This window comes from Thamnophis elegans, chromosome 1 (assembly GCF_009769535.1).
Source record: "Thamnophis elegans isolate rThaEle1 chromosome 1, rThaEle1.pri, whole genome shotgun sequence".
Classification (NCBI taxonomy): Eukaryota; Metazoa; Chordata; class Lepidosauria; order Squamata; family Colubridae; genus Thamnophis; species Thamnophis elegans.
Window position 1 is genome coordinate 48,208,639 of NC_045541.1, and position 72,089 is coordinate 48,280,727.

The 72,089-nt window shown below is 38.4% G+C and overlaps 1 protein-coding gene across 1 annotated transcript; it reads left to right on the top strand.

Moving 5' to 3' along the window:
* Positions 1 to 354: 354 nt before the first annotated feature.
* Positions 355 to 43,184, top strand: ACTR3 (actin related protein 3). The gene is made up of 12 exons (XM_032215561.1): positions 355 to 558; positions 23,259 to 23,314; positions 29,366 to 29,490; positions 29,877 to 29,987; positions 32,076 to 32,171; positions 33,702 to 33,809; positions 34,613 to 34,756; positions 36,380 to 36,553; positions 38,273 to 38,365; positions 39,278 to 39,403; positions 41,183 to 41,266; positions 42,027 to 43,184. Exons 1-12 carry the CDS (start codon positions 515 to 517, stop codon positions 42,120 to 42,122), a joined length of 1,257 nt encoding a protein of 418 aa, XP_032071452.1. The 5' UTR covers positions 355 to 514; the 3' UTR covers positions 42,123 to 43,184.
* The last annotated feature ends 28,905 nt before the right edge of the window (positions 43,185 to 72,089 follow it).

A 72,089-nucleotide genomic window follows, 5' to 3' on the forward strand; every position in this document is an offset into this window, starting at 1 on the left:
TGGTCAAAGAAAGAGTTCATCACGTGCTTTAAAAATGCCGTAAAAATTAAACCACGGCTTCCTAAGATACCATTTCTGTCACTGGATAAAATGAGGAGGGCGACTCAAGGCAGCGAGCAACCCTGATTCAACAAAGTGAAAGAAGGAACGCGAGCAAGCGCCCGCCCGCCTCTCTTTTCCGCCCGCCGAACAGTGCGCGCTTCTCCTAAAGGCCTCTTTTGTTTGACGCGCCCGCCCGTTCGCTCTTGCCTCTTTCCGCGGCGCCCCTCCCATGGCCGCGTTCAGGGAGGGAGGGAGCGACGGAAGAGGCGGCCATCTTGGGCTCTCTTGCCGGGGCTGTGCGTGTGCGAGCCGGGGGGGGGTGAGGGAGGGAGGCAAGCCAAGGCTGGGGTAAGGGAGTGACTCGCTCCTTTGCGGAAGTGGTGCCTTCACTCCCCCAGAGTGGAAGGAGGAGAGAGAGAGGCCCGCGGGGTCGTCGGCACCTTTCCTCAGCGGCGTCTCAAACCCGTGGAGGATGGCAGGGCGGCTCCCGGCCTGCGTGGTGGACTGTGGCACCGGGTGAGCCCTGAGAGAGAGAGAGAGAGAGAGAAAGAGAGGGAGATGAATGGGCGACTGGGCGCGCGGCAGCGGCGGAGGCTGACAGTTGGCTTCCAGCGCCGGAGAGGGCGGGGAAGGGAAGCGGCCGGACTGCCGCTGCCTTTCATTGGGGCGCGTGGAGCGAGACGGAGCTCCTTTTCCCCTCTCTTCTCACCCCCTCACCGGGCATGGCAGGGCTTCCTGCCCCTCAGCCACCCACCCACCCAGCCCCCTTTATCGATGCCATTTGGGGGTGGCAGGTGGGGAGGAGGAGGGAGAGGAAGAAGGGTATTTCTGAGTGCCGGGCCGACTGGCTTCTTCCCGGCAGCTCGTTTTTCTGCCTTTCGGCGGTCGGCCGTCAAAAGACGAGGTTTTTATAGGCAGAAGGGGGCGAGTCACGCCCTAAACTGGCCGGGTTCAAACCGTCCCCCCGTTTTCCAATCCTGCGGGAGGCTTCGGCCTTTGCCAGAAGGGAAGGCTGCATTGTCTCCTCCTGATAAAAAGTTAACCGAGGTAGCCAGCGGTCTTAATTCATTGTGTGCTTTGCGTGGGATGACAGAGCACCTTCCGCGGCTGGGAAGGAGACCCTTTTGGCCCGCTGAGTCTCCCTCCCCCCTTTTGGAGTGAAGAGGTTGCAAGAGATTGGATTTGGATTTTTTTTTGCTGTTGCATCGGTCCAGCCGTTTTTCCGGTAATGCTGTTAGGATGCAATTTTGGAGACGAACGTCGACAGCCTTAATTTCGTTTAGGAAATAGCCATCTGAGGGGGGTGGAGGGGGGTTGTGTTGTGTGGGAAAAAAAAAAAAAACCAGCGCCAGCCTTTCTCGGGTCAAACTGGCCTGTATATAATTTTCAACTAAGTTCAATATACGGGGATGAGGGGAGCCTTCAGATTGGTGGCTTCCTTTTGCAGTGCCATGATTTGTTCATATGTGCCATTTATTCAGCATTACTTCTCTCTGTGTGGGTGGAAAAAAAGAAGTCTGCCCTCTCTAATGAGCAAGCGCAGAGGAACTTCCTTAGTTTTGTCAAAGGCGCTTCCTCCTTTCAGGCTTTTATACCTTATAAGGCAGTTTTCAGTGACAAACCTGAACCAAATCCTTTTGAGAAACCACTTTTCTTATTTTGTAATTACTAATTAATGTGGAGAAAAGGCGCCCAACGTTGCTATTTTCTAACATAGAAAAGACCTTCAATGACATTTCTTTCAAGGAAGAGCAGACATGGAAGATAGCATTAGCAGTTTATCTAGGAAGCAAAGACTTCCTAGTACATAGGTAATTTATGTCCTTCATTACAGTTTCTTAAGGAACTGAGTTGAGGTGACTTCATTTTGTGCTTTCACATTGTTTCATGCTAATAAAGATGGGTTTCATAGAAAATTCTGCATGCAAGTTGGCCGTTGCAGCAGTAGCTCAATATAATTGCAAGTAAAATGCTTCTAACTAATCATTTATCCATCAGCCACAGTTTTCTGTTTAAAAATGGTTAATTACATTTAATTATTTTTTTTGAGAAATGTGTCATCAAACAACATTCTTTGGAAATTGTGATCTTCCCTTTCCATTTGAAAAACAAACCAAAACCTAAACGTATCTTCATAAGGAATATGATTGTGATAGTTCACTTAAAAAGAGCACAGAATATATAATTGGATGTAAAATTGCAGTAAATTACAACTTGTACTGGTTGCTGCTTTGCTGCCTGTAGTAACTTACAAGATATGTGTGGGTACATTGAAATTACAGTACAGTGTTTATTGTAATACACTAATTAAAGAACATGTCCTTTTTTTCATACAAAGCTGTTTTTGCATATTGAGAAGCTAACTATACCAATAGGGAACTCTGGTGACATGTTTCATTTGTAAATTTGTGCATAAATGAAAATGATGGGAAATAATCAAAAGAGAGAAAGGGATTTAATTTTAGATTCTGCAAAGGGGGCTATCAATGAATGCAGTCATTGGTGTGCAAAGCGCAGCATCTTTTAATTAGTAACTATGATTACACAATTGCCAAAATTGAAATGTGTCAGTGGCCCTAAAAAATCTGGACTCTGAGATCACAAGCTTTAAAACATTAGAACTGAACATTAGGGAATTAGAATTCCAATATATTTTAAGGTTGCATCTTTTTTATAATCTCTTTTAGTATCACTGTATAGAGACACCCTATCTATTTCTTGAGGTGGTGACTATATACCCCAATTCTATATGTGCACATGTAAATTTGTGCAAGTTTCCACTGTATTCTGCTAGTCTTACATATTGGTCTCAAAATATGAGTGGAACAGATAGGAATATTAAAGGGAAAAGGCTGGATAGCCTTTTATGTTAATATAGTGTACACTATGAAAATGTTTTAGAATTGCTTTAGAAAATTTGCCACATATATTTATGCCTTAGTAACTGGATACAGCTATAAATATTTGAATAATTACTAGTTTACACTGTTGGTTAAAATGTTTCATTATAATATTGTACACTTTTTGCAAATGTGTTATCACATTTATGATTGCTGTAGTTCACAGTTAAAAGTGCAAAGAATTACAGGTAGTCCTCAACATACAACAATTGAGCCCAAAATTTATGTTGCTAAGTGAGAAATTTGTTAAATGAGTTTTGCCTCATTTTACAACTTTTCTCACTATATTTGTTTTGTGAATCACTGCAGTTCTTACATTAGTAATATGGTTGTTAAGTAATTCTGGTTTCTTCATTGACTTTGCTTGTCAGAAGGTTGCAAAAGAGGATTACAGGACTCCGGGACACTGCAACCATAATCAATATGAACCAGTTGTCAAGCATCTGAATGTAAATCATGTGACCCTGGGGATGCTACAATGATCATAAGTGTGAAAAATGGTTATAAACCACTTTTTTCAGTACCGTTGCAACTTTGAATTGTCATTAAATGAACTGTTGTAAGTTGAGGACTACCTGTAGTGGCTTCCAAGGCACTTATATTTTGCAGCATTCACTTTATGTCCAAGAGATGTATTGGAGAACAGCAAAACTAAAATACTTCCTCAGGAATACATTAAGGTTCCTGAATTAAGTGCATTAGAAGTCTTAAAATATGATATGACACTGTCTCTTGAAGTAAAAAGTTAGAATATGATTGGTTTGAAATGTTGAAGTACATCTTAATTCAGACATATTAAATCAGGTTTACTATATTAGTTAAAGTATAGACTAGATGATATTACTCTGATCTGCTTTAATTTGGAATCCAGCATTGATCAGGAGATCAGTGACATAATAATCTGCCTCCAATTCTGGGATTGATGACATAAAAGTCTGCTTCAACTTCCAGGATTCTGGGATTGCAAAACAGTGAATATTTGTGAATGATTTGAATATGTACCTAAAATGTGCTTATTGAATTACATTTAGAGAAAAGTAATATATCTAAATTTACTATATTTTATAAATTTATTATGTAACCTTTTTCATCTGGATATCAGGATGTTTAAGTGGGTTTTTATAGGTTGTTTAATATTTTGAATTACTTTTGAGATGAAACATCCTATGTGATATATTATTAAATGTGGTTCAGATTGTAGTTGCATTAAAGGAGAAAACATGTTGCATATAAAAATTGTGCACTTGGGTGCTTATGCATAATTTCCACTAATTTTAGTGCTTTTAAATATGCGTGAGCAAGCTCAGAATTGTTATACATGATAAAAATAATAATAGCTGCAGAAAAAATGGAATTAGTAAAAACATGAATCAAAAGTCTTATAAGTTTTGTATCTTTAGGCCAAGCTGCACAAATGATGTTGTGTTGTTATACTAAGGATCACACTCCAGAAGTAGAAAGGGCAGGAGGACCCCCAATGTGGTAAATGGTTTTCAGGAATTAAATAGTGCATAAAGCTTCTTTGTAAATTCATCATTAAGGGCTCACTTTTTGCACTCCTGCTTTAGGTCTTAGAATTTTTTCGAGAGGCCATATATTCCACTCATAAAGCTACACGTGTATTCACGTGTATATTTAAAATAAGATTGAAAGAAAAGTTGAGTGGTTATTATTTGGGCTTGCTAATAAAACTATTTTTTCCCCCAAATCTCTATACATTATCAAAATCTGCTTTGGTTTAGGAATCTGGACTTTGGGTGATTTTAGGGATATTGTACACAGAAAAGCAAGGAGGACAGAAGACATGAAAGTTCATTGTGTGTCTGAAAAAACATATATTATTTTACGTAGACCAGTGTGCCGATAGCTAGTCAGAAATAGGTTTTCCAGCATTGCTTACTAAGAACTACCGTGTTTCCCTGAAAGTAAGACAGGTTCTTATTTTCTTTTGACCCCTGAAATAAGCGCTTGGCCTTATTTTTGGGGAACTCTTATTTTTGAGGTTCAGGAAGCAGCGAGCATGGTCATCTCATGGCTGCTGCTGTGTTACAAAATTTTCGGAGAGGGCTTATTTTCGGGGAGGGCTTATTTTAGTGCATGCGCTCAAAAGCCCGATTGGGCTTATTATCCATGGAGGTCTTATTTTCGAGAAAACAGGATAGTATGAGTTGTTATGCCTGAACAGTTATAACTAACAATTACTGCAAAAAATATGCTTTATTTTAGGAAGACACTTAGAACTTGATAGCATAAACTACGTAGGTCTAAAATGCCTAAATTGCTTTTTCTGAACATCACAGAATAAATAATCTCATGTTGAAAATAGGAAATGTACTTCACTGAGTGACTATGAGTAGTCACTCCTCACCCAGCCTACCTCATGGTATGGTTATAGGGAAAAATGGAAGAGCATGTGCTTCTATGCTACATTGAGTGTGTGAAGGAAGTTGGGGTATAAAACTCTCACACTTATATCCTCTCTTTTGTGCAGTACAATAAATTCTTTGTTTAGCAGCCTCCCTCCCTTTTAGTGGATGTAAAAGATTATATTTATGTATAGGGATCCTCCCCCCCCTCCCATATCAGCCAAATTTATTGCTTCAGGGTCTGATTTGAAGAAGCTAAACATATTAATTTTACATACTAATAGAATAGAATGTTACATAATTTGTGGTTAATTTGTTTGCGTGTGTGTGTACGTGTGTACCCTAATTCCTTCAAGTTGATATGTTTTAAGAATTTGTAAACTGAATAAATATGCTTAATATTATAAAAGAAAAACATAGCCAATTAATGGTGGTGTAGTATTTGTAGTATTATAATGATAGCAATTATGTGCTTTAGATACATAATAGTACAATTTTCACATATATCCTGCTTTTCTAAGATTTGTTATTTTCATCATTTTTATCAGATAGTGTTACAACGCACAATTGACTATAATCCGGTATCTCCAGATATATTGAAAAAATATATTCTTGCTGGAAGTTCAAAAAACTCAAGATTGTTACCCCTGCACATATCCTTGATATTGGAACTATTCCCTCTTCCTCTTTATAAATTAACAGAGGGTTATTTGTCTGCAACCTTGAAGTATCAGTTTCTTCCTCCAACTTCACAGACTTTACAAATGGAAGTTAAAGAGTTGTAGTTCCTTACTTTAAATCCACATTAGTTTAAGTAATTAACTAAGAAGAAAAATGCAGACAAATATGCACTATCACAGCCAACAATTTCTTGAAAAGGTATTTTGGTGAATGTTCTAAAGCAAAACCTACTTTTTAATAAATGAAGTAGATATTACTTGTATTGTTTATATGAATCTCACATTTACCTAAATTAATTTTAACTGATTTGAGTTATATCACCTTGTCCTATATATGAATAACTTCAGAGCAGGTATTTGTTACTATTTAGCAAGACTTGAATAATATTTGAATTCTAAACATGTTATTTCTTCAATAACATTCTTAGCTGTAATTTGTGTATTAAATTTTATTAACTAGCTATATTGGAAAATTTCAGTCCATAATATTGAACATTAATAGTGTGATTAAAAACTAAAATAACAAAAAGTAAAAGTGAATAGCTATGTATTATCACTGGTGCCAACCCAAGAATCTAATAACACTTAACTTTTGAGAACCCAGTGGAATTCTTTGTCTTTAAAACTTTTTAAAAAGGATGAGAACTAACTGAACCTCTGTGGAAGTGAGCCAATTTCCTGAGGTGCAGTCCATCACAGAGAAGAACTTTTCCCAGGATTCTGTCATAAGCACCTCTTGAATCTGGGACACACCCAATATTCCTTGTTGGGATGAGCACACTGGACAGGTTGGTTCTATTTGGAGGACATGTTCCTGCAGATGTAGGGCTTTTAAAGTTAATAACCATACTTTGAATTACAGCTGAAGCTAGTGCTATTCTGCAGTATCAGTGTTAGGTGCTTACAGTTGTTCTCATCTGCTACCGTTAGCTTCATCTGCATCAATTGCATTTTCCAAATAGTTGTAGTAGTCTGTTGTGATGCTAGGAGTGTGAATAAGCATTACTAGATCCTCTTGCAACTATGTAGATTTAAAGCTAGTAAATCAGACACTGTTGGTTTGTTGATTAACAATCATATATTATTGATCTTTGAAATCAAATGACTTAGTGGCTAGGAAAACAAGTTTAAAACATCACAATAAGAATAAAATCAGCATTAAAAAAGTGATGGTGAATTCAGACACCAGCATTCTAGATCCATTCCTCTGCTGGCTAACTAAAACTGCCTGGTTGTGATGGGAGGTCAGGGTTCTAACAGTGGAATCCCTCCTTGGTTGAGGAAGTTGTTCTTCTATCTCTTGAGGAAGTACTGGTTCATCCTCTCCTCAAGAAATCATTGGACTTTACCATACTAGGCAATTTTTAGTGCTATGCAACCTCTTCCTTCTGGTAAAGGTAATTGAGAAAGTAGTTACAGAATAGACTTGCGACCAGTGGTAGGTTGCAGGCGGTACACCTCTGTATGGGCGTACCGGAGCCTGCCCAAAGCTCTGAGTACCGTTCTGGTCCGGTGCTCTGGAGGGCCCACCCACCCGCCCGAGCTCCTTACCAGTTTTTAAAGTCTTCGGCGCTTCCGTGAATGTGCATGACGCATACAGTGCCTGCGCTCCGCTCCACTGAACAGCTGGAGCGTCGCAGAGGCTTGCACAGGCGCTAAGACACATGCATGTTGTACACATCCATGTGGATGCCGCCGGGCCCGTTCCAACCGTACTGGAACCCACCACTGCTTGGGACCCAGGATAAGGTGGATTAATTGGACTCCCTTCAGTCAGGATTCGGGTCTGAGTATTGGCCAGAAATGACTTTGTTTCATTTTCAGTGACCTCTTGCGGGGACAAGATTGGTGATCTGTATCCATGCTTGACCTTTTGATGGCCTTAGGTTCCATTGGGCATTATATCCCTCTAGATTGGCTCAGAGGGTTGGAGGTAGGTGGCACAGGGTGCTACTGGTTTACCTTCCTCAATTCCAGTTGTTGCTAATTAGGGAGATGTCTCACCCTTGGCCCCTAGTATGTGGAGTGCTGCAGGTTTTTTGCTCTCTGGTGCAAAATACAGTGGCATGGGCAGTTATGTTTACAGCTAGAATGACACATATTACACTGCTGAGTTGCTTTAATTAGTTGCTAGTTTGCTTCCAGGTTCAATTAAAGATGCTGTTTTGACCCTTAATGTCCTGTATCATTGGGGTTGGATTATTTGAGGTACTGTCATTTCCCAGTTACTTCTGCCCATTCCATGAGTTGTAGCCCATCTGCTAAGGAGCTACACTTGGTGGGACCCAGGATGCAAGGTTTTTCTGCCAAGGCTTCTGCCCTATGGAACATCATCTCCACTAGGGGGAAATTGGCTGCAGCTTTTGGAAGTTCCTCAAAAACTCTAGCATCACTTGAACACCATCAGCATTGACCAATCAATCAATTGCAAAAGGCAGCTTTGCTTGTAACACCTTACATCCTTATAACACCTTACTTATAAGGTGTTACAAGCAAAGCTTATCCCTTTAATACTATCAAGCAACAGTATGTGCTTATTCCAGATCCTTAGCAAGGATTCAATAGATGGATAAAAATATCAAATCCGGTTTAAACATTTGGCTGACTGCTTGACAAACCATAATAATGTTTTTAATTGTAGATTTAAAAAAATGTTTTATGGTCTTTATTGTACCTGGCCCAGAATCACAGTTTGTGAGATTGGTGGCATATAAATATGATAAAAATAACAGTTCAAAACAAACATGGACTGAGTAGAAAGAATAGAATTGTTCTGTTTTCAGCATCTTTCTAAATGTGATCAGGGAGGGCCAGCTTGATGCTACAGTGAGACTATTCCAAAAATGGTACTTCTACTGAGAAGGGAGTGTATCCTGGAGAAATAGTAACACTGCTTCTTAGTGTTGAAACTCATCTCCAATTTGTCCCATCCAGACTTTCACTGCCTTTAAGCTTTGAGTCAGGAGTTTCACAGCACCTCTGGCCCGACTTGGAATGCATAACAGATGACCCCTTACCATGGACTGAAATGTTAATCTATCCCTATAGTCTCGTGTTTGTGAAAAACTGGGAAAGAAAAGAGTGGTTCCTAGTACCATAGTGGCTATTTAATTATTTGTTTGGTGTGTTTCCTCTGTATTGAATTGGAAACAATTGAAATGTTTTAAAGCTTATCCTTTCCTTCCAGTGTAGCCTGATTCAGTTCTTTAACTTAAAAATCTAGGAAAGTAAAAGGAACTATTTATCTGATCCTGCAAAATGGCTTTGGAATACTCTAGTTTCAAATATTGAATCAGATATAACAATTTACTCTGTGTAAGCCAAGTTGTATATTACTTACTCAGAAAATATGAGATTACAATATATTGCAGTCCTGTCAGATAATGAAAACTAGTGTTTGTTATTAAATTGGAAATTAAAGATGTTCCATGATGATTCTTTAAAGAATTGTATATCTTTTTCATTTAAAATAATGTGTTGAGTTAAAAAAATATCCTTAAATATATTTGATTCAATGCATTTTTCTTTGAAAAAAAATCTAGATCTATGTATTGCTGAGTATCATTTCTTCTGTTCTACTTGTCCATTATTTTCTTGCACAATATAACTTGATATCCACATCTTATTCTGAATGAGAAATTACTGTTTAAAATGAACTTTAAATATTTGAACAATAAAGTAGTAAAAGAGCAAACAGGCTTGGTATTAGGTGTCCTCAGTGTCTGCCAATAAGCATGTTTATTTTCATGATTCATTCTTCTACATTTTTGCTAGAGTAGCTATGAATATTTTTAGATATGCTGAACTATGCAGTATAGGCTTTACTGGAAATACATATAACATTTTTTTCTAATCCTTAAAATACTTTGCAGAGGATAATTTACTTCACAAGATACTAAACTTTATATAGTGAATAGTATTCTGTTTTAGTTTTAAAAACTTATCATTTCTGGGTGTTGGAGTATTGCTTGACTTACGTTTTTTATTGGAACTTCTTTCGCACTAACAGTCTAAACTTGAGAGTCTTTCTTTAAAGTAACTCCTGATTAGTTTAGTAGTAGTATGGTATGTATAGATGAGCAAGTGTAGAACTAAATACTAAAATGTCAGTTTACTAGCACATGTAATACTTGGTTAACAATTGTTCTATTTAGCAACCGGTCAAAATTTACGATGACACTGAAAGAATAATTTTATGACCAGTCCTCAAACTTATGACATTTGCAGCATCCCTGTAATCATGTGATTGCAATTTGGAGGCTTTTCAAGCAGAGTGTGTTTATGACTGTTGAAGCATCTCGAAGTCATGATTGCAATTTGAAAGCTTCACAGCTGGCTTCTGACAAGCCAAGTCAATAGAGAACCTGGCAAGTCGCAGTCATGGGATATCTCCCTAAACTGTGTGTGATTTGTTTAATAGCCATAATGGGACAGATGTTAGGTCCGGCATGATCAAGTGATGTTTCATTTAATGACTGTGACACTTATCAATGGAATTGCTGTGCCCACTTGTGGCTGTTACAGATAACCTCCTTGTGATCAAAATTTGGGTGCTTGGCAGGTTTTCCACATTTATGATCTCTGTGCAGTTCAACTGCCTCTCCCTCATCTTGACCCTTTTGGCAACCCTAATTTTCACCACTTTTGCCTACCTGTGCTGTCTTTTTCCTTCCACAGCTGATGAGGTACACCTGATCTCTATACCAGGCATACTTCATCAGTAGCAGGAGAAGAATTGGGAGGGTCCTCTTTCCCTCCCTCCCTCCCTCCCTTCCAATTAGCAGTATATCAATAATAAAATAGATGATAGGTAGGTAGGTATATAGATAGTTACACACACATATATCCATGTGTGTGTAGGAATGCACACACAATAAAAACCTGGCATCAAAGTGAAGATTTCATATGCACCTCACCATATCCCATACCTGGGGGAGGAAGCCAGGTCTTTTCAGAAGTCTAGGAGCGTAGAACCCTGCCAAACTTCAAGAGTTGTGCAAATAAGTATTGGGACTATGTTTATTTACCAGTTTTATTTTCTAACATCTTTGGGGAATTCAAAGACATTCTCTTAAATAGAGATGATAGCAAAACCTGGTTATTTGGTTTCTGAGATGCCAGCTTCTCAATCAGTATTTTAAAATAAGCTTTGAAATTTAAAAAAATGAGCAGGGATCCTGACAAGCACTAAGAGTGCCCATAGTTACCATAGAAACATTATTGCCTGCTTCTCTTATATATAGTTCACAAATTAGTTTTTTAGGTAGGGATATAATAGTATTGTACTTGCATGGCATCATTATATGAATGACTAAAGACTACATGACATACAAATAATAACCGTAACCCTCTTTTATGACTGATCTTTAAAAATGTGAGGTACAGGAAAAGGAGGAGGTGGCAAATTAATTCAGATCCAACATGCATACACTTCATTGAATGCCAGATGGTGAGAGCAAATTGGATTCTGTAAAATAACAAGTAGAAAGGCATTTCAGAAATCTCTATGAAAATCTCCTGCTTTTAATTATGGAATATGGCCCATATGAGAACAAAGAGCATTCAATGGTGCAGCTATTGCAAAGGGAAAAGATGTGATATTTACAGAGAAAGGTGAAAGTTGATGCAGAGAACAAAGACAGAGGAGAGAGCAACTGTTGAACACATATGGATGGGCAACAAAGCTGAAGCGAGGTGTAGATTTGTTATGTTGTGAAATACTAAATGTGACTGAATCCATGTAGTGGCTATTATAGTAAGGTACATTGCTTATGGACACATGTTGAGAATTTTTGGCTTTATAACTAACACTGTGTTAAATATCAAACAATCCTGGAAACAGTTACTTAAATTTTCTGCCTCTCTCAGCAAAATATGGTATTTGTTGCATTTATATCCTACCTTTTCTTTGGAATTCAAGACACAAAGATAGGGAGCTTCTCTCATTTTATCACTACATCAAGAACCCAGTGAGGAAAATTGAGTTAAGCAATTGATCCATATTTATTTCACAAACTCCATAGTTAAGTGGGAAGTTTCACTTGAATGGCATTTAATAATGGCAAATAAGACAATGAGGCTATAACTGAAATACTTTCAGTAGTGGAATAATTATTCCTTTATTTCTTAGGGGTTAAGATATTTCTCTTCCCCCCCCCACCCCCTTAACAGACTATTAATGTGGGGCTAGAAATATAAGACCAGCCAGGTCTCGAGACACATTTATTTATTTATTTGAATCCTCAACTTACGAACACAATTGGGACCACAAAAGTGGTGTGTTCCAGATCCTGTTGCAACCGGTACAGTGCTATGGGGCCGTGTATCCACCACATGAACATGCACATGCATACTTTTTTTTTAAAAAAAATTAAAATTTATATGCCGCCCAATCCCGAAGGACTCCGGGCGGCTTACAAAAGAAAAAAGAAGAAAAAGAAAAGGAAATAAGAAAAGTTTAAATAGTTTAAAATTCACAGGACACACATTCGTTCTAATCGTGGCTGGACCTTAACAATGAGGTCAACAGCCCCAGGCTTGCCGGAACAGCCAGGTTTTAACAGCTTTCCTGAAGGCCATGAGAGTGGGTAAGGTCTGGATCTCTGGGGGTAGCTAATTCCAAAGGGTCGGAGCAGCCACAGAGAAGGCTCTCCTCCGGGGGCCCGCCAGCTGACACTGTCTGGCTGACGGCATCTGAAGGAGGCCCAATCAGTGGGATCTTACTGGCCGTTGGGAGGTATGTGGCAGTAGGCGGTCTCGCAGGTACGCTGGCCCTAAGCCATGTAGGGCTTTAAAGGTAATAACCAACACCTTGAATTGCGTACGGAGACCAATTGGTAGCCAGTGCAGCTCGCGGAGGACAGGTGTAACGTGGGTGTATCTCGGTACACCCAATATCGCTCGCGCGGCTGCATTCTGGATTAGCTGTAGTCTCTGAACGTTTTTCAAGGGTAGCCCCATGTAGAGTGCATTGCAATAATCCAGCCTTGAGGTGACAAGGGCATGAGTGATGGTTTGAAGTGCCTCCCGCTCCAAATAGGGCCACAATTGGTGCACCAGGTGAACCTGGGCAAAGGCCCCCCCTGGTCACAGCCGACAGATGGTGTTCCAGTGTCAGCTGTGAATCCAGGAGGACCCCCAAATTGCGGGCGCTCTCCTAGGGGTGTAAATTTTTGCCCCCAGGATTAAGGACAGACTTTCTAGGCTGTCCTTCGGGGGCAGCATCCAAAGCCACTCAGTCTTATCGGGATTGAGCACAAGTTTGTTCATCCCCGTCCAGATCCCGACAGCTTCCAGGCATCGGCACATCACATCCGCCGCTACACTGAGCTGGCACGGGGCAGATGATACAGTTGTATCATCTGCATACTGATGGTACTTTATCCCGTGCTGTCGTATGATCTCACCCAGTGGCTTCATGTAGATGTTAAATAAGAGGGGGTACAAGACCGAGCCCTGGGGCACACCACATTTGAGGGGCCTAGGGGTCAACCTTTGCCCCCCGACCAACACCGACTGTGACCTGTCAGAGAGGTAAGAGGAGAACCACCGTAAAACGGTGCCTCTCCCACCTCCTCCAGGCGTCGCAGAAGGATACCATGGTCGATGGTATCAAAGGCCGCTGAGAGGTCAAGAAGCACCAGGATAGAGGAATGTCCCCCCAGAGATCATCAATCATTGCGACCAAAGCGGTTTCCGTGCTGTACCCAGGCCTGAAACCAGACTGAAAGGAGTCTAGATAATCCGCTTCATTCAAGGTCTGTCAGAGTTGAAGCGCCACCACCTTCTCAACAACCTTCCCCAGAAAAGGAAGGTTGGAGACAGAATGATAGTTTTTTAAGATAGCTGGGTCCAGGGAAGGCTTCTTGAGGAGGGGTCTTATCACTGCTTCCTTCAATGGTTGCAGGAAAGACCCCTCCTGCAAAGATGCGTTAGTAATCGCCTGGAGCCAGCCTCGTGTCACCTCTCTGCTGGTCGAAACTAGCCAGGAGGGGCACGGGTCCAGTAAACAGGTGGAGGCACTCATCACTCCCATGGCCTTGTCCACTTCCTCAAGGGTGACAAATTCAAACTCATCCCAGGAAATCCGATTTAAGATTCACCCTCGGCATCTCAGCTGGTATTGCCCAAACGGAGTCAAGGTCTGTCCGAAACTGAGTGATTTTATCCGACAGAAACTGAACAAACTCCTCAGCTCTTCCCTGCAGGGGTTCCCCCGCCTCCTCACCTTTCAGGAGGGAGCGGGTCACCCTAAACAGGGCAGCTGAGCAAGATTCCGCGGATCAATAAGAGCGGAAAAATGTGTACATTTTGCCACCAGTATCGCCACTAGGTAAGTCCTCATAAAGGCTTTTAATAGTGTTCGATCAGATTCAGAGTTACTAGCCCTCCAGCGTCCTCGACGCTTCAGCTGCTCGGCAGAGCATCACGCAGGCGTCGCACACTCTGTGTGCATGTGCGGAAGCCTCGAAAAGCTCAAATACTGGTAAGGAGCGCAGGCGGATGAGCCCTCTGGAGCACCATACCGGAACGGTACCTGGTGCTCTCAGCAGGCACTGGTACGCCTGTACTGAGGCGTACCGCCTTCAACCCACCACTGGACCACAAATTCTGTCACTCTGAGATGTTGTTAAGTGAGTCACACATAATTTTATGACTTTTTTTGCTGCAATTAAGTGAATTATATGGTTTTTAAGTGTATTTGGCTTCCCCCATTAACTTCATTAGTTGGAAGCCTCTGGAAAGGTCAGAAATAGCGATAAGTGTGCTGCAACCAAAAATGGTGCTCATGTGACCGTGAGGACACTTCACAGTCATAAATGCAAGAACCATTTGTAAGTCAATTTTTTTTTAGCACTTGTAATTTCAAATGATCACTTTAAAAAGTCCCTGTGTGTGGTTGCCTATTTCATAGGATGACTCATAATAATTCATAAGGAAGTGGTTTTAATTACAGAGAGTCTTCAACTTGAAACAGTTCATTTAGTGACCGTTCAAAGTTACAACAGCACTGAAAAAAATGACTTGTGACCATTTTTCACACTTACAACTGCTACAGTATCCCAATGGTCGCACAAACAAAATTCAGGTATTTGGCAACTGGTTCATATTCATGATGGCTGCAGGTCATGTGATCCACTTTTGCAACCTGACAAGCAAAGTCAATATGGAAGACAGATTCATTTAACAACCATGTTACAAACAAATACAATAATTCACTTAACATCTGTGACAAGAAAAGATGTAAAATGAGGCAAACTCACTTGACAAATGTTTCAATTAGCAACATAGTTTTTGGGTTCAATCGAGGACTACCTGTATATGGCCTATCAGACTAGTCTATTCTAAATGGAAAAGTTTTTAAAAACATAGTTGTTCAGTGAAGCTTAAAACATGGCTGAGTGGGTGTGCCTTATTCTGTATCTGGCTGCCACATTTTACAAGGAGTTCTTTAACAGCTACAGCCAGTGTCAATTCTGTAAGGCAGCTTAGCAACCATAGCTATCCTGCTTCTCTAATTCTAATCAATAAGGTATACAACAACAAAATAGTCCCAAAGTCAGAAATGGGAACCTTATTGGAATAGCTCAAGTCCAAGAAAAGTTTCAAAGAAAGGGTCTCTGATGTTGCTGCCAAAGATGATATCACATCTGTCACAAATTAGCCTCCCAGATAGAAAATAACTTTTCTATATATTTAATAACTTTTTAAATGGGCGGTTGTGATCATCCCAAGCTCCTGGAAAATTTTAAAGAAAGGACTGAACTCATTGTTAACTGGATTGCATTCGCTGGGACTTAACCTCCTCCAACAAATGGGTCCAGAACACCATTCGGTATGGTCTCTCACTCCACTTCCTCACCAACCTCCCGAGTTCCTTTCGGAGCTGCCCGGTCTCAAACAACCCAACCCGGAGGTTGCTGATGCAGGAGGCCATCCAACACCTGTTGGACATCAGGGCCATCCAGCTAGTGCCTCTAGAGCAGCAAGGCTAGGGGTATTACTCTATTCTCTTTGTAATTCCTAAAGCCTTGGGCATCTGGAGAGCGATTCTTGACTTGAAATGCCTGAACTGTTTCATCCGCTATTGGAGGTTTAAGATGCATTCACTGCATTCCATCTTGGAAGGGATTAGTCAGGGAGATTTTCTCACCTCCATAGACCTCACAGAGGCCTACCTGCATATACCCATAGCTCCGGAACACTGTAAACATCTCAGGTTCTGCTACCTAGGGCACCATTTCCAGTATCGAGCCCTGCCTTTCGGGTTGTCGTCTGCTCCCTTTCAGGAAGGTAATGGCGGCATTGGCAGCTCACCTGAGGCAGGTTCCTTTTCGAATTCAATGTTATTTAGATGACCTGTTGTTACAGTGATCCTCCTTTAAGGATCTAGACACCACAATGACAGTCCTGAGAGACCATGGGTTCTCAGTAAATCTGGCCAAAAGCCACCTTCACCTGTCCACTAGTCTGATCCACCTAGGAGCCCTGATAGATATAGAGACAGGCAGGGTTCCTCTGTCATCAGAAAGACAGCTCTCTCTCAGACAGCTAGCTACTCAGGTAGCCAGGGGGTGTCCTTAGCCACACTGTCCAAACTGCTTGGCACCGTGGTGTCTGTCATTGGCATAGTCCGTCGGTTCCACACCAGAGACTTCCAATGGTTCCTTTTGCCTTTCCAGCGAAGGCGCATGAGCTGCTCCCAGACAAAGGTTCTTCTGCCCACAGAAGTATCCCGGTCACTGACTTGGTGGATGTCCCCGGCAATCTCCAAGGGCAAGATCTTCAGAAAGCCAGACAGGGTGACGGTAACAATGGATGCAAGCTTGTTTGGACGGGGCGCCCATCTGCAGGCTCAGATGGCGCAAGGACAATGGAGCCAGGCGGAACTGACTCAACATAAACTGGTTGGAGCTCAGGGCGGTCCATTGGGCCCTCCTGCAATTTCGCCACCTTGTCAGGGGCAGCCACATCTTAGTCCTCACAGACAACATCACCACCAAGGCTCACATAAACAGAGAGTGGGGGACCAGATCTAAGGCCCTCATGAAGGAGGCCAAACGACTAGGGCAGTGGGCCAAAAGGAACCTTCTGTCATTGACTGCAGAACATATAGCAGGGGTGGACAACATCAGAGCCTACTGGCTCAGCCGGACCGAGGTGGACAATTCAGAGTGGAGGCTGCAGCTGGCAATATTCGAGGAAGTGGCAAGGCACTTCAGATGCCCGGAGGTCGACCTATTCACCACCCCTTTTAATGCCCAGCTCCCGAGGTTTTATTCCAGGTATCAGACATGGACGAAGGGAGTGGGGACTGTCTGAGTGAACGAATGAGTGTGTCTGATTCGGAGGGCCTGTCAGGGAATGCGGGAGCTATAGGTGTGGTTGGGGGGACCACGGACACGGGAGTGGGCCGGAGCATTACGGTCGTAACGGGGAGGGGCAGATATGGCGGGGACTTTAGGGCTGGCCATTACCGGGGAAGGAGGGTTCGCTACGTCACAGAGATCCCTCCTTCCGGCCCTATGAGTCCCACTCCGAGGCCAGATGGCGCGAGTAGTCAGGACCCTGGTCTCCGGCTGTTGTCGCTAAATGCCAGGTCTGTTGTTCACAAGGCTCCCCTCGTCCGGGACTTAATTTTAGACGAGGGGGCAGACCTGGCATGTATTACTGAAACCTGGCTGGGCCAGGAGGGAGGAGTCCCCCTCGTAGAGATGTGCCCAGAAGGATTTCAGGTGCTTCATCAGCCGAGAGCTCAGGGAAGGGGTGGGGGTGTGGCTATTGTTATTCGGGAGTCTTTAGTACCTCGTAGGATCCCTGCTCCGGAGCTTGTCGGGTGTGAGTCCCTACTGGTGAAGCTGGACCTCAAGGGTCAAGTGGGCCTGCTGCTAACGTACCTGCCTCCCAACAGCGTTGCAGCAGCCCTCCCCTCGCTCCTCGAGTCGGTAGCCGAGCTGGCAATTGAGTTCCCCAGGCTTATGGTCCTGGGGATTTCAATTTGCCTACGCTCGGTGAACACTCTGATGGGGCGCAGGAGTTCATGGCTTCCATGACAGCCATGGGCTTGACCCAGATAATTCGGGGCCCAACTCACTCTGCGGGTCACACGCTCGACCTCGTATTTCTTTCGGAGCAGTGGATTTGTGATCTTGGTCTGAGGGGTAATGAGATCATACCCCTGTCGTGGTCAGACCACTGCCTACTGAGGCTTGACTTCCGAAGACCAAACCCCCACTGTAGGGAGGAGGAACCGACCAAGTGGTTCCGCCCCAGGCAACTTATGGACCCTTTGAGGTTCCAGACGGAGCTTGGGGTTATTCCTGATACTCTCGCCCACAGTCCGGTAGAGACTCTGGTTGCTGCCTGGCATTCGGCAGCATCGGAGACCCTCGACCGGATTGCGCCACTACGGCCCCTCCGAGGCGGCGGATCCCGGAGGCCTCCTTGGTTCACCGAGGAGCTCCGGGAGAGGAAGCGCCGGAGGAGACGCCTAGAGCACCAGTGGAGGTCCGATAAATCCGAATCGAACTGAGCACTCTTAACAACCTGCACCAAGGATTACATCAGGGCACTTAGGGCAGCAAAGAGATCTTATATTGCCACCTTGGTTGCGTCCGCCGAGTCCCGTCCAGCCGCCCTGTTTAGGATAACCCGTTCCCTCTTAAATAAGAGGGATACGGGGGACCCCTTGCAGGGTAGGGCTGAAGCCTATGCCCAGTTCTTGGCGGACAAAGTTGCTCAGTTTCGGTCGGATTTGGACTCCACCTTTGCAGAGCCAGCCGAGACACGAGAGGACGATTTGGTAGACCATCGCTGGGTTGAGTTTCAGGATGTTACCCCCGGGGACGTGGACAAGGCCATGAGGGCTGTGAGTGCCTCCACCTGTGTACTGGACCCGTGTCCCTCCTGGCTGGTTGCTAACAGCAGGGACGTGACACGGGGCTGGATCCAAGCGGTTATTACCGCCTCGCTTCGGGAGGGGCACTTCCCCGCTGCGCTTAAAACAGCGGTGGTGAGACCACTCCTGAAGAAACCATCTTTGGATCCAGCCGTACTTAACAACTATCGTCCAGTCTCCAACCTCCCCTTTATTGGGAAGGTTGTTGAGAAGGTGGTGGCCTACCAGCTCCAGCGGTCCTTGGAGGAAGCCGACTACCTGGACCCCTTCCAGTCCGGCTTCAGACCTGGTTACAGCACAGAAACCGCTTTGGTCGCATTGACCGATGATCTCTGGAGAGCCAGGGATGGAGGCCACGCCTCCATCTTGGTTCTCCTTGACCTCTCGGCGGCTTTCGATACCATCGACCATGGTATCCTTCTGCGACGACTGCGGGAGGTGGGGGTGGGAGGCACTGTTTTGCAGTGGTTCTCCTCCTACCTCTCGGACAGGTCGCAGTCGGTGTTGGTCGGGGGACAGAGATCGACCATGAGGCCCCTAACATATGGGGTGCCGCAGGGGTCGGTCCTGTCTCCCGTACTATTTAACATCTACATGAAACCGCTGGGCGAGATCATTCGGAGGCACGGGATAAGATACCACCAATATGCGGACGATACGCAGCTGTATCTGTCCGCCCCGTGCCAACTCAATGAAGCGGTGGACGTGATGAACCAGGGACTTGAAGCTGTTAGGGACTGGATGAGGGCTAACAAGCTTGTACTCAACCCAGAAAAGACCGAGTGGCTGTTGTGTTTCCCTCCCAAAAATTTGGTTGGTGTTCCATCGCTCAGGCTGGGGGGCCAAATTTTACACCCCTCAGACAGGGTTCGCAACTTGGGAGTCCTCCTGGATCCGCAGCTGACCTTTGATTACCACCTGTCGGCTGTGACCAGGGGGGCATTTGCCCAGGTTCGCCTGGTGCGCCAGTTGCGACCCTACCTGAACCGGGAGGCTCTCACAACAGTCACTCGCACCCTCGTGACCTCTAGGCTGGAATACTGCAATGTGCTCTACATGGGGCTGCCCTTGAAGAGCATCCGGTGGCTTCAGCTAGTCCAGAATGCGGCCGCGCGAGTGATTGTGGGTGCACCTCGGTTCGCCCACATAACACCTATCCTCCGTGAGCTGCACTGGCTACCTGTTGATCTCCGTGTGCGCTTCAAGGTGCTTCTTACTACCTACAAAGCCCTTCATGGTAGTGGATCTGCGTACTTGGGAGACCGCCTCCTGCCAATCACCTCCTCTCGACCCATAAGATCTCACAGATTAGGCCTCCTCCGAGTGCCATCTGCCAGCCAGTGCCGGCTGGCAACTACGCGGAGGAGAGCCTTTTCAGTAGCAGCTCCGACCCTCTGGAACGATCTCCCCGTGGAGATTCGTACCCTCACCACCCTTCAGACCTTCCGCACAGCCTTCAAGATCTGGCTATCCCGCCAGGCCTGGGGGTAAGACCATAGTCCGCCCCCACCCGAATGTTGTATGAATGTTGCTTGGTTTTAATTATATATTGTGTTTTTATGTTATTGTATGTCTTCCCCTCCCATACAAGTTGTTAGCCGCCCTGAGTCCCCTCAGGGAAAAGGGCGGCCTATAAATAAACTCAACTGAACTGAACTGAACTGAGTGGACGCTCTCTGATGCCCATGGCCCCAGGAGCTCCTCTATGCATATCCACCATTATCCCTGATTCCCAAGGTCATACAGAAAATCCTGCGGGAGTGGGCAGGGGTGGTGCCCCACACTGGCCTTGGTTTGCCGATCTCCAATCTCAGTGGACAGGCCCTGGAAGATTCCCCAAGAGAGGATCTCTCTCAGCCAGGGATCGCTGGAGCACCCGGACCCTCAGTGGCTTCAGTTGACCGCTTGACGCTTGAGTGGAGCATCCTGAGGGAAGGCCACTTTTCTCCCAGGGTGATACAGACTATTCAGGTGGCTTGCAGACCTTCCATGGAGCACATTTAGGGCACTACATGGCATTCCTTTTCAACATGGTGCAGTTCCAGGGGCCACAATCCAGTTTGAGCCACGATCCTGCAGGTTCTGGACTTCCTTCAGGCAGGCCTGGACAGAGGGTTAGCTCCCAACACGATTAGGAGACAGATCTCGGCCATTTCATCGGTACTTCTGTGCGGTAGGTCACAGACCTTGACTCACCACCCTATAGTCAGGCGATTCCTCAAGGGGGCATCCTGTCTTAAGCCACCTACGTTACACAGGTACCCCTCCTAGGACTTGCATAAGGTGTTGGGCGCTCTGGCAGGCCCTCCTTTCTAACCCTTGCGAACTGTGTCTCTTACGGTTTTGACTCTTAAAGTTGCCTTCTGGGGGCCATCACCTCAGCCAGGCGGATATCCGAACTACAGGCTCTATCAGCCAGGGAGGATCTCTGCGTTCCACCAGGACAGGGTGATACTAAGTTTGGACTCCTCCTTCATCCCTAAGGTGTGCTCCTGCTTCCATCACTCGCAGGAATTGATATTGCCCAATTTCTGCCCGGACCCCTCTCACCCGTTAGAGAGGAAGTGGCACACCCTAGACATAAGGAGGGCTCTGAGGATTTACCTCAGAAGAACCCGGCCAAACAGGAAGTTTGTCTCTTTCCAGCCGGGATCCCTGGGGAACAAGGTGACATCCACCACCATAGGCAGGTGGTTATGAACCTGTATTGTTACCGCCTACCAAGCACAAGGTCTGCAAACACCGAGCTCTATTACAGCGCATTCCACACGAAGCGCGGCCACCTCAACAGCCTGGGCCACCCAGGCTTCATTGACTGAGATCTGTAGGGCAGCTACGTGGTCTTCCCCCTCATCATTCATGAGGAACTACAAACTGAACTCCTTTGCCTCGGCAGAGGCTTCATTTGGGTATAGGGTGTTACAGGCTGTGTACAGAGCCGAGATGACACCTCACCAGGCATAAGGTTGTGTGAGCTTGTAACCCTCCCTAGGGACGTGTAAGCTTTGGTACGTCCCATCCTGGACACTCCTCCCCTTACTGTGGAGAAAGGGCGTTGGTACTTACCTGATACGCCTCTTCTCATAGTAGGGGAGGAGTATCCAGCCCCTCCCTGATATGGTTATGTAGCAAAAGCATTATGTTTGGTTGTTAAACTGTTATGTTGAAGGAATAAATAAAGGTTGAATCTAAGATAAAGTCTGGAATGGATGACACAGGGAGTCAGATAAGGTTCTTCGCCGATAACTGGGTGGTACCTGGTGGCCAGGGGCGTGGCCCAAAGAGCTTATCTGACTCAGCCCAATCAATTAGAGGACAAGGTCAGCCCATCTTGATACTCCTCCCTCACTATGAGAAGAGGCATATCAGGTAAGTACCAACGCCCTGTCTTATACACTGAATACAGCATTTTTTGCCTCCCGAAACCCTGCCCCCTTCACCAAAATGGCTGTGCAGAGCCTTTAGGAGGCTTATAGAATGCTCCTGGGGGCTGGTGAGGGCAGAAATGAGTGAAAAACGGGCCGTTTTTTGCTCAATTTTGCCCCCCCCCCCAGAGAACTCTACAAGACTCCTAAAGGCTATGCATGCCCTTTTTTTTGAAAAAAAGAAAAACGGGCCTGTTTTTGTGAAAAACGGTCCATTTGGGGGAGGTCTTCAGAGTGCAAAAACATTTTTTAAAATTTGCCTCTTCAAAATCATGGTGCGTCTTATACTCCGGTGTGTCTTATACTCTGAAAAATACGGTAGATTCTACGATAAGGTATGGAAGATTCCATTAAGTTTTGTTTAAAGAAAGACTATAAATGTGCACTAACTATTAAGACATACCTTGCTTGGATGCAAACTGCATTCACTCAACAAAACTGAAAATGTCTTGCAGGAAATAAACCTGCATATCTCTAGCAAGATAGCATTTTTGTATCAAAGACTATTTTGAAGAAAATAGACTATTTTAAAGAGATTGGGATCAACTGGAAGGGTGACAGTTTATTATGAATATGCCCTACTATTTCCCTATTGTTTTTGTTGGTTTTTTGTTATGGTCAGATAATCGGTACAAGATATTGTATTATATTGTTTATGCATCTGTTCAGTATATCTTAGCATTGTCACTTGGAACAAAAATATTACCTTGTGCTGCCTAACTTCACATTTCTTAATGGGCTTTGTTTTGACAGATGTATAGTTGGCATCAGCAGTATCTTTTCAGTACTGTCCTGAAAGATTTAGGCTAATGACACTCGGTGAGGAGACTGTGTCTCTGATTAATAATTTTGTATATCAATATTTGATCATGTGACTTTGATTTGTAAATACTGCAGTTTTGCTGATCATTTTTAAAGTAGATTGTTTATGTTGTTTTGTCTTACAGGTATACCAAACTGGGATATGCTGGTAATACAGAGCCACAGTTCATCATTCCTTCATGTAAGTGTTTTGGGATACATTGTTGTGGTTTTAAAAGATGTAACTGCATTGTCATTTAATTTAGCTCACAGTTTTAAGAATATTCATACTTTTGAAATTCCATTTAAATGAGGTTTATACTTTTATTTTGAAACCACTTTAAATGTGTTTTCAGATTACAAGATACACTTAGAATTTATGAATTTATAAAGAGGCAAAGTTCATCATTGAACTTTTTGATCATTGTATTATTGGGCTAATGGAAAAACCTGAAAAAAATGTAATTAGTATTGAGTTCATTTAGGCCCTCTTTTGGTATTTTATCAAACTATGTCTTTTATCTAAAGTTATTCTAATTAGGATATAGAGTAAAATTAACTATCTGTTGGAAATTTGTATCCTTTCTGGTAGTTTGGCACTGGCTGAATGATTAGAGTCTTGCTGGAGCAGGACAATTCATTTCACTGACTAATAAATAGAAGCAGGTGCAATTAGAACAAAAGATGATTAAATGAGAAAGTTTTATCAATTTCCAGGAGAATTGCAATCTTGGCTCTTTTACTGATCCAGGATTTTATCATTCCCCCTTTCTTTTTTTTGGTGCTTGGCTATTCTGTATTAGTAACAGCATTATTCTACTGTGGAACCAGTTGGTATTAAATTGCTGGTTTGGTTTGCCTTGTTTGCATAATAGTTTATCTTGGGAAGCCTTTCCTGGTTTTTCCTTTCTAAATGCCATGTGAAATTTGGATGTATTCTGGGGAGAACTGCTAAGAAACATTAACAATAAATATTTTGGAGGTACTCTCTTTTCTTTCTCTCCAGGGAAGAACAGATTATATCCACATGTTACACTACTGTTCTAAAGAAGTGTGATATCAGTTGATGAAATTTATGTGTGTGTGTGGCGGGTGTTTTGGTCCTTGAAGACAAATTCAAGAATAATTATGCTGATTTCCATTGCTTATTTCATTCTCTCATTCAGAATACAACTAATCAACATTTTGCTCCTTCAGCATTTTCAGATTGTCAAGGAAATGATAACTTCTTTCCGTGCTCACATGGCATTCCTTATTCAATATTTCCTTAATTTTCCCTATAAATAAACTACTAATATATTACTATGAGCTTAAAGAATACCATTCTATGTAGTGTTTCATAACAGTTTAATTTAACCTACCCCTGGTTATTAAACATGACTAAATAAATTCCAAAAATAAAGGGAGGAACATATATATGAGAAACAAGAGTAGTGTCTAAGGTTGGCAAACCTTTTTGGCATCGCACCGAGTATTGAAATGGAGCTTGTGGGGTGGGGAGGAGAGCAGCTCCCTGGCACGCACGCTCCCATGTGTCTGCTAGGAAGGTGAGCTTCTGGTTTCTGATGTGCCCATGCACTCTGGTCACCTGATCTTTCGGTTTTTGGTGCACATATGCGCATGAAAACCAGCTGGCTGGTGCACACCGGAACCTGGAAGAGCAACAGGCAACGGCTGGTGTGCCCGGAGATATGAGTTTATGTGCCACTTCCGGCTGCATGCCATTGGTTTGACATCATGGAGCTATGTTATACCATTGTTAGAAAGATAAATAATATTCTCCTTGATGGTGAGTTGATCTAGTTAAATGCTGAAAGAATGAGGCCACTGGTGAATAAGAGAGAAGAAACAGTTTGCTGAAATAAAAAGATATAGGGATTCAAAAGGTTAAGTTGAACATAGACCATCCCAAAATAAATCAGAAAACAAAAGTAAAAGAAAAACAAAGTGAGAATTGAACAGGATCAATTTACTACAAATTGCAGGATGTTGAAAATGAGAACTGGAGTGATTATGGGTAATGGCTTTGCCTGGTTGACCCCCTTAACAAGCTTTTATAGTGTCCTAGATTTTGAGGATTTTATTATTTGATTTTAAACATTTATATAGCCACCCATCTTACATCAAACTCTGAAATGATGTATATTTGGCCTAAAAATGTCATTATGGGATAAGGATTCTTGCAATATTTTGTTGCAGATCCTATAGTGTCTAGAGAGCCATTTATTGTGATGTTTTAATTTGGATTATTGAAGTGGGCAGAGGGTTTTGTTCCATGGCCCTTCTGTCTCCATGACTCATCGTAACATTTTACTAACCATATCATTTATCAAAAGTGTCTTAAATAATGTCTTGCATACATAGTACAGCAAGTGGCAAGCTCAAATCCACTTTTACTCATTTTATTAAATCTAAACATGTTTGAACTAATTTGATATGGGATTTCAAGGGTCTTTCCCTTTCCAATAACTGGAATGTTGGAAAAAAATACTGGAAAAAGGCAGTAACAAATCACTTCCATATTGCCTGTGAATCAGTGTAAATATCTTTGTGCAATCATCAGGTAAAGCTGCATTTGGGACAGATTTTACTTTTTTTTTTCATCATATAAATTTTTATTTTATATACATAAACACATCAACAGAAACAGACACATAACTTAAAACAACATAGGAACAATAAGTGCCATCATATATCATACAGCAGTTCCGTATCGGTTTCTTTGCAGTTAGTGTTTTCCCTTCTATACATTTCTATCTTGCATTCATAATCTCCTTATTTGTTATCCATTTTTATGTACAATTCTATATTTATTTATACTTAGCAATTTATAACCAAATATTATTTACTTATATTGTGCTTTATATTATTACTGTCATTTATTCTCTTACATACAATTATAGTTATACATTCACGTAGTTATTCTTTTTCTTTGCCATTCTTATAATATTGTTATTCCATTTAAAAGGTTATAAGGTATAGTTTGGATTGCTTTGTTTACCATCCCTAGCACCTGCTGTAACACCACCTTATTTTCTCTTTCTTTTCTTTTCTCCCTTCCTTCTCTACTTCCTTCCTTCCTCCTCTACTTCCCCTTCTTTCTTCCCTTACCTCTCCCCTAGTCCTACCCTCTTTCTTCTCCTTCCTACCCTCTCTCCTTCTCTTTCTCTCCCTTCCGCCCACCTCTCCTTACCTCTTTCTTCTTCCCTTACCTCTCTTCCACTCTTCCTCTTCCTTTCCTACTATATCTCCTTCTCTTTCTCTCCATTCCACCTTCCACTCCTTTTCCTTCCTTCTTCCCTCCCTTTCTTTTTCTATTGTTATAGGTGTCTTTTTCAAATCCCAGTTTATGTTTTCTTGGGGATGGTATTTCCACAAACCCATATAATTTCATATCATTTCCCTTTTTCTCTTTTGTTCTACAGTCTATATGCCAGCTATCGTCCTGAATTGATTTCACCAATCTTGACTCTCTTGTTTTACTCATAACTACTATTTTTGAGTGTTGTTATATTCATTCATTGCTTTTTGTTTCTTTCTTCCATCCATCTATACCATTTATCCCATATCTGGTAGAATTCTGATTCTTCCTTTCCCTGTATACAGGGACAGATTTTACTTTTTACCTTACAAAAGAATTTTATTTTACTACAGAAACAACATATTAGTTAACAAAAATTTTTAAAAGTTTCTAAAATATTTTTTGGAAAAACTATGTTATGGGCTGTTTTCTTTGCTATTGTCACATTTTCAATAATTTTTCCTTAATATATGGCATTTCAGTGTGACTGAAAATGCTAAATTATTTTTATTCACCACACCGAGCATTTATAGATTGTAAAATCATCAAAAATATATGTAATCCTTTGTATATTTTACTTATTTTAATAAGCTTCCTTTACATTTTTAATAATTATCTTTAAGAGGTTGGAGTAATGATTTAATCATTAAAAGTACTTAAAGTATCATATTTGTTCAAAGGCTTTTTAAAATTCTCATACAGCATAAATCCAAGGCAATCATTTTATATTGCAGGAATACCTCCTGTCTTTAAACACCATGGTAACATTTTTTTTTAAATTATCCAGATATAATTTTCAGTTCATAGTTTCAGATACGTTGCTTTTTCAGTGCTATTTTTCTTTTTTAATATTTTAACTAGCCAAAGAACTTGCATGATTTAACAGCCAGGCTTTATATTTTATATATGATAGCTTGTTATTTCTGTAATCTAGAATCAGACGAATAGACAAATGTTATTTTAGTGCACTTGAGAAATAAAATCTGATAATGTATTTCAGCATTGGTGAAGGGCCAGGAAAGGAGGGAGAGGAAAAAACACAGACTTTATAATCTATTCAGGCAGTCTGTCCTCCCATAGATTTATCACTTATCAAGTGTTGTGATAACTTGATTGTTTCTGTATTATTATTATTATTATTATTATTATTATTATTATTATTATTATTATTTCTATTCTCTGTCCATTCAGAATATTATTTATTATTTACATCTTTTAATGAAGAGTGTTAATGCTCTGGGTTAAAGATGAAACTTTTGTCTGGTTATAGTGATCAATTGATTATATAATATCAGGTTGTCAATTTTCAGTGATCTCTTTTCTAAAAACAGTTTCAATACTTTTTGATTTACAACTATGCATTTTATGCACATTTAGAATGTAAAGTGAACATTTTGATAAACAGAGTACAAATAATCAATATTTGCTGTATAAAAGAAAGTTTTATACCGTGTTTCCCTGCCTTCGTGATACCGCTAGGTTGGGGAGTGGCATTCTGCCTGGCTGGAGGGGGAGTTGCTGGGCAGCTGCTCCCTTACGAACGGGCTCCAGAAGAGCTGGGCACAGCCTCAGAGGCGAAGCAGCCATGAGGTGACCATGCTCATGAGCAGCCGCCTGGCAAACCCCCTCTCCAGCCAGGCAGAGCGCCATTCATTGGCTTAAGGGGTATCCCTAAGGTGCCAAGGCACGTGGCGCTCTGCCCGCTCCCCGCGGCTTGGCACATTAGGGATACCCCCTAGGTCAGTGCATGGAGCTCTCCCTGCAGGGCCAGGGTGCCGCCACCGCCGCACGTTATAAGCATAACTTATTCTCTGGCTTCCAAACTCCAAAACTCGGCTGCCGAGTCTTCCAGCAACGGCCGCTTTGGGACTGCGCTCTATGGTTGTGGGCTGGCTGCTAGAAGACTCTCTGTCCGGCAGCTGGCCCACAACCATAGAGTGAACTCCTAGAGCAGCTGCTGCTGGAAGACTTGACAGCCGAGTTTTGGAGTTTGGAAGCCAGAGAAGAAGTTATGCTCGGAGCACGGCGGAGGCGCCGCCCTGGCCCTGCAGGGAGAGCTCCATGCACTGACCTAGAAAGTATCCCTAATGTGCCAAGCTGCAGGAGCTGGGGAGCGGGTAGAGCGCCATGTGCCTTGGCTTCTTAGGGATACCCCCTAGGTCAACTAATGGCGCTCTGCCCGGTTGGAGAGGGGGTTGCCGGGCGGTTCTCGTGAGCGCGGTCACCTCATGACTGCTTTGCCCCTGAGACTGTGCCCGGCTCTTTGGGAGCCAGTTCGCAAGGGAGCAGCCACCTGGCAACCCCAAAACAATAAGCCCTCCCCCTATAATAAGCCCAAGGCCATATTTTGTGGGGCAAAAGAAAATAAGACCCTGTCTTATTTTCGGGAAAATACGGTATATAAATGTAATGAGGCTGTATTTCTGGTATAATGCCTTGTGCTTGGCATTAAAAATGATAATTCCTATTTCATTCATATATCTGAAGCACATGTTTAAGCCCCTTTTTAGTGAATAGAAATAGTGAAATTACAATTTGAATGTTTAATATAGAAAACCAGATTTGTACATCGACTTTATCTCTTAAAGTCCAAACTAAGGTTTGTCTATGTTGTTGGTTCTAGTACTTCTGTGCAGAATTCTATTATCTCTCAGTTCTGCTTGATTCATGCAAACATTTAACACTCTATCCATATCAATGAGCTCTGTACACTTCTTTTGTAGATTAAAAAAATAACACTCAGATTTAACGGACATTTGTATGAAACACACCCCCCCCCCCATTCTAGTAATGCTTTAAGTAGAGGATTATATTGTATTTTAAATTTATTTTTTCTAGAAGACCGGATAAACTTATCAACAGTAATATCCTTCAGAGTAATAAGTCTTTGTAGAAGAATAAATGTTTTATTAAAAATTAAGGGTATAAATTCTCTTGTTTTCTGTAATAAAGGTATTGCCATTAAGGAATCGGCCAAAGTTGTCGATCAGGCACAAAGAAGGGTTATGAAAGGTGTGGATGACTTAGACTTCTTTATCGGGGATGAAGCAATAGAAAAGCCTACATATGCAACAAAGGTATTTAAAATTAAAAGTGGCATTTTTTTTTATTTTTTTAAGCAAAGAAAGAAAGATTGTCTAACTTTCAGGGATGAATAGTAATTTGAACTTCATTTTCTTCCTACAAACTAATGTTTTATTTACTGTATCATATAATTTATTATAAACAGCAGTATGTTAATATTTCAGGTTAAGATGAAGTTTTAAGATGCTTACCGGTATATTTTAAAACAAGTTATGATAATTGATTTGATTTAAAAAAGAGCAGTATCATGTAAAAATGTAAACTGTATACTAAACTATGTACAAATAAGCCAGAGCAAAGTTATATTTATTCATATTTATGTGATTCTACCATAAGTTTAAATTTAGTATTATTTTAACAACATTCACATTTTAAACAGTGGCCCATTCGCCATGGCATAGTTGAAGATTGGGACTTGATGGAGAGATTTATGGAACAAGTTATCTTTAAATATTTAAGGGCAGAACCTGAAGACCATTATTTTCTTTTGGTGAGTATAAAATCGATTTGAAGTATTGGTGACTCAGGATACTCATTATTCAAAGTAGAACAAATCCTTCAATTTGTAAAAACAAGTGTAATAGATAATTGAGCAAAAGCTGAAAAGAATTAAATCTGATATATAGTACAGGACAACAATATGATATATAATACAAAATTACATTGTAATAAAAATTTAAAATGCGGTACAGCAAAATAAAATAAGGTAGTTGTCTGGTTCACAGAATAAGCCCTGGTGGTGCAATGGCTAGAATGCAGTATTGCAGGCAAACTCTGCACAGCCTAGAGTTTGATCCTAATGGGGCTCAAAGTTTCCTCAGCCTTTTATCCTTCTGAGGTCAGTAAAGCGAGGACCTATATTATTGGGGGCAATATGCTGACATTATAAACTGCCCAGAGAGTGCTGAAAAGTGTGTTTCTCCTAAAATAAGACCTCCCCGAAAAAGAAACCCTATCATGTTTTTGAACACATGAGCTCAAATTAAGCCCTACCCTCAAAATTAGCCCTTAAGCCCTACCCTCAAAATTAGCCCTAATTAAGACCCTGCCCACCCTGGGGTGCTGGGGGTGGGGTGAGGTAAAAATTAAGCTAGGGTGGAGATTGGGGGGATGGACCTGCCCTACCTAGTAGGCCTTGCATACCCCAATACCTGCCTCGTCTTCTGCGGCCACTTATTCTGTGTCCCGCTTCTGTGGCCACTTGCTATCACTCACATGCGCCCCTGGCTTCCGTTTCACCATGGAGCATTCCAGAAAGCCCTCTGCAGCTGAGAAACGAGCTTTGGATTGATGTGTGTGTCACCCCATGGCTTCCGTTTCCCCTTCAGATGCCTTCCAGAAAGCTTCTGCAGCTAATAACATAGCTCCGGATCAATCAAAGGGAAGCAGCTGCAAAAGAAGTGGGGCGGCAGCTGGATCCTGCTGGGCAGGGCTGTTAGTGCCGCTGCGGTGAAGTGAGTCAATAATTAGACCCACCAGAAAAGAAGCCCCAGCCGGTTTTTCAGGGGTCAAAAAAAGAAGACATGGTCTTATTTTCAGGGAAACACAGTATGTCTTATTGCTATAATACTGAGAACACATAAAAAGCAAGCTCATAAAACAGATACCAAGTTAATATTTTTTGGGAGAAAATAATTATCTGGGGAAACTGTTTCTAAAGGTATGTATTATTAAGATATTTACAATAATAAATTTTAACAAACAAAGCCAGTTCAGAGAGCTTACCTTTGATGGAGCTATTGAAGCAGAAGTTTGGTAGGTAATTTGTCAAGGATGGATTCCTTCTTTAATCAGAGAATTTGGATTCTTTCCATTTAGGGGGGAGTTGGACTCCATAGCCCAATTGTTCCCTTCCATATCTATAATTATAGCAATTAAGCAATTATTGGGACAATAACCAACCTAAAGTACTCCTCTAAAATGCTTCTGCATTTTATAGCTTTAAAATCTTGAAATAATATTTGTAGTCTCTGAAGCCAGATGGGAGAAGAAAGTCAGAGCTTACCTAGTATTTAATGGCTGTAAGGCTATTATAATAAAATACATAGTTGCAATATATGAAAGAATAAGTAAAATTGCTGACCTCATTTAGCTCACTAAAGAACTCTTCAGGAGCAGTCTTTATTTTTAAAACAAAATGTTCATGAAATTATGTAAGACGTATTGTATTGCTATTAAATCTTTTCCTCACTCACTGACATTAGCAAGGTTTCCAATTTGTATGCAGAGTTCCTTAACAGAGTTAAGAGAGTTATCAGAGTTATTCTGTTCCTTGAGAAGGTAATGTCTGGGAATAATGGGACAACATTGTTCTATATTTGCAGGCCCTACTTGCTTTTTGTGGGGAAAAATAAGCATACTTAGGAAGTTAAAAAAAGGTCTCAATTCAAGCACAATATAGTAGAGAGAGAACTTATACTTCTTTCAGTAAGAAATCAATTCATCTATGGTGTTGGATATATTAGATCCTGTAAAGCTATCAAAACAAGTAAAATGAAGTATAATTATTCAGCTAAAATATTACATGGCTACAGAAAGTAGGTTAAATTGAGCTGAATAGTTGTTTTTTTCTTCACAGACTGAACCTCCTCTAAATACTCCAGAAAACAGGGAATATACTGCTGAAATCATGTTTGAATCCTTCAATGTTCCTGGGCTTTACATTGCTGTTCAGGTGAGATGTAGAATTCTGAATGTATTAAATAATACTCCTTAAGAAACTATGTGGATTCTGCGTCAGTTGCCCCAGAATTAGCCTGTTCTGTATCAACTGCACTTAGAACTTTTCTTTCTGGCATCTGACCAAAATAATAATGGTAATTTTATGAGAACTTCTTTCCTGCTATGTCCAACTGGCCCGCTGGACCGACAATGAGCTCACCCCAGTTTGAGGTGAGAGGCCTTTTGCATGAAACTCATACATTTGGAAATGTTCCAAATATGTTCTGAAGTATAATAGAAAGTTTTGTAAGCTCTATGTTTGTAAACGACTAAAATGCACTCCTTTATCTTCTTTGTTTTTTCTGACTGTTAATTTGGGATATATAAATCACTGTTCCTAGTATTGGACATCTAGTCCTGTCTTTTACCTTTTGTTGGATAGCATGCTTAACTAAACAATGAGCACTAGTAATACTGCTTGGGAGGGGTGGCTAATAGTTTCTTTACAAAATGCACTAACTGCTTCTTATGATTAGGTGTGATGTGGAAATACTACCAATGTGCAAATAACACTAATGTAGAATTTCATAAAGTAATACAAATTAACTTTCTATCAATTGAGGTAAGATCAAAATCATCTTGTAAAGTATAGTTTGTCTTTGTTTTATGTGATCTATAATTGTCTGTGAATTCTGCTTCTTGGAGAAAAGAATTATTAGCACGACAATTACTATGTAAGTTCTCAATCAGAATTTCACTTCTTCCTACTCTCAGGATATAGAGCACCTTATAATAAGTGTTTATTGGATGAAAGAGCACCATGACGCCTATAGTTTTATTATTTCTATACTTAACTCTTCTATAGTGTTTCCATGGTTTGCTACCACAGTATTTCTTTTGATAGGATTTTTTTTGTTTGTTTAACATTTACAAGACATTTGGCGTAACTTTGCAGTTTAAGATAATCTTTATTTTAAGTCATAATTCTGACACTAACATTTCTCATCAATATTTATTGATTATGTATATTACACTTCTTAATAAAGGATTGATAATATATCTGATTACTATATTGGAAAGATTACATAGTAAGAAATATTGTAATACAGTGAACAGTACAAGTAGGAAAGGATAATCTTAACACAATATTGTATTGAGTTCTTATACCTGAACTCATCATATTTGCAATCACTTTATGCCAGAAAGATAATATGAAAAAGAATATTGTATTTTCAGCCAGTCTGAAATTAATGTAGCTTCAGTTGGATAGTGCTGCTTTCCATCAATACTTTACCTACTGAGATTATCTCAAAGCTTGAGTGCAAATTTCAGAAGAGTTCTAGTTTTTTATAGTGCTGCGGCAAATATTTAAAATTTAACAAACTATCTGTTCTTATATGTTCTTCATTTTCTTTTTCACTTTTTTCTTGTAATGTGTATAATTTTCTTAGGCTATGTAATGCAGTATAAATATATTGTATTCATGTAGTATTCATTTTTTTGAGATTATGAAACATTTATACTCAAACTATTTCCTTGGTAGGCTGTCCTTGCTTTAGCTGCATCTTGGACATCAAGACAAGTAGGAGAACGGACACTGACTGGAACGGTTATAGATAGCGGGGATGGTGTCACTCATGTCATTCCTGTGGTAAGATTTAATTACACAGTTTCATTTATTAAAGTACAGTTCCTAATAGTGTAATTATTATGGAAAGCACAATCTTGTTTTCAGCCTTTTCCTCATGAGTTCAGAGCTATGTAACTATCCTCCACAAATTACAAAGTATGCAAAATGTTAACACTTATTATTTTTAACTAATGTTAAGAAATATATTTTCTTAGTTTACAAACTATAAGGCACTTAAACAGTCTGTTTATTTTATTTAAAAATATTTCAGTGATAGTTAACCTGGTGTCTTCAAAATATTTCATTAGAAATTCTTAAAATTCCATACTTTGTGGGTGGTAGAAATTAAGTCTAAAACATCAGAAAGACATCATTTGGTATATCTGCTGAAAAGTTATGCTCTTCAAAGATTTCATGACATAGAAAATGCTAATGCTGAAATACTTGTTTTGGTGTTCTCCTGAGAAAGCGATATTAGATATTATTATTAGATCGTGCTATAGGCTGCCTTGAAAGTTATATAAATAGAAAGGCAGGGTATAAATGCATTACTGAAATGCCCTACAGGTGATCTATAGCCCTATGAAATGCAAGTCTTGCAACTTTTATTAACTCTGACAATAAATTAGGAGGAATTAATGGGGGAAAGAGGAGAGGATTATTAGATTAACAGAATTTTATCTTTTCATCTCCTTAATGTGACATCATCAGAATTGGTTCTGATGAGTACAGGGTCAAGTACATTTCTGCCCAGGAATGCACCAGTGGGAAGAAGATCAAATATGATTTATGATTGTCACCGAGGACATTTTTTTTATTTCCAGGCTGAAGGTTATGTAATTGGTAGCTGTATCAAACATATTCCAATAGCCGGACGAGATATAACTTACTTTATTCAGCAGCTGCTAAGAGAACGAGAAGTAGGAATCCCTCCAGAGCAATCATTGGAAACTGCTAAAGCAGTCAAGGTAATATATTTGCTTAACATTAATTGATATATCAGCAATACTTTTAATGAATGTTTATTTATTGATCCAAGTGCAAATTGATATATTAAAATTCAAATCCTGGCTTTGCATATGTATATTCTGTGCTATCTAGCAGCCTTCACAGCAAATTGGAATGAAGCCCCAAAATGACAACCAACTCTACAATTATGCCCTTGCATCAAGATTTTGTGATGCACCAGAAATGGCTGCTCTTTTTCTGAAGCTCTTTAGGTGGCTTTTATTTCTGCTTCTATAATCCAGAACCTCAAAATGGACACCCAATCTTTTCTGTCTAGCTTTTGCTGAAGTTTAGCTATTTCTAGTGTGAGCAGAGAGTAATAAAATGGAAGGAAAATGGCAGAGAGAATCAATAATTGGAAAGAGTTTCTCCTGCTTCCAATAAAGCCAATGGCAGCAGAGAGGGAGCTATTAGAAAGGTCAGGAACAATAATCTGGAAACAAATAGTTTTTTGTCTACCAGGTTCTTCACAGTCCTGTATTATTTATTTGGATTAATTAATATTTTCAAGGCATTTGCATTCCCCATAGCAAGATTCTCTTCATACTTGGGTATACGACAACTTTCTAACTAGAGCTACCTTTGAAGTGTGGAAATTTTAATAGATCCAGTATCTTCATCCAAAATGATACTCACTCTTTGTACAATTCTAGGTTAGAAGAATTTGAGTTTAACCCTGTATTGCTTTACATCATTAAGTTAATTTTAATTACTTGTTAACTCTGATAGATTCTATGGCTAATCCATGAATAAATGAAAACAGTTAATATTAGGAACTGAGAGGCTAACTAGCCAACAACTTATTTTTTCTTCTGTATGTTATAATTCTAAATAGATTTCTGGTTTTACATTGAGAAGACCTATAATTTCTTTCCTGGAAGTTCTTTGTCTATATTTTTCCACAAATACATCTATTATTATTGATAGGTTTTTGATTATATGATTGTACAATATGTTACTATAGCAACAATATGTATGATTGCATTTTTCTATTATTGTCTTGCTGCTGAAAGAATTAAAATTGTTCACTCTGGATTCTGTAATTTTTTTAGGGATGCATAAAATGTATCTATACTAAGTACCCGGAGGTGGGTTCCTACTGGTTAGGCCAAACCAGTAGTGGTTTGCCGGCCTGAATCGCCGGAACTGGCAACTACCCAGGCCTGCCATGCGTCCAAATTGGTTCCCCTGTCGACGTGGCAATTTTCCCCCATTTTTTAATTTTCTGCACATGCATAGGCCTATTTATGGGCAACTGCGCACATGCGTGGAATGTGCATGCGCAATATTGTGCGTGCACCGAACCAGCAGTAATCCCGGCAGCAACCCACTCCTGTAGTACCAAGTACTAATTATCTAAACATAGGTGACTAATATTCATGTTTGATATCCTCACATTTATGCCATTTGTAAACTCCCTACAGTCACTTAGCTGAAATGGGCAATGTAGAAATTTGATAAATTAATACCAGTCTGTATCTTAGTTTTCAGAGAAACTTTTAGTCCTGTTATATCTAACAAAGATCAGATAGAAAGCTTGGATATTTAGTCATTTTAACAAATATGTGTTTTTGTTTTTCCAGGAACGTTTTAGTTATGTCTGTCCAGACTTAGTGAAAGAATTTAATAAATATGATGTAGATGGTACCAAGTGGATTAAGCAATATACTGGAATCAATGCTATCTCAAAGAAAGAATTTACCATTGATGTTGGCTATGAAAGATTCTTAGGGCCAGAAATCTTCTTTCATCCCGAGGTAAATTGAAGCATATTATATGTGAATTCTTCCTAAATAATATTTGAAGTAAAAGAGGGGATGGTTGTTACATTTTAAACCTACACCAATGGTGTATCTCTCTTCCCACTGTGAATTGGTTTAATTATACCACCAGTGTTTTTATGTTGAGCTGTAAGGTTAAATATTTCTCCCAGCTGATGCTATTTTTTATATTGAACTGCTTGATTCATTGCTTAGCATTTTGAGATGTGTAGGTGGACTCTGAATTGTTCAGCATAAGATAACAGCAGGCAAAATAGAAAGAGGAAAGTGATCAGAGGACACATATTGGCTTTCAGTGAACTGAATCTGGCCTTTGCAAGTGCCCTTTTTCTCTCAGAACAAATGTTTCTATTCTGTTTTCCCTCTGCAATTCTGTGTGGCTCTGTGATCCACCTTTGTGTGCATGATTAAGCACATTGCATTCCTTTATCTGTATTATGTAAAAGGCGAAAGATTTATACGATCTGAAGAGAAACCAGAGTATGTATTATGAAGCTGGAATATTTTGCTTTAAATCATAATGATATTGCTAGTCACTTGATGTGGTATGATTGAAGGGATGAATTGCATCCTCCTAGGTCAAGATAAGTTTATCTGAAATGTTGCATGTTTGAAAGAAAAACCCTACCTCTACATTTATATTTATCTTAAGAGATGGGTAACTGGATACCTTAGAGATATATTGCCCTAAAACTTCCACAATTACTGAAAATTGGTGGCATGGTTTCCATTATTTAGAGTTAAGAAAACAATAAGTATAGTATAAGCTCTAAAATACCTTAACAGAGCCTTTTAAAAAACTGAGGGAAATGCTCAAATTTTAGCAATAGCAATAGCCCTTACTTATATACTGCTTCATAATGCTTTATAGCACTGTAAGCGGTTTAGAGAGTCAGCCTATTTCCCCCAACAATCTGGGTCCTCATTTTATTGATCTCAGAAGGATGGAAGGCTGAGTGAACCTTGAGCTGGTCAGGATAAAACTCCAGGCTGTGGGCAAAGTTTGCCTGCAATACTGCATTCTAACCACTGCGCCAGCACAGCTCAGGGTATTTTCCCTCATAATCTAAAGCTATTCCTGCGGAAAATTTGGTCCTATTTTATATCACTACCTCACCACAATGGTCTTAGACATCTACAGACATGTTAAATACAGTCACAAAAAGCTTGTTCAAGCCTATTATAACAGAAAGCAAGGCAGAAGTTGTGGATGTTTGTTTTCCTTCATTTTTCTAACTTTCCTTTTAATTAGAAATAATTCTTCCCTAAATTATGCCTTTTTAATATAAAACTCCCAGCCAAATCTTTCTTTTCATACATTGCTTCCCATTTAATTTGTAGGTTAATTATCTCTAGTTGTTAAATTTATTCCATCTTTCTTCTAGTTTATTTTCTTGAGGATGCTAGAACAATCTATACTAATCATTACATTCTATTTTTTTTTAAAAAATATGTGGGATAATGGTTAAGGCACAAGGCTACAAACCACTGTGAGTTCTAGGCCTGCTCTAGGAATGAAAATTGTCTGGGTGACTTTGGGCTAGTTATTTTCTGTCAGACCACTCTCCCAAGGTGGTTGTAAGGGAAAACAGGAGGCAGGAGTATTAGGTATGTTCACCATCCTAAAAGAGACAGAAATGTAGCGAAGTAAAAATACAACAACAATAACAATAGGAATACCTATTCTGTTTTCAGTTTGCTAATCCAGACTTCACACAGCCCATCTCAGAAGTAGTAGATGAAGTTATTCAGAACTGTCCTATTGATGTTAGACGTCCACTGTATAAGGTTAGTTAAATGAGAGAAGGTAAGAAAGTATGGATGTAAAAAGGTGTTGCTAGATGCAAAGCATCTATCTTTTTTCCTATTTCCTAAGAATCTCCCTCCCTCTCTTTTAGATAAAACCAGAGTTTTTTTAAGAAGTCTTAATGTAGATAACTAGAAATAATATTTTCATTTATTTTATCATTTATCATTTATTTATCATTTGATATAAATGTCAGGATAATAACAATTGAGCTTGATATAAGCTGTTTCTGCTTATTGCTTTATTTGTACTGTCTTCCAATATGATGGAATTTGTACATGATTTGATGTAGTACAACTTATCAATGTGAGGAATTAACATTTTGGTCATAGTTAAACATAGGCACACTGCTGAAATCAGTTGTCATGTGATTAGCAGGCCAGTCTAGTTTGTGAAACTGAAAAGGAGTTTTTGTGATCTCTAGATTTTGTCCCTCCCAGAATAAATGTCTCCTTGGAGACCTCTGCACAGGGATCCATCCCCTGGGCCTTGGAGATAACTGTGCTAGCCAGCTTGGATATGCTTTCTGTCAACAGAAGGTCATTTTATCTCATCTGAATCCTCTTAGCTGCTGCCTGACTTTTAAGATTTTCTTTTGTTCTGTAAATTTGTTTGGTTAAAATTTATTAATTTTTTTTGATTGATGAAAGCATATTTGAGCAATGCTGTTCTCCCTTTTTAAGATTGCTCAATGCATTACTTAAAAGATATAACTTTGCCTTCTGTATAGGAAATAAAGTCTTTGAACAGGTCACATGTATTGCAGCTGTCTTTCTATCTTTTATGACTGGTTATAAATGTCATTATTACCATTATTCCTAATTCCAGAAGTGAATATCTCATTTTCACTGCTGCATAAATGATTTGATTTTGTTTGTGCAATTTTAATTCAGAATATTGTCCTTTCTGGAGGCTCAACAATGTTCAGGGATTTTGGACGGCGTTTGCAGAGGGACTTGAAAAGGACTGTGGATGCTAGACTGAAACTCAGTGAAGAACTGAGTGGTGGCAGACTGAAGGTTTGTTTCCTAGACAATAGAATGCATTGATGTGGATGACATGTGCTCTGATTTAAATGCTTGCTTGGAATGGAAACTTTTAACAACATCCTTATAGTACTGAGTAGTCATATTATCTGATTTTCCTTGTTATCTTCGTAACTTTTTTATCGCTGTAGAAAGTACTCAGATCTATGCTTTTGAAATGAACAGTTTGGGTAAGTGGTGATCTTTACCACCTAATGCAGGCAGCTGAGTACTTGGTGTTCCAGAAATTCATAGGCAGTTGATCTATTGGTCGTCTAGTGATTTGGGTCCTTCATCTTCTCTGCATCTTTTCCAGTTGGCTCAGTTTCAATTTACCTCATTATTTGCATAGGGTTTACTTTATTTTATTCATTATTATTTTATTTAATTACTGTATTTTTCATTGTCCCTTCAATACTTCTGATGGATCATGTGTATCTTAAAACATGAAAAGCAGATACTAAAAGCATATTCATTTTAGTATTATTCAGCAATTGCAATTAAATATTGCTTGTGTCTGCAAGTATTAGGTAATATTGGCAATAACCAGCTATGGAGTTACAGACCTTCTAGGCTTGGTGAGGCAACAGTCCATTTAATTTATCTACCTCAAAGAAAGTTTTCATTCTCTACTATGAAAGAAGTTGCCATAGACGCTTCAGTACTATCCTCTACAACGCAAGTGATTTAATAAGGTTAATTTGAAGCATCTCAATTTTGCAAATTTGTAATGGCCTGTTCTATACATTTGGAAGTGTTTCAAATTTGAAAACCAGCTACAAACACACTGAACAATCCCTTACCTGCTTGAAATGCCTTTTCAAGATTCAGATAGTTCAAATTGAAATATTTGGCACATCTCTAATTTTGAGAATCTTTATCTTGTTTAAAATTTTCTTTTGATCTTTACTAACATGTACTAAACTAGGTGTTATTTTGCTTCAACTCTGGATATTGCTTTGACTCAAGCAACATATTAGGAATAACCAGTATTTAGTATTTTCTAAATAAATAGTGATTACAATGAAAAATGTGATGAGCTTAAAAGAGATTTATTAGACTTTAAAAAACACATTGCTATTATATTATTATAAGTTATTATAAATAAATTTAGTAAAGGTGGCTTGGCACTTTGCTAAACTTTAACTGCTAAATTATTTTTACTACTTTTACCAAGAAAATGCAGTGGAATTAAAACAAATATTTCCAATGATAGAATACAAGTATTAATATTAATTTGAGATAAAACATTAGAAACTTATTTATATTATACTGTACATACTATTTCCCAGTAAGGTTTTTGCTAAAAAGTTAGCCTATTATTTTTAGATGAAAATGCCAGGAATTAAATGTAGAAGTTAAACCTCCAAAGTATATATTTTCAAATTGGTAATTGATTATTGATCTATAAATTACATTTTTAGTGTTATTTCTTGAAGTTGTTCAGCTATGAGACTATATGAGAATTGGGTTACAAAAAATCCGAGCCCATCTTCCTCCTCTCTAGGGCTCTGCAAATCATATTAATCAGTCAAGTGATTCTTGTTAAACTAAACAAAAAATAAATTAAAACTGAATAAAAATTGAGTTAAAGTTGTGTAAATCAATTCTCAATAGATTTGATGGTATAGTCGTAAGTATGCTTTATTCGTCGGAATAATGTTAAAGCATTTATTTTTATGCAAAGTAATATTGCAATATAGTACATTTTGTATAAGTCAACTTGTACATGTTGTGGAATTAATCTTACGCTGATTTTGTTTTCCATTATAGCCAAAACCTATTGATGTACAAGTTATTACTCATCATATGCAAAGATACGCTGTTTGGTTTGGAGGATCAATGCTGGCTTCCACAGTAAGTTTACAAAAATGGAAAAGGAATCTGAAGATATGGTTCACTATAACAATTATTGCAATATTACAGTAGGTAATAGGTATTACAATAAATGTAAAAATATTCAGAAAGAACTTTCTTTAATATTTCTTTGATTGGGAGCTGCCTAGAGTTGGCTGAAAGCGCATGGCTATATAGATGTTTTAAATAAATAAATAAAATAGAATACAATTATCAAAGGCCCAGTCATAACTGCATACGTATCTTTATCTCTTTCTGGTCCAGATGATATTCTGAAATTTTAGAATAGGGTTAAAGAGCATATTTATCTAGGATAAGCTATAAGACTTATGAATTTGTAGAAGTGTACATTATTTGGTTTTAAGCCTTTTCAAATGGGAAAAAACACTGAACTCTTTGAGTAGTTCATGATTTTTAATAGTAGTGTCTCAAATGATTTGAGATGGCTTTCTGAGAATAAAAGAATAGACTTTGAAACTTCAGGCCCATCTACTCTGCAATGCCATGCACCTAGCCTTCAAATGTACAATAAAAACTGAACACAATATTCAAGAACACCAATTTACTGCTTATATTTTCATTTCAAAGATTGGAAACATTTATTTTTATATGATAGCTGCATCATTTATGATAACATTAATACAATAATGTTTCTTAAGGATTTTTTTGTCCTTTTTCCAAAATGTTTATTTTAATAAATATAAAATTGCAATATGATTCAGTGCATTAATTTAATTTTCTCTTTTGTCTTCTTTTTTAGCCTGAGTTCTACCAAGTATGCCACACCAAAAAAGATTATGAAGAAATTGGTCCTAGCATCTGTCGTCACAACCCAGTTTTTGGAGTTATGTCTTAAATCTGACATTTAATGAATTGAGTTTAGCGAGGCAAGGAAATGGTCTTTCTCAGTGCTTGTTTGTCTGGATGGTCGGTATTAAGATAAGAAACATGACTTGAAAATAAGAAAAAAAAGACCAAACACAATTAAACAGGAATATTTTAATAACTGTCTCAACATGCTGATATAGTGGGAAGCCAAAACAATTCAAAGTGTTTTTTTTCTTTTGACTGAATATTTGAAGCTGTGCATAAACAAAACTAAAGAAGTTGGTCTTTGTTCTTTTTGTGCCCTAATATTTTGTATATTAATGGAATATCCAAGATTTGATGGGATTTGATGGTATGTAGATAGTCAGCTCTATAATTCTTCTATTGTACTCTTAATTGTGTACAATGCAAGAGCCTGTTTATATTTCCTACTTTTTTATACATTGAGAAAAAAATATCAGTGATTGAAAGTAATGTTAATATTTGACAAGAAAAAATACCAGTGACCAATTGGAGGGAAATGTGAAAATTAACAATGCCCACATGGAGTTTCATCATGTAAATCTCTAGTAATGTCAAGTGGAATGACCAATCTTCCACTTGCATTCCATACATAATGCAACTTGGCAAATGCTTTTGGACCTGAGGGACTAGAATCTTGGATTAAATGATGCCTGCTAGTGCTTTCTGATTATTTGGTGCATTTTCATTCTATTTCTTGCTTGGGGAAGGGGCGGGAAAGTAAAGACAAGACTGTTGGACAAGTATTGCAGTTCTGTAGTGTCATTTCTAATTGCAACCAAATATTCCGATTACGAAAATGGGTGTATTCCACCATTCAAATAAAGACACAACATTCTTTTTTAATATTCATGTGAGGCCTTTCAATTTCGTTGATTAATCATTTGTGAAGGTCCTTCTAATCTGCAATCACAGTTTCTCACTCCCTAATTTGGAAAAGATGAGAGGGATACATGTATGCAAGTGGTGTGTTATCTATTTAATAGCATAATGCAGTTTTAGAAGCGTAATTCTAATTAAATATATGTTTTCCATGAGATTTTGGTAAATAAAGCTGTTGCATTCCTGGCGTCTTGTGTCACAAATTTGATAACTCAAGAGAATCAAGTATAAGAACTTTATTGATGGTATGTTTAATCAGAAGCAGACTTGGTGGGGCTGAGTATCAAGTATGTAGAGTATGTAAAAATGGAAGAATTGCTGCGTTTAACTGAATGTCACGACAAAGCTCTCCTTGACTGAAAGCCTTGAACAAAGAAAGTTTCTGATCATTCAGAATTATTATAAATTTCCATCTTAAACTTTTGGGAAAGTGCGGGGTGGTCATAACTGGAGACTGGCATTTAAAACGCATCTTGCATGTGATCCATCTTTACAAATGTTGAATGTCTGAACAATATTATAATCAAGTATGATGCCTGAATCTAGAATTATGTTAGATATGCTCACACAATGCAGGATAATAAGCTTGCTATGAACTAGGGTTTATTAAGGGCTTACAAATCCATCTCAATCTAATTTTTTAAAAATAGTTTTTATTGAAGTTTAAAAATGCAGAGATAAATAAAACTAATGCAAAGAAAGAAAAGTACAAAAAAAGCCAAAAAAGTGCATAGAGAAAAATATCAGGAGAGGGAAGGAAGAAAAAAAAAATCCAAATTTGGATGTCCCATGAAACTATCCCCATAGTGGTTGGTTTACCTGCTGATGTGAAAAAAAGAGTAAAGCAGAAATTGGAAGCTGCATATAAATTACTTCATTCCCAAGTCAAGATTCCTTATGTCTTACTGTAACATTTGTCTCATAAAGAATAGGTATTTCTTCATCACAGACTGAATTATACGTAGCCTAAAGCGAAGAATCATATATGATACCATGATGTATTTTGTGGATTTCCTTGTGGAACCTAGGATTAGCAAATTGCCATAGATTTTTGCCGGAAGATACCTTTTGATAGCTAACTCTGATTATCAAATAAACTCACCAGAAAGAAGTTGTTCTGCTTCTGTGTATTTAAGATTCAATTATATATTTTTTTCAGTGAGTTTAGTTTAAAAATTAAGGATATTTATATAAAATCTTGATTTTAAGGCCAGTTATGGGGAAGGGATGTCCATTAAATGTATGTTTACATAAGTGATGTGTGTATGCGTGTGTGTGTATGCGTGCGTGTGTGTGTGTGTAAGTGGTATGATTATGGAAGTGATATAATTACATAATTGCATAATTATTCAGATGAAGTAAATTGCACCAGTTACATAATTATGGAACTTGACATAAATAATGTTGCTTTTCTGAACTGCTTACAATGGACATTGGGGGGCTAAGATATGACTTGACTTTATATCTGAAGTTGGCTGAACAGGGATTCATAAAACCTTACATCAAACTGAATAATGATTTACTTAACATTTGGAGAAACAATACTTTTACTTCAGGAGCTGCTAGCTCTTGATTCTGAAAAAGTCAATGGTGTTACACATCAATCCTATAGAGATTTGCACAGAAGTGCTCTATGTTACACAGTAATTTAGTAGGACTCACGTGGAATTCTTTGTGGTCAAGTTTGCACTCTGGGTCTTCAAGTAAATAGTCTTGTTTATTTTTGCATTGTAGAGATGATGCTAAAACCTGTTCTTCATCTCCAGTTCTTCAAACCTTGTGTTATAATCTTGGTTTGTAAAACAATTCTTTTTAGTTGCCAGCTGATACAATTGGTTGGTAGCAACCTGTGTTTATAGCAATTAAAATTATTTAAATGCTTACTACAGAATCAAATAAGTTATTTTATCTTGATAACTTCTATCATTCCATCCCGTGTGTGTTAATAAGTAAAAATTAATGGCAAGAATTAACTTACTCTAAGTAACTTGTAAAGGAACTGGATAATTACTTGTCTTTTGTAGCAACTGGAATGCATTAAATTAATTTTTTTAAAAAAATCAAAACTTTAATGAACTATTACTTATAAATGAAAGCCTCTGTTCAGTACCTTAATAAACTCATTGTAAGGAAAATGTATGGATTTTCTATTTAAAATGAAATTTGTTGAATTATATGAAAATCCTGTGTAATAATAATAAAGAAATGGCATTACCAGAAAATTGTGAAAGACAATTTTGAAAATAACACATTGCATGTAACTGCTAAATATTAGATTACATATATAATGTGTACTGTTCTAATCTTTAATAAAAGCTTTTGCTGTCTTTAGAAAGCTGACAGCAGAGAAAATTCTGCACAAAATATTGGTTCTTATCTCCTAAACGTCAGCATTTAAAATATAACCTTTGTCAGTTTGCATCTGGAGAGCTTAAAATAGTGTATTTTTTATTTTATGCAGAATTGTAATACTAGGATTTCTCTTTTGGTGTACCTACATAGAATTTATGTTTTTCCCATGACACTTATTTCATAGAGAGGACTAATTTATATGTTGTCTGAAATAGGCTGGGTCTGTGATGATCGTGAAAGAAATTGGTATCAATTTTAGTGTAATTTTGGGCTTCCAAGACTCCTTGGGTGCAGAGCCTTCAAATCTAGGATAGGTGTTTTCTTGGAAACTTGAATCCACATATAATTAAAATATTCCCCATCCCTAGGATTGTGCCTTCCAATATGAATATGCCTAGGGAATTTTTTTAAGAAAAAAAAATCATATTTAGATCTTTTGAAGTGTCAGCAAGGATTGCTGGTTTTTTTGAGCAGTGCTTTTCATTGCCATTCTAACTGACTGTTAAATAGTCAAATCATTGGGGGAGGAAATGGTTTTCCAAATTATGGTCCTCTACGTTTACTGCCTTACAAAATAGCTAAGGAACCATCATGATGCAACAGCCTACATTCCTCTAGTGATCATCCTATTAAAATTAATCACTGACCTTGTAATGCAGCTCAAAATTTTGATAGCTAGATAAATGTCTATTATTTATTTAATGCGATACACAGGCTACTTTAGCAAGGAATTTGTTGATTTTACCCTCAGTACAGCCGTACTATATTTCAAAATCTGTTTTTAAGAAAGTTTAAGAGAAACTCTGAAGCATTTATGTTAATTTTGAAATCTGCTTTTAAGCTTGGAGAATTAGGGAATGAGATCTAGAGACCTTGCATGGCCAGACCTGGCCCCCAAATCACTAAATAAGACGCCATTCTGATTCAGATTGTGTGCAGTGTTTATTTTTGAATATCATGTAGGGAGACCTTGTTCTGCATCTATCTGTTTTTCTACCTCTGTTACCAGTTGGATATATAAACAAAAGGATGCATGAATATGAAGGTGTCCTTAGTACTGAAAACAAATTCCTATTTCAAATGCTCTTTTGATAGCACCTAGCCTTCAGTTTTAAGTCCAAAACAAATAATTAAAAAGTATAATTTGTTTATTTGACTATAATAATGTCCCCCTTTATTTTTTAAAAGTAGTCACATTGCACTGGAATTTAATATATGGTAATACTGTATTGTATATACCCACCCAGTTATGCTTACATCTTAAACTTTATATATTTATTCAATAGCAGAAATGTGTTAATTGCCTTTTAGGTAGCTATTGAAAATGAAATTCAAAGCTATACATTGAAATAATATTATTAAATTATAATAAATAACAACATCATAGAATCCTGACATAGAACCACAAGTCTTTTTATGTTGTATATTCAAAATCACCTTTAAGAAATGCAGCATTTCTAAACAAAAAATGTATTCTAAAGTATTTAAAACACTTTATTAGGGAAAAAATTAAATCTATGCTGATCTTCTTTTGAACTAGTAATACTGTTCTTTATACTAGCTACATTCAACATTCTTCATTTCAGCATTATTCTAAAATAACTTCTGACTGAAGTAGCAGATAAAAATCAGTAGTTATTAAATCAGAAATAGTGATTTCCATCAGTCTTTGGAGCCAACCTTATGCTTATGCTTAGAATATTATGCGCTTCTACAATGTACATTTTCCAATATCTGCCCTGAACTTTATAATGAAACTGGAATCTGAATACAGCTGTCTTATTATACTGACAACCACAGTGAGCCTCTTAAAGCATGCTTCTAACACAAGGCTAGAGAATGCAGAACTCCAGTCAATCCAAGTAAATGATGTAGAAAATGATTATTAGTCCTGAATTTTTAGACTGCATATCTTCAAAGCTATTCCTTATGTCAATAGCACCTACCATCTGATGAACGTTGGCTGACATTTTAACAGCTCAAAAAATAACTGAATATGTCTTCCATCTCTGGAAAAGCTTAATATGTCGGAAAAAGTAGAAGCCAATGCTCTATAATTGGAAGTATGAATCATTTATTAAACATCTTGGCACTACAGCACTTATATGTTAATTTTTATCCTGATAGAAATCAGAATAACTGTAGATACCATCAAGTGGTAAATATGTTGTTAGCTCCCCTTTTAGCTACAGATAGTTTTTGACCGTTCAAAGTTGCAATGGCACTGAAAAAAGGAACTTATGACCATTTTTCACACTTATGACCATGGCAGCATCCCCCATGTTCACGTGATTTATATCCAGATGCTTGGCTACTGACTCACATTTATGATGGTTGCTGTGTCCTGTGATCCCCTTTTGCAACCTGACAAGTAAAGCCAATGAGGAAGCCAGATTCACTTAACAAATGTGTTATTAATTTAATAACTGCAGTGATTCACTTAACAAATGTGGCGAGAAAAGTCGTAAAATGGGGCAAAACTCACTTAACAAATTTCTCACTTGGCAACATAAATTTTGGGCTCAATTGTGGTCGTGTGTTGAAGACTACCTGTAATTGGGGAGCAAGCATGTTAACATGACAGTGGAGAAGAAGATTCCATTTCTTAGGACAGTTTCTGTTTGCCTTGTCATTTGATCAGCTACACAATCTGGATTTTTAAATAGGCGTAAACAGAATTGTGAGACACTCATTTTTTATTATTATTTACTTAGGTTCATAATTTGTTCACTTTTGGAACTGACCCTTTGGCTCCCTCTCTCAATTTCATTTTATGTCTTAATTTGCTTTTCTGTACAACTTTTAAGATATTGTGTAAAAAGCTTTTTTGTTGTTCCAAACCTACATTGCCTATCTTAACAATAAAAGTATAATGTATAATTCTGGAATACAAGACAATATGATCTAATGTGTGCATAGCTGTTTTTTCTCTTTTAATTATTATTTTACACAAAAGTATAATCCAGCTAATCACCTATGCATGATTCATGCTTTTTAGAAAAGAAATACATGCACACAAAGTGCTCCAGAATACTGTAATTGCCCATTGAGAAAAAATGAAAACTTTAATCGTATGCTTTATTTAAATCTCTGGACACAAAGCTTATTCTACCCTACTTCAAGAGAGCCTTGAAGAGTTAGCTCTTTCCTCAGCCACCCGATAGGATGATATGCCTTCTCATTGTTGTGAACAGTATGATAGTTTTCTTTTCCCCAATATGGCTGTTTTGTTCCTGTTTTAATTGTTATCTAACTAATAAAGGTTTGTTTTTAACCTTTATTAGCCACCCAGAGTTGAATATGAATTTGGAAGCCATAGAAATGAAAGAGGGAGGGAGGGAGGGAGGAAGAGGGAAAGAGAGTTATATATTATTTAGCCAAGACTGTTAATAGTCTTGTACCACAGACTGGCAGGGTAAATTCAAAATGCTATCCTTCATTCCCCAGGTCCCTGATGACTTAAATTTTTAATCTGGCCTGAACTTTCCATTTTCATTGGATGATCCTGGCTTTAGTATGAGTAAACATTTCCCTTTGTCTCTTCTCCATAGCACATATAAGTGTACCTAATTCTATACTTATTTCCTTTTTTCCTCCCAAAATCCAGCTGTTCAAACCATTCAACACAAAAAGTTACTTTAGTCTTTGGTCACCTTGGTTGCCTATTGATGTCCAATTTCCAACTCTAGCCAATCTTTTTGATGGGGAATAGGCAATGCACAATATATTTTTTTATTCATCACCTGATGTTTTCTAAGTTTTCCTTCCGGATCAATTGCTGCAAGGCAGATAGGATTTTTTCAGGGTAGATTGTCAGAATGTTACTTTTCTTTACTTTGAGGTGTTGTGTTAATTCCCAATCTCACAATCTAGAGCAGGGGTGTCAAACTGGATTTTTTTGAGGGCCAGATCGGCATTGTAGTTCTCTGCGGACTGGGGGAGGGGGCACGGACGATGCCTCCAGCGCCCTGCTGGCCAAAACGGTGCATCCGTGCACGATCCTCCTGGACCTTGTTTTCACCCTCTATGGCCTACAGCACTCTGCTGCCTTTTTGGGCCTGATTTCAGCCTGTCTTCAGCTGGCAGAATTCTATAGGAGGCCATGGAGGGTGAAAAAGTGTCATGGGGGAGGGGGCTGCACGCAGTCCCCTTTAGCCGCCATAGGCACCATGGTCCCGTCCTTTGATATTTTCAGGCCAGCCCCGCAGGCCCGATTTAAGCACCCCGCAGGCCAGATCCAATCCATGGGTGTTGAGTTTGACACCTCTGATCTAGAGAGATCCATTTAAAGTTTTTTGTTTGGACTAGCCTGTATAAGATGTCATCAGCAAAGTTGGCCACTCTGCTTAATTAGATGTTTATGAACAAAAAACATGCTGATGTCCACATTCTTTTCCACTGTACTTAATGTGCATTTTTCTCTATCTGTTCTTCAATGAATGATTCATAAGAGACAGGGAACTGCAGATAGACCTAGAAGAATTTTTGATAATTTCATCCTGCTAAAATTGGCTTCAGGGTAAATGCTCTATGGGGCTCAGGATGGGAGGCAGATGATTGATGGTTGGCTTTTACCTCAGCATTTTTCAATGCCATCAAATGTGGTGTCCTGCTGAATCTTTAGAGAGTGCTGGGAAGAGATGCTACTGCTTTCCTCAGGTAGATTTCAGACTATGTTATGTGAAAACAATCTTTAAAAAAAAATTCAGGGCTCTGCTGTATCTCCAGTGCTTTTCAATATCTATATGAAAATGCTGGAACCTCAATATAACCATTTTTTGAAATCTCCACTTGATGGTATACTTTTCATAAATGTCCACTTGTTCTTAGTTGTGAGTTAAAGAATGAATGATTCTTCCCTTCTTGTGAGAGTCACCGTTCCAAAGAAGTATATTTTTATGATGATTATTTTCCAGAAGATAATTATATATGATTTGTGGTGTTTTAGATCCAAATTTCTCTGGTTCCTTTGACAGAAGCAACAATCAAGACTGCTTTGTGCTAGTTTGATACACCAGCCACATCTCTTTCTGGAAGAAAATGTCTTTAATACAGTACATGGGCCATTTATCTCCAGGTTTCTCTAGTATAATGAATTCTTTGTGGGGCTCTTGTGTATTTACAGTGGAAAATCTAGTTGGTACAGAACTAGACAGATAACAGGAATAACTGATAAAAACTGGCAGCTTCTTTTCTGAGTAAAATACAAAATACTGGTTCTTCCATTTAAAACCATATATGTTTGGATCTATGTTGCTTGAGTAATTTCTCATTGGATGAAAGTCAGTTAAATTTACTGTGACTCTTCTTGTGATTCTTCATACTTCGAACTGAACATCCTCTATAGTTGTCTCAGTTCTTTGGAGTGCATTCCCTGTTGAAACTGTCTTAGGGTGAATTTCAAAAAGGTCTCACACTGTCATCCGTCTTTGTTTGACAATTTTTAATTAGTTTATCGAGGTATAAAATACAAAGAAAAATGAAATGAAAATAATGAGAAAATAAGGGAGGAAAGGGGGAAGAGGAAAAACTGTAGAAGGGTTGGAGTGGGGGAGCATCAAACTCCCAACACTTTTTAAAGCAGTAGAGTAAGGTAATGATATACAGTCTCAACTTCTTTCTTTTGCACAATAATACATCCTCGCCATTTCTATAACAACAAACCTGTCTTAATTTAATAAAATCCAAAATCAAAGTTTCATTTTTTCCCATCTCAAGCATAAAGTCCAGAAGCGGTTTCCAAGTAGAAATGAAGTTGATCGTATTTTTTTCACTAATTAAAACAATCAATTTAGCCATCACTGCTAACTCCATCAGCTTTAGTAGCCAATCAATCATCCATTGTGGGAATTAAGGTGTTTTTCTACGTCAACTCTCATCTTTGTAAATGCTTTTTATTTCTTGTAAGTTCTTTTTTTAAGCTACTATCTCTGTTTTCAATGAATTATCATAAAACACACTAAGAAACTTAAATAATCATTATAAAGTTGAATAAATAAATTAAACATAAAACTAAATTGTGCCATAACTGTTAAGTTTGCTCTCGTGAAGGGGTCTTCATCTTTGTAGTGGGCCGTAGCCGATTGGTCACTGGGCTGCATGAGTGTGTGCCCTCGTGCATATGCATGCACACCCATTCATTCGCCTTAGCATTACACCGAGTGCCACGTGTGGAGAGCACATTTGTGTCATGTATGCACTTATGCCCCCATTTATGCACACACATGTGCGTTGTAAAGGCACCTGTGTCATCTTCCCTTTGGGCTGTCAGCCCAGAAAAGTTGGGGTACTCTGCTCTAGTGTCTATAAACAGAAAGTCTAAAATTAGCAAAACTAGAAAACATATATGTGGTGATAAGTTCAATGTTTGGCCAACATTTTTAGAATCTGCTTAAAAGACATGTTCTAAGTTGCCCATGTCAAATTTTATCTGCAACAAAATTCAGATAAGGAGTGCCTGGTGGGAGGGCAATTTTCCAGTAGGTCTTATGATAGTTAGCAAAGACAAGCAGTTTGGTGAAGGGAAAAGTGCTCCTGATAACCTCATCTCATTTTAAATCAGGCCCAAAACGTCATTGATAATCAGAGCCATTGTTATAATACAGGTCTTGCATTGTTGTTCTGGGATTGTATCAGAGGTAGTATTCAGCAGGTTCTGACCAGTTCTGGAGAGCCGGTAGCGGAAATTTTGAGTAGTTCAGAGAACCAGTAAATACCACCTCTGACTGGCCCCACTCCCATCTATTCTCTGTCTCCTGAGTCCCAGCTGATCGGGAGGAAATGGGGATTTTGCAGTATCCTTCCCTGCCACGCCCACCAAATCACGCCCACCCTGCCATGCCATGCCCACCAAGCCATGCCCACAACCGATAGTAAAAAAAAATTGAATCCCACCACTGGATTGTATGTCCATATTCTGCATCAGGAGTTTTTGAAATTGGTTTCAATGTTGGCATTACCTGAGTAAAGATGGAGAAAAATATTTTTCTCAGTAAAAGAATGGATAGCTGGCAGCATACAGAACAGGATTTCTACTTGAAGGAGTTCAAGAGATCACCATATACCTATGCACATACTGTACAGTACAAGCACGGTTCCATTATGTAACCACAATTTTTGTTTGTTTTCTCTAATATCAGTTCATTAGCTATACAGAAGCTCTGATAAAACAGAAGGGGGATTTATTCTATAAGGCTGCTTTTTTTTCTATTGATTTAAAACTGCCTTCTGTAATTAAACATTGAGCAAATTGCTGGGAATTTGTGCCTTGGACATTATATCCTTGCCTGTTTTAATTGGGGTCATTTCAGAAGGATTACATTTTCTAAATATTTAAACTTCTATAAATGTTAAAATCTTGAAGAAATTCTCCAGAATCGAACACAAGTAGCATGTCAGGAGGAGGAATGAATAACTTAGCATGAGCTATTTAAATATAGCACTGTAAAGTATTACAAAAGCAGCATGTTCTGGAATAATAATTAGTTTGAAGAGCTAATACAACACTTAACTATTACAGTCCTGAAATTGCACTCACAATACTTTGGAATAGACTAGATCTTTTTCAAGAGGCAATTGGACTTGTTTTTTCTTTGAAAACATTTCAAGACGTCTCTTGAAAAAGCACCTTTGGGACAACCATGATCTGGATCAGAGGTGGTATCCAGCAGTTCTGACCAGTTCTGGAGAACCGGTAACGGAAATTTTAAGTAGTTCGGAGAACCGGTAAATGCCACCTCTGACTGGCCTGCCCCCATCTATTCTCTGCCTCCTGAGTCCCAGCTGATTGGGAGGAAATGAGGATTTTGCAGTAACCTTCCTCTGGAGTAGGGAGAGAATGAAGATTTTACAGTATCCTTCCCCTTCCATGCCCACCAAACCACACCACAGAACTGGTAGTTAAAAAATTTGAATCCCACCACTGACCTGAATGACTAAGAAACTCCATAGACATCTAGGTCTTTATACTTTGTGGCCATCCTAGATAACTTAGTAGTAAGATGCAAACTTATCAGTGGTTTTAGCCAGCATCATCATGAGGTGTGCCTGAGCTAACATCATTAGTCATTGCCAGCCGCCTGAAGTGACATCAGTCATCTCTGGTCATCACAAAATGGTGTCATCAGTTGCCATCCAGTTGCGCTAGTAGTGATGTATACAACTATTTTTCCCAAATATTCATAACTCCTCCCTCAAAGTGATATTCATAAACCTTTCCTCCCCCAGAGGTTACAGAATTCAACAATTTGAATGACAGGAGGTTTGGTATCTTCCTGGAATTGAACTTTTATTACAAGCTAAGGCAATCTAATATTTCTTTTTAATTATGAGCAAAATAATGGAACTTATTGGAGGTAAAATAATGTCAGACTTATGATTCTGTGAAGGTATGATTGTGACATCTATTGAAAAGGGGAGAGGAAGGTAGGAGTAATTTACCGGCTTGTCCAGACTTGTTATACAGTAATCCACTATTCTATGTAGGTTTTGAGCTATTGATAGTATTACTATGGTTCAAAATCCCTGTATACTTTTGAAAAATAAGATGGCAGACTCTAATGATGATTTGTCTGATGTAAAATGATCAGTGGTGAACTCTTCTCTCTGGGATGCCCAAAATCATGCCCAAAATCACAAGCAAATACATCTTCAATTGAATTGCAACTCTTTAATAAGACAATAACAAATAGGACCTGTCCCTAACCTGATCTTCCAACAATCTTACCTATCATGAGTGTAATTGTATTCATTCACCTTGCTGCTCTCTATACTTCCCAGTATTAGAATCTTCTCCAGAAATCCTAACCCTAACCCTAATGCATCTGAAGAAGGATAATTTTGAATGAAGCCTGGTCATTTTTGTACCTTGTGGTAACTCCGGATTGATTTGTTTGATCATCTTTTGTTTTGTTTCCTTGGCTACCATAGGATTTTTTGCCAACACGAAATTCAAAAACATCAATACGCATAGAAGAAACAATTTAACAAATACCAGAATAGATTTTTTTTAAAAAAATCATTTTACATTAAGAACAGAAGTAGACAATAAACTTGTAATATAATAAGTTTAAAATGTACCAAATCTGTTGAAATATGAATATTCAATTCCTTTTTTAGAAGTTCCTTTTGTCATAAGTACTGCCAGTTGTTGACTAGTTTGTAACCATGTTTTTTTTAAAAAAACTGCATTTCTATATCAAGGGAATTTGAATTTGATCCATGTCAGTAAACAAAAATCTAATTCTTGTGCCTATGTTTTTATAGTTATAGTGCTTTTTATTAACTCGCCAAGCTAAACTTGAGTAGCCTCCAGTCAGGTCTGGCTTAAGACCAACTGATACCTAAGCACAGCCCAAAAATGCCTTCCCTCAATGGAAGCAAAACTCTCAAGCCATAAGATGGGAACAATTGTGATATCTGACAACATCTTCAAAGCAAACTTCTAAACTTTATGTACTGTAGTGGGGAAAAAGAGTTAACATTGCAGATTAAAGATGAACATGGCAAATAAGAATAATTACACAAAATTCATGTAAAGTTCAGTGTATAGAGAAAGAGTGAAAAGCTTGACAGCTAGAGGAAAAAGGTATGTGGTGCTTCTTCCCTTTGGTGCCCCTAAGCATATGCTTATGTTGTTGTTGTTCAGTTTCATAGTTATGTATGACACTTTGTGATCCCATGGAGCAGGGGTATCAAATTCAAGGCCCGCAGGCCAGATCCGTCCTGCGGGTACTTAAAAATGGCCCTTCAGGGCCACCCTGAAACAGCGAAGGACCGGAGTACAGTGCCTTTGACAGCGAAAATAGAGCTCAGAAGGGCCACATATGGCCCTTCCAAGCTCCATTTTCACTGGCAGAGAGTTGCAGGAGGCTGTCCTGGCTGAAAACAGAACTTGTGAGCCTGCTTTTGCTGGGAGAGCGCTCCAGCCACCACAGGCATCCCCAAAATGAGTGACGTCAAACTGGCCACACCCATCTTATCCACACCCCTCCCCCCGAGGTCAAACACAACTCTGATGCGGCCCTCAGTGAAATTGAGTTTAACACTCCTGCCATGAAGCATAGTATACCAGGCACTTCAGTCCTCCATTGTCTGCTGGAGTTTGGCCAAATTCATGTTCATTGTGTCAAAGATATTATCTAACTATCTCATCCTCTGCTGTCCCTTTCTCCTTTTGTCTTCAATCTTTCTCAACATCAGAGTCTTTTCCAAGGAATCTTCTCTTCTCATTATATGCTTATTTTAGTTAATGAGCTGCCTCCAGTACATGAGGGTTCATAGCACTTAGACTTAGCAATAGCACTTAGATTTATATACTGCCCCACAGCGTTACGTTGCACTCTCAAATCAGGTTACAGAGTCAGCATATTGTGCCCAACAATCTGGGTTATTTTACCGACCTCAGAAGGATGGAAGATTGAGTCAACCCTGAGCCAGCCAGAATTGAACTCCTGGTTGTGGGCAGAGTTTGCCTGCAATACTGCATTCGAATAATTATGTCACCATGGTGCTTATGATGGCATTTTAGTCATAGTTTTCATGCTTTTACTTTCTATTAGTTACTGGTAGAATAGAAATAAAGAAATAAACAGATAATGGCTGTACATAGATATCCCAATATTCAATATTAGATGTTGGGGATGTGTCTCAGTGGACACCTCCCATCTTCATTATCTCAGCTATCTTTACTTTTTATATTCTTTCAAGTAAATGAGAGACAGTACCACACAGAACTTGCTGTGGTATTCAGCATCCTCTTTATTTTCAAGAATGCTTCTAGGCTCCATGCATTTTTAAAAAATGGAACTGTTAAATGGCTGCAACCCAGAGCTTTGTTTCACAGTGAGGCCAGTTGCCTCAAATTATTTTTTCTAAAAAAACCTACATTACAGGTAATCCTCAACTTACGACCATAATTGAGCCCAACTTTTATATGGCTAAGTGAGATACTTGTTAAGTGACTTTTGCCCCATTTTACAACCTTTCTTGCTGCTGTTGTTAAGTGAATCACTGCACCTGTTAAGTTAATAACCTGATTGTTAGTGAATCTGGCTTCTCATCCATTGACTTCGCTTGGCAGAAGATTGCAAAAGGTGATCACATGACCCAGGGACATTGCAATCGTCATAAATATGAACCAGTTGCCAAGCATGTGAATTTTGATCTCATGATCATGGGGATGCCAAATGATCCTAAGTGTGAAAAATGGTCATAAGTCACTTTTTTCAGAGCTGTTGTAACTTTGAGCAGTCACTAAGTGAACTGTTGGAAGTCAAGGACTACCTATAATCACTTGGAAACAGAATGTGACTAGTTGCATCCTTATTAGCAATTGTCGGATATACATAGACAAATCTTATTTTATAGAGTTCCTTTACCAGGAATTAAACACAAGGATTTTTGCACTTTAGATAACTATATATGGGGCATTTGCTTTAGGAAATATTGAGATCCTGATACTCACCAGTGTTGCAAGAATTGATATATAAAATAAATCAAAATGGTGAGAGCCAGTTTGATGTAATGGTTAAGGATCAGACTAGAAACTAGGAGACTGTGAGTTCTACTTCCACTTTAGGTACAAAGTCAGCTGGGTGATTTTGAACCAACTCCTCTTCTCAGCCCTCGGAAAGAAGCAATGGCATTTCTCAAAAACCTTGTCAACAAAACTGCACAAATTTGTCCAGGTAATCCCTGAGAACTGGATACAATTGAATGGAAGGAGAAAAAATCAGAATGATATATACACAACTACCTTTCCTTACAATCATAGTTCCAGTCCATTTTGTGTCCAATCATTTGGAAAGGACCGCATAGGGGAATGGCAAATGCTATCCCCCTTTAATGATATTCTAAGAAAACTGGGATGCACTGGCTCACTGCCTAAGACGCTGAGCTTGTCAATCAGAAAGGTCAAACGTTTGGTAGTTCAAATCCCCAGTGCCGTGTAATGGAGTGAGCTCCTGTTACTTGTGCCAGCTTTTGCCAATCTAGCAGTTCAAAAGCACATAAAAATGCAAGCAGAAAAATAGGGACCACCTTAGTGGGAAGGTAATAGTGCTCTGTGCACCTTCGGTGTTTAGTCATGGCGGCCACATGATCACGGAGACATCTTCAGACAGTGCTGGTTCTTTGGCTTTGAAATGGAGATGAGCACTGCCCCTTAGAGTCAGGAATGACTAGCGCATATGTGCGAGGGGAATCTTTACTTTTACCTTTAAGAAAACTATATTAAAAGGACAGTACAAAATGTTTTACAGATGGCACCTGGCACCAATAAGGTTAGCTAAAATCTTAACAAATACCTTCCCAAAATGTTGGAAATGCGAATCAATACACAGAACATATTACCATTTATGGTGGACCTGTGAGGAGGCTAATTTTTTTTGGGAAAAAATCAAAAATTGGCTGGAGGCAATAACGGGGGCTAAAATAGAATGGAAACCTGACGTTTTTTTTATTAGGAATAATGTCTGCGAAATACAAAAAAGAAATCCAGTATTTAATATTACATATAATTACAGCAGCAAGGATTGCCTTTGTCCAGAAATGGAAAAACAAATTAACTCCAAGCGAAGATGAAAGAAGAAGAAAGGTTATGGATTGTGCTGAAATGGACAAACTAACTAAAGAAATCCAAGGAAAAGAAGAATCAGAATTCTACCAGATATGGAATAAATGGTATAGGTGGATGGAGGAAAGAAAAAAGAATCAATGAAGGAATATAACAAAACTCAAAAATAATAGTTATGAGTAAAATAAGAATGGTGAAATCCGAACGAAATACAATAGAAGGGGAAATAATATAAGGTGAGTGGTATTGATAGATAATTGCTATTAGAAAGCAGGAAGCCCCTGTTCGTATTGTATTGTGTAAATGTGGTGTATGTCTAAGTTTTGTGTGTGTGTATTTTACAGGTTTGTTAATAAAAAAAATAAAAAAAATAAAAAAAAGGCAGCTGTTCAATCTTACTTTTTAAAAAAGCAGAAGAGAAAATTCTACCGTATTCTTTGCTTAAGGGAGAACTAACAGCTTCCGTAGGAGAAACTCAAATGCATTTTTATATTTTGGGCAGACAATTAACAATTAAAGTAATGGGCTGGATTACTACTTTGGGGCATTATCGCCCCAGTTTGTGTAATGCATGTGTAAACATGGCCCAGGTCACGGCTGAATTAAATAAATCATTAAGTTAAATTGTGTAATGTAAGCTAAAGCTATTAGCTGGATTGGGCCACAGACCCCTGTTTGTACTTTCTGGAAAAAAAACCATCATCTCCAGTATTTCAGTAATCTTGACAATGAGTCTACAAGAGGGGCAATTCTCTAATATCTGAAATACCAGAACAAGGCAATTAATCATATGAATTTCAATTAATATACTGTATGTATCATTGCATGGGAATCACAATAGGGAAAATAGCACCAAAAAGGGGGGGGGAGGGAAAATTGGGGTCTACCTGTCAAAAGTTAAAAGGCATTCCTCATTAGCATAACGTAATTTGTAGCATCCTACAGCAGTTCAATTTGCAGCAGGTAGAAGTAACTCATTTACACAGCATGAAGGAGCTGAATTCTTTCCATAGACTGTTTAAAATTATTTATGAAATATGAACTCTAATGGAAATATTGTTTCAGAAACAAATTCCTTATTGGTCCCCAGTGTGAGAGAATTGTTAGAGAAGGTACTTCGTACCAAGGTTATCCATGTTCATATATATCTGATATCTTAGGCAGGAAATGTACCTAATACTCCTTCCCGCTCCTATTTTTCCGCACAACCCTATAAGGTGAGTTGGGCTGAGACAGAGTGAGTGGCCCAAAGTCAGCCAGCCAGCTTTCATGCCTATGGCAAGACCAGAACTCACATTTGTACAGTTTCTAGCCTGGAGATTTCAAGGCAGCCAACAAAGCACTCCTGCCATCTATCAACAATCCTGCAAGGTAGATTGAACTAAAAGAAAGTGAATTGATCCAGAACCACGCAATGAACTCTCATGACTGAAGATGTATGTGAATCAGAGTTTTCCAACTCCTAATCAATCTCCTTTGCCATTATACCATACTGTATCTTATATAAATATTAATATATAAATATAAATTTAACTAACAACAGTTTGAAAACTTTCTCATTGATATAAATAAATACACAACCATGTTTGTTTGTTTATTTAACTTTGACTAAATCACTAGGCATGACAATTCATTGACTGTTGATTTCCCTACCACATCCACAACTATAAATTAACTCCTATGAATATATTGCTGGGTACCCTTGAAATATGCTATTCTACAAGTACTGTTAGAACTATTTCCCATAAGTTGTATTTGCTTGGGCTGCTAGAAACTGCATCTAATTGCATCTCTCATCTTGTGAAAGACAAATGGTAACTTCTAGCAAATCACCCACTCCATTCTTTAGAGTGTCTAGGAAGGATTCATTAAAGATTGGCAGTTAATGCTTGCAAAACAGCTACTCTGCTTATTCCAGAACCCACTATTTTAGAATTATCTTCTCTCCATGACTTGAATTTAAGGCACAAGTGAAAAAAAAAACCCCAAACAGATGTCGCATTGTGGCTTTCCAGAATGGAAACAAAACGAGAGGAATGACCTCTTCAGCTCTGCAAAACAGAATGGATGAAATTCTTCCAAGGAGTATCAAGAACAGAAGCCATAGAAATGTGTGTGTGTGTGTGTGTGTGTGTGTGTGTGTGTGTGTGTGTGTGTGTGTGTGTGTATATATATATATATATATATATATATATATATATATATATATATATATATATACACATACATACATACATACACATATACATATACATATACATATACATATATATATTTATACAGTATATAACAAATTACTTCTGAAAGCTTTGAAAAGAAAATTCTTGAAGACCAACTTCAGTGAGGACTAGAATTCAAAGGTATTTTAAACTTACAGAAAGGGTTAAAAAGGAACAGACTGTTTTCCCTCTTGGTCTTTAACTCCCCCCCGCTCCATTTTTCTGGAATTTTAAAACAGTCTTCAAAAGGTATCCCGAGGATGGAAGAATTATCAAAAACGTTTATGCTTTTTCTTTCAGTGGTTTGTCTTGTATATTGATATTTGCTGTATATACTGTAAATAATTGGATCTGCATATTATTATTTTTTAAATCAGCAACAAAACCAATATCCATTTGGGCATAAAAATAATTATAAGAATAAACTTGAATCAAAGTTAAAAGTTAAAAATATCTATGTTAAAGAATTTTGCACCTTCTGAAACAATGTTTATTTATTTATTTTAATTCGTTACACAGTCAGCCAGATGTTCATACTGGATTTGGCCTTTTTAAACCATTTATTGATTCCTTCCCAAGATCCTGGAATAGGTAGATGTTATTTGATGGTGTTAGACATAACCACTCAGGATGTAAGCTGAATAAAACTACTTTTTGCAATTGACTGATGGTGATTTTGTCAATACTGATGGTGTTCAAATGGTGTCCCAGATATTTTGAGATTGTACCCAATGCATAGTCTCATACTACCTTTGCTTTCCTCTGCCATAATTTTTTCTATTTCTATCTGCAGGTTTTGTATTTTGTTATCTTCTTCAGTTCTTTCTTTTCTGTGCTGCTGTCTCCAGGTACTGCTATATCCAATATTCAGACAGGTTTTTTTCTTTAAAAAAAAACAAACAATTGTTAAGTCTGGTGTGTTATGCAGGAGACGCCTCTCAGTTTGAATTCTAATGTGCCAGAACACTTTTATTTTATATCAATATATCTTTGTCTTGTTTTACTCCTTATGAACCACTGAAAATATTTTCTTTTTTCCAGTAGGAAAAGAAGAACATTTTCCTTGGGGAAAATGTTTCAGAAGTGGGAATGAAACACTCTTCATTCCCACATTCTGGGCACAGTTTTATGTGGATTCAGAAATCTTCAATTGGGAGCGACCTTTTCACCCTCCGAAATTGGAGGAGATGCTACAAAAACACACCTTTAGCAAAAATAGGTAAGTGATAAGTCACATAAACGTATTCTTATTTCAGAATGAATGTCATCCTTTTTGTGGCATTTCCCGAATTGATATATGCAAAGTATTCAAAACAGGCACTTGGCAATTTTACTTTGAATTCCTAAAGCAGCTAAATCTTTAGTATGATCTGTGTGATTGTTTCAAAGGTTATTCCTTGTTGGCTGCAGAACAACTTGTCTGTTAAGATTGTCTGCAAAAGAAAACAACTGTTTTCACACATATATGGTGGGGAGAAAGCCATGTATAATTTTGAAGCAAGTGTGTGCATCTTACAGAAAACATGAGAGTTTGAATAATTCAAAGAGAAATGCTAGAACGAGTTGTGAAAAATCTTTGCCAGTTTGTGAAGAGATCAACTGAATATTTCTTCAGACAATTGCAGTTTCCAAAAATTCCACTAGATGGTACTTTTTTACAAGAAATTAATACACCAAAGTCTTCTTAAACTTGATGTACAATTTCCCCCTTTTTTTTGCAGTCTTAAATGAAAGGAACCACTTTTGAACATTAACTCTAAATGAGAATTTTATTTAAAATAAATAAAATTTTCTGCTGAAGTGAACACAACGTTAACCTAGTTAATATCATAAAAATGGCGAACAACATTTTGGAACAACATTCATTAGCAAATTCCTTCAGCTGTTTCAATGCCATTATAATCTGTTTTTCATAAATTTCATATCTACATTTTATGACACAATTTCATTTAGCGATTTTCTGACTCTAGTTTTGTGGTGGATTGTGGACAGGGAGTATTTGTCCATAAAAATTCAAATATGCAAGCAACTGAAATTTCTACAATTTTATGAACATAAAGAAATTAATATGGTTGTGAATAATAATTTTAAATAAATGAGAATTGTATAAAGTCAGTGCAATATGCATTTTTATAAATATATTTCACTTGTAGAATAAGATTAGCTATTAGCGACATATGGTAATATCTTGTCTAAATTTGCGAAATATTTCACGATATATCAATATATCAGAATCAGGGGTGGGTTTCAACCGGTTCGCGGCGGTCCCTGTGAACTGGTTGGTCGCCGAACCTGGAAGTAAGTAACTTCCGGGAACGGCGAAGGGCGCGCCTGCCCGCCCGTGGTCCTTACCTGGTTTTGACGAGTTCTGCGCTTCCACGCATGTACAGGACGCATACAGTGCCTGCGCGATCGTCCAGGAGCAGCTGGAGCATTGCGCAGACGCTAGTACGCATGCGTGCACCGCATGCGTGCACGAGGACGCCGCCGGCCCCGTTCCAACCGAACCCACCCCTGATCAGATATATATATCTTTTCCTCTCTTGAGTGTGCACCAAGAGCCATGGTGGTGCAGTGGTTGTTAGAATGCAGTACTGTAGGCTACTTCTGCTGGCTGCCTGCAATTTGGCAGTTCGAATCTCACCAGCTCAAGGTTGATGCCATCCTTCTGACATGGGTAAAATAAGGATCCAGATTGTTGGGTGCAATATGCTGACTCTGTAAACCACTTAGAGAGGACTATAAAGCACTGTGAAGTCATATAAAAAGTGCTATTGTGATTGCTACATGGACATATTAGACTTATGCATGCTTGGAAAATGGTTTAAAGGAAGTGCTTTGCACTCTATATAGATAGTTCAACTCTTTGCTGTTCATTAAAGCTGCTATTTGTTTGTCCATTTGGAAAAATAATCTGTTCTGTAAAAGTTGCAGCAATGAATGGACTCCTTAAAAGCTTCCTTAAAATAACATTAGAGAGAAGTTAATATTAGTATTCATTAATTGTCTACTTATTCACCTATTCTTGCTGCAGGAAGTTTCTGACTCTGTATGAGTGCTGAAATACACCTTAGTTACACATGAATATAGATAGACCACTTCTCTGCTAAATCCCCTTTGGCAGGTTAATTATGGGTTGTTCTTAGTAGCAACATGTCATATACAGTGGTTATATAATTACCCACAATACCCTGGTGCAGCCCACAGCACTTTGGGAAAAGGAAGCTCCCCCCCCCCCAATTCAGCAAGCCTTGGGCCAAACAAAAGTTTTTCACTATTCAACCATCAAAATCAGCAGCTGGACGAGTAAGTCGCTTGCAAAATCAACTATTTTATATATTGTACTATAAAAAAAAAACAATATTTCTTATTTTTTTCTTATTTTTTATTAATCTTTTGAACAACTTTGCATATTTGATAGCTATCATTAATATATTAATTGCAATTGGAATATCCCAGTCATTAAAATACACACAGGATTTACTAACCCCAACTGATGCTTTTTCTAGTGTAGAAAAGAGCAAAGGCGAACCTTTTTGGCACCGAGTGCCCAAACTGGAACATGTGTGTGCATGTTCATGCCATAAACCCAAAGACCAGGTGGCTGGTGTGCATGTGCACGCCAGCCACCTGGTCTTTGGGTTTCTGGCTCATGCATATTTTCCAGCCAGCTGGTCTTCGTGTGTGCTGGAGCAACTGGAAACCAGAAGACCAAATGGCTGGCGCATGCATGAGCACTGGTCACCTGGTCTTTAGGTTTCCGGCGCTCCAGCATGTGTAAAGACAATCTGGCCAGTGCGCATGCGCACGCTGGAAACCCAAAGACCAGGTGGCAACAGTGTGTGTGTGTGTTCTGCATGCCACCTCTGGCACCTGTGCCATAGGTTTGCTATCATGGCTCTAGTGTGTAAACAAATTCTTTCTTGTGGCCATTAAGGTATGTGCTGGATTCTCAAACACTGAGCCATGACTTATTGTGACCATGTTTTCCGTCTTCTTTTTGACCCATTCATTCATTCTTCCTTCCTATACTTGCTCTGCTATTTGGTACTAAATCATTCTCTCTGCATGAGCAACCCACTTTAATGCACCTTGTTCTGCACTGGACATTTAGTGTAGAAGTGTAAATCCCTAGATTACAACCTGCTAGCCATAAGTTTAAGAATGTCAGTGAAAAACCGAAACATACCTCTTGGAAATATTTACAGCTCAGATGATATTCTGTATTATCTTCGTATTTGAAAGATTCCAGCCTTGTAGTATCACCTCCTCTTTTTCCCGACATATTAAAATACAATGTAGGTTGGAAGCTTTGATGCTGAACGTGTAGAAGCCTTAGACATCCCGAGATATTTGGCAGCCATCATTTTTGTTCTTCTGTTCCTATTATAACATTTTTGACAGCTTTAACAAGATAGCTGTTTAAAAGCTGTCTTTGTATCATGTATTGTAGATCACTTGTCACTTCAGTTATAGGGAGATTATAAACCTCATTGCGTTTTCTCAGTGTGGCAGCTTTTTTTTATATTATTATTTTTTTATATTGTATAAAGAGGCAAACCCCCAAACTGCATCTAGCGGAAGGTTTAAAAGTGAGCTAAGACAAACTTATGTGCATTTTCTTGGGAAAAACGGTCATTCTGCATTCAGGGGAATTTCCTTCCAGGTTTGCTTTGTGCTGAATTGCTTCCTCAAGCTGCAGTACAGTGAATTTAATTTCAGAATCCAGTATTTGGGATTAAACAAGCATTGGAAGTCACCTCTTTAAAGTGTTTAATTAAAATACTTTTGATATTGTATAAAGCAGTTTCATAGTTTCAGGAACAACCTTCCTGAAAGCCCAAACAGTTTCTTTGTTGATAACAGGGCTGTTGGGACATAATGGTCAATTCAATTATCAAAGCCAGAGGCTGGAAGGATTCAGATAATCACTTAACTTTCCTATTAAATTACAGCGCTGAAATTTTATGGCAAGCATCAAAAAGTCAAGTGCTCACCTGCTGACCAAGCACTTGAATGATAGCCTAATTAATTTCATTATCTTGTGCTTCTTCTGCCCTGCTCTTATTTTGTGGGCATTTTTCTACAGTATGAGCTACACACAGTGATTAGCAGGATGCCTACAGACTGAAGAGCCCGGCCAGCCAAAACTAGGGTCCTACTGTTCAGATAGAATTTTAAGCAAAATTGGTCATGAATAAATTATACCTTTTGCTGCTGCTTCAATTAAACCCAGTAGTTCCCTTAAAAAGAATCTTGGGAGGTGATCCTGTGACCGGCGGTTAGGAGGAGGTTTCAAAAATTAAAGCTGCAATTAAATCAAAGCAAAGATTTAAGGCTGTCGAGCTCTTTGAGTGAGTTGTTGCTTCCCTGTAGTACAAAAGAAAGTATGAAACCCAACCCCACTTTAAGACATAAATGAATGAATAAATAAGTAAGCCTTCCATGCCCTACCTGTTATTTTCTTCCTTTCTAAAAAAAACCGCTTAGCTACTGCCAAAGGATATATTCTCTGGACAATTCGTTGAATATTTGCCATCCTCCAAGCTAAATGAAATGGAAGAAAAGCATACTTTGTAGCATCTCTTAGAGAGCTGCCAGTCAGGGTCCCTTGATTCAATAAATCACTTTAAAAACATGTGACACCAAACTTTATGGGTGTCTGTGAGCATGAGATATATTTACACATCGTACCATTGATCAGAAATGTGTCATATGTACCTATAGATACGCCACTGCCCTGTCTTCCTGATGAATTTACAAAAGGGCCCATCATTTTTAAAAGAAAGAATTGTGCTGAGTTTCACTGTAGCATGGCAGTATTTGAAGGGACTTTAAAACATGTACCTAGCAGAAGTAAACTTTCCTTTAATAACATATTTGCAAAAATGTGTCTGTGTGCATGTCTGTCTGTCTGTCTGTCTGTCTGTCTGTCTCTCTGTCTCTCTGTGTAATGTTTTAAAAGTAAATCAAAGCATTAGTGGTACAAAACAATAATTCCTTATTAGAGCTCATTTATCCTGGTCTTTTAGTAACACATTAGGATTAATCCAAGAAGACCTTGGAGTTCTAGTCCAACCCCCTGCTTAGGCAGGAAACCCTACAACACTTCAGACAAATGGTTGTCCAATCTTTTCTTTAAAACTTCCAGTGTTGGAGCATTTACAACTTCTGGAAGCAAGTTGTTCCACTGATTCATTGTTCTAACTGTCAGGAAATTTCTCCTCAGTTCTAAGTTGCTTCTCTCCTTGATTAGTTTCCACCCACTGCTTCTTGTTCTACCCTCAGGGAGAATAGTTTGAATCCCTCTTCTTTGTGGCAACCCCTGAGATATTGGAACACTGCTATCATGTCTGCCCTAGTCCTTCTTTTCATTAAACTGGACATACCCAGTTCCTGCAACTACCCTTCATATGTTTTAGCCTCCAGTCCTCTAATTGTCTTTGTTGCTCTTCTCTGCACTCTTTCTAGAGTCTCCACAACTTTTCTACATTGTGGTGACTGAAACTAAAGGCAGTATTCCAAGTGTGGTCCCAAGTAATGGCCCCAAGTAGGCACAGCCTGGACAAAATCTTCATTTCATTTCATTGGAATGCAGTGTTGGTTTCCGTGGCACTCGCATGTGTCGTACCTGCCTGCGATGCCTCCACAACCCTTCATGACTCTCCAGCTGCTTGGCGGAGCATCGCGCAGGTGCCGTATGCACCATGCACATGCGTAGAAGTGCCAAAGGCTTAAAGGACATGTAAGGAGCTTGGGCGGGTGGGTGGGCTCTCTGAAGCACCATACCGGAACGGTACCTGGTGCTCCGGGCAGGCTCCGGTATGCCTATACCGGGGCATACCACCTGCAACCCACCACTGTTGGAATGACTATAATTAGAAACAGTATTTTACAATTTCCCTAATCTTAAACATTACAATCTTTTGGCAATTTTGAAGGCGCTGAGAATCACAGCCAAAGCTTTCAGTAACCTTACAATGTAATGTCAGAGCTTTGCTTAATAAGAACTCTTTTTACAAGACCTATGGAATCACTGGTGCCAAAACAGGCAATAATATTCCCAGCCTTGTGAGAACCTCATGAAAGAGGACAATGCCAGAATCCATAAACTGGTGATAAAGACGAAGAAGGCGGGGCTTAGCAGTGAGAAGATGGATTTTCAGGCTACTCCGAAGGAAATTGGATGGTCCTTTTCGGACCCAAGCTGTCCCGGAGAGACAGTGAAAGGTTGGAGGAGATCCAGTGACCCCAGAGACGTTCGCAAAGTCTCTGGGGGGCTTGGAATTTAACCTCCTTTGCCAGTGACTTCTGGATTAGCTGTAAGCTAACCGAAACTGCAAGTTGCCCCTAAGAATGGCGTGAAGTGTTTCCAACTGGTAAGGTGATTTTATTACTCAGAGAGACATGGTCCGCATAAAAATTTAAGCTAATTGAAACCAAAGAACAGAAGAATCTAGCGGTGAATTGGATGTTTTTTTATGGGTTTATGGCCGGTGGCTACCCTAATTCTTAAATGTTTTAAATGCTACTTACATGGACAAAGGAAAGATTACTTCAACATCTCCTCTGACTCTCTGTAAGTGGGCTGTAAACCAATTTACTATAATTTGGCTTCCTACAACTTGACACTTTTATTGCTTGGCTGTGTTGGTCTAAGATCAGATAAGATTGCACAGCTCCCAGCTTGTTTTTACTTGCAAATACCTTAAAGCCTCTAAAGGAAAAAATACTAACTGCGTCACAAATATGACGTCTATGCAAGTTTCAAATGATTCATTTCAAATGATTTTTTCCGCGTTACGGAAGTTGTCTTGACACGTATGATAGATTTGAAAAAAAAACTGGACTATTTGCTGTTTTTAACATCAAAATATGAAGAAAAAAGTGAGAATGTTGAATGTTTGAATGTTCCTGAAATACAAATGAAGGATGTCAGAAATGAAGATTCTCAATTTGCTGACATTCCGGGCATCTGGTTTAAAGATTCTCAACTTGCTGACACTCTGGGCATCTGGTTAACTTCGGAGGGAGAAAGAGATGCAACATTTGAAGGGGGGGGGCAGCCATACATAAGATTTATTTCAAAAGACAGAGAGCAGGAGGAATGAGAAGCATTAAAGAATTTATACTTCATGAAACATCATTTGCAAAATTTTTGATACCACCACTGAGAATTAAAGACAAGCTGAAAAGTGCAACAAGCGTAGGAAGGTGCGAAGATATTCCTGTTTGGACTTGCTTATAAAGACGTTTGGTGAACTTGTTCCACGAATGGCAATAGGATTAAGGAGGTTTTGTTATTGGAGAGACACAGGCTGATAGATGGAAGAATACAATTCAAAATTAGCTAAACCTAATTATTCTTATTTGTAATAGACATAGTTGAATAATAATTGATGACGATAGTAATGTATATAATGTGGAGTTGATATGATAAATAATAATTGGATATGAGAAGGGAAGGTTGGAAATATTTTTGGACCATATACAAAGGTTATTAATCACAGTGAACTTGTTCCACGAATGGCAATAGGATTAAGGAGGTTTTGTTATTGGAGAGACACAGGCTGATAGATGGAAGAATACAATTCAAAATTAGCTAAACCTAATTATTCTTATTTGTAATAGACATAGTTGAATAATAATTGATGACGATAGTAATGTATATAATGTGGAGTTGATATGATAAATAATAATTGGATATGAGAAGGGAAGGTTGGAAATATTTTTGGACCATATACAAAGGTTATTAATCACAATAATTATCACTATTAAAAAATAAAATAAAACTATATACAGTTAAATGTTAACTAATATGGGGAAAATGTTACGATATACGATATAATTACATAAAGAAAGGAGAATGATAATAAACTATATACATGGAAGATGGAATTTTTGGTATTAAATATTATGGATGTTTAGTTAAAACAGGATATGAGGATTTGATGTTAATTTCAAAAGACAGAGAGCAGGAGGAATGAGAAGCATTAAAGAATTTATACTTCATGAAACATCATTTGCAAAATTTTTGATACCACCACTGAGAATTAAAGACAAGCTGAAAAGTGCAACAAGCGTAGGAAGGTGCGAAGATATTCCTGTTTGGACTTGCTTATAAAGACGTTTGGTGAACTTGTTCCACGAATGGCAATAGGATTAAGGAGGTTTTGTTATTGGAGAGACACAGGCTGATAGATGGAAGAATACAATTCAAAATTAGCTAAACCTAATTATTCTTATTTGTAATAGACATAGTTGAATAATAATTGATGACGATAGTAATGTATATAATGTGGAGTTGATATGATAAATAATAATTGGATATGAGAAGGGAAGGTTGGAAATATTTTTGGACCATATACAAAGGTTATTAATCACAATAATTATCACTATTAAAAAATAAAATAAAACTATATACAGTTAAATGTTAACTAATATGGGGAAAATGTTACGATATACGATATAATTACATAAAGAAAGGAGAATGATAATAAACTATATACATGGAAGATGGAATTTTTGGTATTAAATATTATGGATGTTTAGTTAAAACAGGATATGAGGATTTGATGTTAATAGAGGATTTTACAAACAAGTAAATGAAATGTTAGCATGTGGTTATGGATTAAATCTTCGGCATAATTAAGGATGAAAGATGTTTAAATAACTGTAGTCAACTAAAAGTGGAGGTATAATGATGTCAATATGGTAAACATTTGAGTTAAGATATTTGAATTAATATGAATTAATGGAAGAGATGCACCAAAACATGTTGTAACCAGTTGATATACTTTTTTATAATATATACCTGTGTTTTTTTTCTTTTTTTTCTTTTGTTTTTCCTCTTTTTTTTCCCTGCCTTGTTTTTTGTTTTTTTGTCCTTTTTGTGTTTTGATTTTTTCTTTTCCCACTGGTGTGGGTATGTGTTGTTTATGTAACAAAATAATAAAAAAAATTTTTTTAATAAAAAAAAACCTGGTGATAAAGACATGGTTTCCCATAAAGTCAGCAGCCTTAATCTAACAGATATTTCCCATGCTGTTAAAATAAACTAACTTTCCAAGTTGTTCAGAATTTATCGCAAACTCAGGCATTGAATCACCATTGTTAAGCACCATATTAAGGATAAAAGGTACACCTTATACAGCTACTCTTTCATCACTTACATAGTTGGTAGCAAAGCTCTGAATGTTTTTCCTGTTGCAACATCTCAAAGGAGCAGTCATGGAATAATTTATGGAAACACAATAGTTTTTTTGGGAGTAGTAATTTTGTGAAAGATTATAATTACAACAGTAGACACTAAAACAGAAAAAGAGGGAAAGTGCAGCCAACAAAGGAAAAATAGAGAAAGAAAAAAGAGAAATAAGATTATACTAAAGAAAAAAAGGAATATATAAAATGATTTCCTACCTTCACTACAAGTATAAACTATTTTAGTAACTTACCACCTCTTAAAATACAACAAATGATCTGTCTTCCCATATCCAATATCTTATCTATAAGCAAAGATAAGCAAATCTGTGTAGCATCTTGATTTCAGCCCCGATATCAACAATAGTCCATTAAAAATTACAATAATAATGACACATTTTATTTCAAATAAACCAATTTTATATTTAACAAGCCTCTTTTGTAAACCCAATATAGGAAAATTATCAAAATCACACTCTTGGTTTGCTATTTGTATATCCTTTTTAATTATTAAGACATCAGCCACTTTTTTTTCGCATGCCCAATGTAATATCTTTTTCCATGTCTAAAAGTTGACTCACTGAATTCATTGACATCTTGCAACACATTTTGGGGAGAAAGGCCTGAAGTTGTGACAAGAGTTGGTACATTCCAATGACTCTCTGACTCTCTGCCTAACTAATTTTGCTCTGACTGATGAAGCTACTTGGATGAGCAATGAAACATCTCAGATTAACAAATATTGGTCCAGTTACCATGTTTCAACCTTTAGACACCTTTGGCCTGGATGGTTGAGTCTTCATTGACTTTTTCTATGTCATTCTTATAGCCCGTCATTTTTCAAACTAATTTGAAATCAGTCTCAAACTTGTTCTTCTTCGTAACATCTTTTAAAGCAGCATAACTATAGAGGCAAACACTCTTACATTACCTTCTTTGTCTATTGTTTAAAAATATGCTTCAATGTGTTCACGGTTCCAATAATGGAGAATATATCTAGCTCAGGGTGCTTTTTATCTATGTAGCCCCAAAAGCAGAAAACAATTCCATTTCATTATGGTCAGCAAGCTCCTTACAAAATACACACAGTTACAAAAAGAAAAGAAAAGAAAAGAAAAGAATTTTTTGTCATAACTATCCTAAGGCATCAGCAAAAAGTAGGAACTTACAGCCAGTGGTTTCTTCTCCCACCCAAATTATTCTGGCATGTGCTTTTCATAACAAGAAGTTATTGGGTGATGGACATGTCCACTTTAGGATTGACAATGAAATGTTCCAACAGAGTCCCTATTGTTTTGCCAGTCTCAGGTGTGATTTGGTAGAAATAAAGACTAGACATTAGCCTCGAAAAGTTGTACATGTTTATTCAGCTGAATAAACAGCTGGCCCTCTTAGCAAGAGGGAATCCTGAACATACTTTAACACCCATGTTTATGTTTGCTATGCTGTCCACTTCTTCACCCAGAAGGTCTGGCACACTCCACCCAGACAAGTTGGCACACTAGACAAGATGAAGAAATACAGAAATAGTCATCCACCTGCCTTGGAAGTCTTCCAAGGACATTGGGTGATATCTTAGGTACATTGGGGTGTTTCCTGAGGAATTTCCCATGACCTTGATGGCCTGCAGAGGCAATGGGGCCATCGGCACATATTCTCCCTTAAGACTGTCAATAGAAATATTAGATTCCTGGTCAAGACTACTAGGAATATAGTCAGGTATCTCACAACATGCTTGCCTCCCCTT

Excerpts from the sequence above, each read along its gene's own strand:
- ACTR3 (XM_032215561.1), top strand. The coding sequence starts at position 515 with ATGGCAGGGCGGCTCCCGGCCTGCGTGGTGGACTGTGGCACCGG. Across the intron at positions 29,491-29,876 it reads AGCCTACATATGCAACAAAG|TGGCCCATTCGCCATGGCAT; the intron begins GTATTTAAAATT and ends CATTTTAAACAG. Across the intron at positions 41,267-42,026 it reads GATCAATGCTGGCTTCCACA|CCTGAGTTCTACCAAGTATG; the intron begins GTAAGTTTACAA and ends CTTCTTTTTTAG.